This window comes from Chlamydotis macqueenii, chromosome 16 (genome assembly GCF_036417535.1).
Source record: "Chlamydotis macqueenii isolate bChlMac1 chromosome 16, bChlMac1.mat, whole genome shotgun sequence".
Taxonomy (NCBI): domain Eukaryota; kingdom Metazoa; phylum Chordata; class Aves; order Otidiformes; family Otididae; genus Chlamydotis; species Chlamydotis macqueenii.
In genome coordinates, this window is record NC_141571.1 from 15950405 (window position 1) to 16011711 (window position 61307).

The 61307-nt window shown below is 54.0% G+C and overlaps 2 protein-coding genes and 1 long non-coding RNA gene across 5 annotated transcripts; 2 read left to right on the forward strand and 1 right to left on the reverse strand.

The window, feature by feature from the left end:
- The first annotated feature begins 1769 nt into the window (after positions 1–1769).
- DNMT3B (DNA methyltransferase 3 beta) lies at positions 1770–18611 on the forward strand. Of its 2 annotated transcripts, none has more exons than XM_086760351.1 (19): positions 1770–1874; positions 5580–5724; positions 6408–6514; positions 7500–7652; positions 8122–8313; positions 9850–10008; positions 10736–10843; positions 11373–11514; positions 11888–12016; positions 12443–12487; positions 12771–12850; positions 13114–13226; positions 13612–13795; positions 14050–14134; positions 14565–14806; positions 14974–15064; positions 15308–15456; positions 16124–16209; positions 18067–18611. In XM_086760351.1, the coding sequence occupies exons 1-19, from the start codon at positions 1770–1772 to the stop codon at positions 18206–18208; spliced, it is 2457 nt and encodes an 818-aa protein (XP_086616477.1). In that variant the 3' UTR covers positions 18209–18611. The 2 variants fall into 2 exon arrangements, with proteins under 2 accessions (XP_086616477.1, XP_086616478.1); XM_086760352.1 differs by having other exon boundaries at positions 7572–7652.
- A 166-nt stretch (positions 18612–18777) lies between these two features.
- LOC147598760 (uncharacterized) lies at positions 18778–22130 on the reverse strand. The gene is made up of 3 exons (XR_015260287.1): positions 21847–22130; positions 20472–20793; positions 18778–20369 (listed from the first exon to the last, which is right to left on the reverse strand). It is a non-coding gene; the product is annotated as an uncharacterized LOC147598760 (long non-coding RNA).
- On the forward strand, positions 21276–32144 carry MAPRE1 (microtubule associated protein RP/EB family member 1). 2 transcript variants are annotated; one of them, XM_086760353.1, is made up of 7 exons: positions 21276–21395; positions 22137–22260; positions 25578–25723; positions 26926–27130; positions 27507–27616; positions 28295–28447; positions 28846–32144. In XM_086760353.1, exons 2-7 carry the CDS (start codon positions 22140–22142, stop codon positions 28900–28902), a joined length of 792 nt encoding a protein of 263 aa, XP_086616479.1. In that variant the 5' UTR covers positions 21276–21395; positions 22137–22139; the 3' UTR covers positions 28903–32144. The 2 variants fall into 2 exon arrangements, with proteins under 2 accessions (XP_086616479.1, XP_086616480.1); XM_086760354.1 differs by having other exon boundaries at positions 21378–21399.
- Positions 32145–61307: the final 29163 nt, after the last annotated feature.

The following is a 61307-nucleotide window of genomic DNA, read 5'->3' on the forward strand; positions in this document are numbered from 1 at the left end:
AGCAGTGGGGAAATGCGGGGGAGCCGGGGGTGCGGAGCCCCCGGGGAGTGCGGGCCTCAGGGCAACGCAGGGCCCCGGGGGGCGCAGGCCCGGGGTCGTGGGGGGCCGGGCGGGTGCAGTGCGGACCCCGCGCTCCACTCCTCCGCCACGGGCGTGGGGCGGCGGAGGAGGAGGAGAAGGAGAAGGAGGAGGAGGAGGAGGAGGAGGGGCTGCCCAGCACGGGCAGGGTTAAAGCGCCGTGTAACCGGAGCGCGGGGCTGTCGGGGGCCGGCCGGGGCGCGGGCGGCGGCGAGGCCCCGCTGGACGGCGCGTCCCGCCACGGGGCAGGTGAGCGGGGGACCGGGGCACGGGGGGACCAGGGGGTCCGGGGTGTCCGGGGCCGAGTCCGGGTCCGGGTCCGGGGTCCGCGGCGCATCCTCGTGGGCGGCTTTGTTGTGAGCGGCGGCCGCGGGGGACAATGGGGCGGGTGGGGACGCGGCCCCGGGGGGTGCAGCGGCAGTGCCCCGGGCCCGGCCGATCCTCGGTTCTTGGGGGGGCTCGGGGGAGGGCGCGGCGGAGCCCCAGTTGTGGCCAGCGCTCGGCCCCCGGGTGGGTTCAGGGGCCTCGGCGTGCCCGCGGCCCCGGGCCGGGTCCCTCCGGTCCCGTCGGAACTTTCGGAGTTTCCCGCGGAGGCACCGCGGCCGCGCATCGCGGGGGCGGTGTCCCGGGGCTGTCACGGCGGGGTCGGGCCGGGTGCTGGGGAGCCCCCCGTGCCCCGGCGATGCCGAGACGGGCAGGGGAAGCTGGGCAGGGGCAGAGCCGGGGCCGTGGCGGGAGCACGGCAAACCCTCGGGCTCCCGTCGGTGAAACGGCCACCGATGGCTGCGGGGCAGGGAGGGGTCGGGGAGGGGGTTGGGATGGGGGGGGCGTTAGGGCAGGGCTGGGGGTTTCTCCGGCCCGCGGCTCGGCGGCCCCCGGGCAGCGCCGCCCTCCAGGCGGGGGGCACGGACGGGGAGGGCTTCCGGGAGCCCGGGATGCGGCGGCAGCGCTGCCGGGGCCGAACACCTTTGTTTTCGGTTCTTGGGTCAGGGATCTGACAGCACATCTTGCTTTTTTCCCCTCAGTTCGCAGGAAAACGCAGCTCCCGGCCGGCGCCTCGGGCTTGAAGTGTCCCTGGGGCTGGGGACGGAGGGGACGGGGCGAGCTCAGCTACCGGACACCGGCTCGACCGGCAGGTACCGGCCCGGGGGGCTCTGCCAGCATCCTGCTCCTCCCGAGCCCGCGTGGAGGGAGGGCATCGCAGAAGGAGAGCTCAAGTTCCAGGGTGGCCCCGACGTGGGGCACGAGTCCCAGGAGCCCGGGAGAGGGGGGCAGCGCGTGGGCACCCGGGGCGAGCGCTGGGCCCGGGGGCTCTGGGTGATGCTCTCTGCCCACCTCCCTCGGGACGGGGGCCGCAGAGGGAGCGGGGGGGGCCGAAATGTGCTGCCCCTGTCCCCTGAAACCCGCCTTTGCCACCTGTGTCCCCCGTCACTTCATCTCTAGCGACATGGGGGGCACTGAGCCAGGCTGGCCCGGCCCCCGGCTCTGGGGGAGGGTGGGGGGCCGGAGGGTTGTGCCCCCCGGCGAGCTGTGGTGGTCATGGCTGTGTTTCCTTTTGGCAGGGGGAGGATGAAGCCGTAGCGGCTCCGTCGGGAGGACCTGCGGCCGCCGAGCCCCCACCTGCGCGGCGCCGAGCCCCCGCGGCCCCCGGTCCCGGGCGGGGGGCTCGGGGGGGGCCGGCGGGGCCCGCCATGAGCGCGGTGAAGAGCCCCGGGCGGCTGGAGCAGCGGCTGGCCGTGCTGGTGGATGCCCAGGAGGCCTCTCGGGCCTGGTCCGCGCTGGGAGAGGAGGGGCCGGTTTGTTGTCTTTGCCTTTCTGTCGGGCCGGGCGCTGGGGGAAGGCGCCGGGGGCTGGGGGGGTGCTGCGGGGCAGGGGGCAGGAGAGGAAACGGGGGGGAAACGGAGGGAAGTGGCGGAGCGCGGCGAGGGGCCAGGCGCAGGAAGCGGGCCGGGGCTGGAGGGGAGGGGAGGCCTGCCCGGGCTCGGGTCTGCCCAAACGGGCTCCCGCCAGCCCGGCACCCCGGGGGGAACCTTCCTCTCGGGGGGGGGTTAAAGGCCGTTGGTGTGCGCCACGGGCAGCCCAGAGCCTGGCGGGGGCCGGCCCGGAGGGAGCCAGCCCGGCCATCGCCGTCCTTTATCCCTTTTTGTTATTCAAACAGGGCCGGGCGATGGCTGCCATCCCGGCCATCAGCGCTTCCCTGCAGCCTTTTGGTATGCGCGGCCCTGTCTGGAGGCAAAGTCCGGCTGTCTCCCCGGCAATCTCTCCACCTACCCTGGAACCTGCACCTGATAAGGCCCAGCCTGTTTTCTCAAGGAGGAAAAACCCAGGCGGCCCGGGGGGAGCAGCCCCGCTGCGGGGGGGACCCCGCGCCCCTGGGCGCAGCCGCTCTGCCCGCGGCGGGCAGGGACCGGGCGCCTCTCCGAGGGGTTCACGCTGCGGGGCACGGTCCTTAACCAGGCTGGCGAATCTTAAAAGAAACTGGTATTGCCAAACTAGGGCGGATCCGGCCTCGGCGGGTTCCTTGGCTCCGTGGGGTATCGCTGCAGGCCGCGGCCCGGTCACCAGGCCGCCAGCGCCAGTCTCTCGGGGAGCTGGAATTCTGCGTTGTTTTACTCTTCCTGGCTTCTCGTAGGAAGCGTACGGCCGCAGCGCCTGCCTGGATGTTTGCAGCGCGTTAAGCAACGCAAACACTGCGGTGCTGCGTTTCCCCTCCCCTCCGTGAGACAGAGCATGTGAGGGGAGCGCTCTGTTTCTTATTATTTTCGTAATGCCCTGCGTGCACATGCTGGTGTGCGTTTCTGCGAGGGGAGGCGAGGACAAAGAGCTGAGCCTTCCTCCCGAGCGGGAGGTGGTGAGGCTCGCGCGGCCGCTGCGGGAGATCCTGCTCGGCCCTCTCCGGCGCGCAGGACCGTCTCGGGCGCGCGGCTTGGTTGCTTGGTGCAAAAGGCAGCAGCGGTCGGAGAAGGGACGGGTGCTGCCGTCCCTCTGCCTCGGTGTGGGTTTTTGGGAAAGCGAGACTTTAACGGGCTTTGCAGTTCGGGTCGCGGTGTGATGTCCCTTTCCTGCTCGCGTGTCGGAGGGTGGTGACGGGGTGTCCTCGTGTGATCTCAGGCGGTGCAGCTGGAGCGAGGGGTGCGTGTGCTCCTGCGTGTGCGTTGCTTGCTCCTGCGCACACGCTGCGGGCCGTGCCTGCGCCCGCTGAGCCGGTGTGCCTGCGGCCGGGTCCCATGGACCGGCAGAGCCCTGGCGTGGGGGTCTCCTGCTCTGACAGGGAGCAGTTGCTTCCAAAGTGAACTCGTTTTTCCCACTTTGTCATTGGAACAAAGACGATGTCGGAGTTCCCTGAGCACTCGGCAGAGCTGAGCTTGCCGTTGGGGTGCTCGGTCCTGGTGCACAGCCCGCAGAGCAACTGGCAGGGCTGCCCGTCCCATGGGGTGGGATGAGACCCGGCCGTGTCCCCTCCCCAGCGCAGGGCTGCAGGGCCACGCTTGCCTGATCGCCTGCCGCGGGCTGGCTGTGCCAGGCCAAGCCATTTTGGGGTGCGAGTTTGAACCTCCTGGGCTCAGGCTTCCGCTGAGGCTCCCAGACAGGCCCCTGACAAAGGACTGGGTGCCAAGGGCCTGTGAAGGTCCCGGAGGGGTGTTCGGGGTGCAGATGCTTTGCAGGGCTGGGAGGTGGCCGTGCCCCAAATCGCAACACCCTCAAGCTGCCCCATCTCGCTGTCCCCAGCCTCTGCTCTGGGTCACCTGCACGCTGAGAGCAGCGTATCCTTTCACGCCTGACTGTATGGATTCCTGAGTGAGATTCACCATTTTTTGTGAGATTCACTATATTTTTTTGTGAAATTTGCTCTTTTGTTGTGGCAGCATCCCTGCTGGCTGTGATCGCTGCCGCCCTGCAGCACCGCGGGCTGGGGAGGGGGAGCAGACCCTGGAGCACAGCCAGGGCGTGTCGCTGCGTCCGAGAGCGTCCGGGGCTGGCGTGCGCGGGGCTGGCGTGCGGGACTGGCCGCCCAGGCCGGAGGCAGCCGGGGGCAGCCCGGCGAGTCTGGGCAGCTCCCAGGAATTATTCTCTGGGTCTGGGAGCAGATGTGCTGCAGCAGTGGGATTTTTGCACGCAGCTGTAAGGGTCTGCGCAGCTTCAGACTCCCTCTGGTGCCATTCCTCCCTTCTCGCCGCCTTGTCTGCGGGGGGAGGCAGGACGTGCACCCCGGGGCTCTGCCTGCGGAGGTGGGCGCTCGACACCTGTTTTCCTTCGTGTTTGGGTGCTACCAGGCTTTTAACGCTGCCCTCGGCAGCCGAAACATCAAACCCCAACTGGTCTTTGTTTGTCAGAGGTGCTGACAGATGATCTCAAAGCAGAAATCTCAATTGTTAGAGAAGCAGTTGGAGGCGATGCTGAGCGAGAGCGCCAGGAAGGGGGCGGCGGGGCTGAAGCCCGGGGTCTTTTGAGACTGGGGGGGGTTTGCTTTTGCTTCTTAAGGGGACCTTAGGTGGGTAGAGCCCTCCTTGCGCTTTAGCTCGTGGAGTTGCGTTGCATGCTCCTGAAATGACTGTGCTGGCGAAGGGGCAAGTTGCAGCACAGACCTGTAGCCCAGCAGTGAGGCAGCTTTGTGAGCGCAGTCCTGGGGGCCTCTGGGAGAGCCTGGGAGCTTCCACTTCCGAAAACAGGATCCGGGGAGGGCACCTGAGCGAGGCAGAGGGATCTGGGCGCAGGCGAGGCATGCCCCACCTCTCCCGGGGGACGCCTGGCTGGGCTTTATTGGCGCAGCAGCAGCTCCCGGGGCGGGGGGACGCTGGCGCTCGCCTCCCCCGGCCCCTGGGGCAGGCAGGGGTGGTGGTGCGGGAGCACAGACCTGGCACGGACCCCTGCCCTGCTCCTTCACCCTGGGACGGGGAGCTGAGGTGGGGAGCAGGAGGAGTTTTCCCCCTTTGGGGGAGCTGAGCTCGGCTGCGGGTGCCAGGACTTTGCCCCTCACGGTGAGCTCTGCCGCGTTCTGCTGTGCTGTACCAGCCCACCCGCTGCTGGGCGCGCTGGGCAGCCGGAGCGCAGCAGGCTGCTCCGCGGGGTGTGGGATATCCCCTGCTTTCTGTGGGGTGGCTGGGAAGCGCACCTCCTCTCCGCACAGGGTCTCGAGCCACGGCTGGGATCGCTCCGGCGGAGCCAGCCTGGGTTGGGCAGCACCCAGCCCTGGAGCGCTCCACGGCGTACGGATGGTGGGGCCGGGCCAGCGCAGCCCTGGTGCTTCCCTAAGGACGAGCCGGTTGTGTCTGGGGCCTCCATTTGCTGGAGCTGTGGGATCTTCAGGGCCACCACGTTTGTGGGGCGGTTTTGTCCAGGTGCCCCTTAGCTCCCAGTACCACTCCAGATGTGTCCCCAGCCAGATCCCTCTGCTAACGGCATGAGAAGTTGTGGCTGGGTTGAGGAGCTTATGCTATCTGCTTTGCCTTCTCTGGGGCTTTCTGCACGGCTAAATTTCCTGTCCACACTGGCTTCTGCAGGCAACCATGAAAAAGGACACGAGCCACGGCCGGGATGAGGCGGACTGCAGGGCAGAGCTGATCCTCATCAACGGGGACTGCACCAATCCTGCTAACGACACACCTGCCCTTCTCCTGGAGGCGAATGGGAAGCCCAGCGCTCCAGGTGAGTCTCGCTGCGCCGTGCCCGGGATGCATAGGGCCGAGGATCTCCCAGGTGCCGTCCCGAGGGCTTGCCGGGGCTGCAGCATCGCTGCCGTGGCCCAAGTCTCTCCGTGACTCTGCTGGGTTTTGCTTTCTGGCGGCACCATGGTGACAGAAGCCATGTAGACATGGGTGCCATGCTGGGACGCTGGCTCTGCCCCTTGATGGTTTAACCCCTGGGGAGCAGGGGAGGCTGGGAGCCCCCCCAGCCTGAGGAGTGCTGCCAGCCGCATCACGGCTTGTGGGGTGCCCTGGTCATGGTTCCCAAATCCTACCTCTTGAGTTCGTGAGGTCCTGCTTTAAATGAGCTGATGACAAGCCCCAAATAGCAGATGTACGGTTTCCTTATGCCTCTGAACTTTCAGGGACAAAAAGGTACATCAGAAGGTCCCCACGCTTGCTACGGGAGTCCCTCCCAGTCTGGGGGCAGGTGGGTGGTCTGGGACTGCCGGTGTCGGCAGTGCCGCGATGGGGAGCCTTGGGGACACCGCTTCTCTTCCGCTCTCGGCCACATTTCTCCAAGATGAGGTTCCGGTCTCTTCAAATCACGACTTGCTGTTGGGAGCAGTCGCAGGCGGGGGCGTGCGGAGGCACGGCCGGGACGGCTCACGGAGCCTGAGGCTGCTCTGCCTTGTCCCTGCACAGATTCCGGGGGCTTGGGGCTGCCCTCCCTGAAGAACAAGAGGGTCAGCAAGGGAGACCTCTCCAAAGAGGACCTGTCCTGGCCGCTTGCTCTCGCGGGGACGCAGGAGGTAAGTGCTCACCAAGGCAAGGAAGACCTTGCTGCCCGGGGCTCTGTGGGCTGTCTGCAGGGCGGCTGATGCCCGGGACCCTCGCCTGTTCCCCCCCAGAGCAGCTCTCGCGCTCGGTGCTGGGGGAGTGGTCCAACGGCAGATGCAATTTTCATTTACAAGCATAATTCTTGTTTTCATTTTTAAATTCGTGATTTACGTTACGTCAGCAGCAGCAGGAGGGGGTGTGGTGTGTGATGCAGCAGTGCCCACTGCGTGTTGCAGCAGTCTAATCTGGAACTTTATTTAAAAAGTCGTGGCCGCATTGATGGTCAGATACCTTGTGTCTCCCCCTCTTGGGCTGGCCTGCTTTTAGCCACTTTGGGGCTGGATCCCAGTTTTGCTCCCCCTCCTTTTGTTGACTAGGTTGACAAACCTCCAGGGTCTAGAAGCATTTTTGCCTTCTGGCTTTATTGTTTTGACTTTGAAATAAAGCCCCAAAGTTGGAGATCTGCCTGTGAAGAAGCAGCTTCCAAAAGAAAGCCATAAATCCAACCGGGGTGAAAGCTCTGCTTTCCCACTGTGTTGGATTTGGGGCTCTTCACTTGCAAAATCTCGTTTCAATTTGAAACTCGGTTGTGCCGGATGCAGGAAACATGCCTGGGTTAGACTGTTTGTAAACTGCGGCTGCTGAAACCGCGGGGGAAGAGCTGCCCTGGGTGCCTCCGCAGGGCCGGGCTGTGAGAGGGAGAGCACCCATGTGTGTGTGAGAGCACCCACGCGTGTGTGAGCAGGGTGCCAGGGCCCACGGCTCTCCCGGCAGCCAGTCCTCCCCGCTGCTCTCGGTCGCGTCGCTGTGGCTGTAGCTGCGAAGAGGGAGGGTGTGGGAGGGCGCAGTCTCCCTGCACATGACAGCTGGAAGCAAAAGTTGATGTAAGCAACTGTCCCTGCGTGCCACTGGGATGGGGAAGGTGTCCGTGCCACAGCACCTCTGTTCTGGTTACAGGTGCGGCCCCGAGGCAGCGCCGGCTGGGAGAGCAGCCTCAGGCAGAAGCCCCCCGTCCGCCTCATCTTCCAGGCAGGGCAGACCCGGCACGAGATGAAGATCAAGGAAACAAACAGCATGGAGACTCTCAGGGACCTGCCAGCTCCCGTGCGGGTGAGGGTCAGCGCGGGTACCGGGGTTTTCCTGGGGCTTCCCTGGGGCTCTGGGGAACCTGCACTTCTGCTGTGCCCTGCCTAAGTGGCTTCAGGCATGTTGCAGCCTCCCCGTGCCTCAGTTTCCCCTGTGAAGTGGGAGTGTGTGTGCTTTTGCTTGCCCTCCCTATGAACTGGGTGCTTTGAACACTGAGATGAACTGGGGAGAGGAAAAGGAAAGACAGCAAGTGGTACATGGTTTTCTATGTGTCTTGCAAGTAAAAGCAGAGCCGTTCTCCCTCGGACACCCCAGTCCTGGGCCCTCCTCTCTGTTCCTGGCCACAGTGGCATCCCCACTCCCCATCTCCTCCTCTCCTCTCTTTCCAATTCCTGCCTGAGGGGCTGGGGGTGACATGGAGCAGGTCTCTGCACCCCTCTGCCCCTCTCCTGCCTTCCTGCCACACTCACGCTCCGCTCTCTCCACCGCGCAGAGCTCCAAGCGGCGCTCAGCTACGTCCGTCCCCGTCACCACCATTGACCTGACAGAGGATGACTCCCAGGACTCGTCCCGGAGCAGCAGCACGCTGTCCGGCAGCAGCTCCCAGGAGGGGCAGAATGGCTCCGCCGAGCTGGGCGCCGAGGAGCCGGAGAGCAGAGACGTGGGGGTGACGCTGGAGTACCAGGTACGGCGGGGCCAGACTGCTCCTGCACGGGGATCCTGCCCCTGGGACGGTGCTGGGTGAGGGTGAGCCTGGCTTGTCCCAAGCCTGCCAGCAAGAGGGCTCTCTGGAAACCTCACTGCTCCCTGTCCTGCCTCCTCTTCCCTGCCTGCCCTTCCCTGCCTGTCCGGGGTGTGCTGGTGCCGGGGTGTCCCCGTCCGCCCAGCAGCAGGGTCAGTCGCCTTGCTGCAGACGGCAGTGTGTGGGGACCAGCCCCACCGAGCCCCTGCCCGCGCCCAACGTGGGCTGCCAGGCCTCCAAGGGCCCCGAGAGACGTGTGCGCGGCACACGCCGGGCCGGCAGCCGAGCCCTGCCCCGCCGGGACAGGCAGTTGCGTGTGCGGAAAATGTTTCTGTCGGGAGATGCTGGAGAGGAGCGGAGCTGCTGGAGTTGCAGAGCAGCGTGATTCAATGCCTGCGGGCGTCGGGGCAGGGCCCGAGACTTGCAGGAATTGGGCAATTGCATCTTGCTGCATAATTAGATTCCTAATTGCAGAACAAAGCTGGGAAGGAGGGCTCTGCAGGCAGAGGTGACTCTGCTCCTGTGTGAGGTGCTTCCCTGGGCACAGCACCAGGCCGGCATGGCCCAGTCAGGCTGCCTGTTGGAGGCCTTTGGCAGGGTCACGCCAAAATTCCCAGCTCTTCTTTTTCTTCTCTCTGTTTTGCTCTGCCCTGTTTCCTCCTCTCCCCTGTGGGAGCAAGGGGAGGGAGGGTGCCCTTTCCCTGGGCTGCAGCCAGAGGAGCTGAGCAGTGATGGGAGCTTCCCTGTGCCAAGGAGCATCCTCATCTGCTCAGGGAGCCCAGGGAGCAGCGTCAGTGCGAAGCCCTCCATGTGGCAGGCAGGACACGTAGCATCCCCTGGCCTGGGTTGCGCCTCGTGGCCTGGCAGCAGCATGCAGTGAGCCAAATTCTCCCAGACAAACGTGGTTGCAGTGGGCGAGGGGATCGGGAGAATGTCTGCGCTCCCCGGTGCTGCTGCCTGCCTGTCTTGCCCACCCCCATCACCAGGGCTGCTGCAAGCCCTTCAGTGACAGCCGCAGCTTCCTAGCTGCTGGTTTGTGTGAGGGCAGGAAGAGGCTTCGCATGTTTGCAGAGACCCTGGGAAGGCAGGCAGGAGTGGGCACGCACGGGGCGCTGGTGCCAGGAGGGCTGTGCAGGACAGAGCACGCACCGCGCCGTGCGTGCCAGGTGCTGGGCTTGGCGCGGGGCTGCAACGCGCAGCCCTTCCTGCCGAGCTCCTGCGTGGTGCAAGGCTGGGAGCCAGCGCTGCCAGGGATGTGTTCTGCCATTTTTTGAAGGAGTGGGGTGTAGCTTTTGTAGATCATTGTGCAGAGGTCCACACGCGGGACTTTGCTCCAGCAAGTGACACACGTGGCAGAGCAGCTCTGCAGGGTGCTCCGTGGCCGTTCCCCCAGGCTCCGGGGCTCTCCTGCACGGCTGCTCTGATGAAATGGGGAGTTGGTGCTTTTGGCTGATCGGTGTTGTCCTCTTTGGCTTTCAGGACGGGAAGGAATTTGGAATTGGGGAGCTCGTCTGGGGAAAGATCAAAGGTTTCTCCTGGTGGCCTGCGATCGTTGTCTCCTACAGAGCCACGGCCAAGCGCCAGGCTGTCTCGGGCATGCGGTGGGTGCAGTGGTTTGGAGACGGGAAGTTCTCCGAGGTAAGCCTGCTGCCTGTCCCTGCCTGCGCCCGGCTTTGCCCGGGCTGAAATCCCCTCCCCTGCACGTTTCTGCTGTCCCGTCCTGGGGCTGCCTCAGGGGTGTGTGTGCGCCCGGCTGCGTGTGGAGCGTGGTCAGGCTCCGGCGTGCTCCGGTGGCTCTGGTGTCTGTAACTAATGACTGGTCACTGTCTGCTGGTGACAGGATCCAGCAACAGGGCTGTCTGCCCGGCCCTTCTGCAGGGTTTTGTCCAAGCCCTGGTCTCCAGGGCTGCCCCCATCGCTCCCTGCCTGGTGAGGGGAGCCCTCCCGGAGCCCCGTCACCCCTCGGCCGTCCTGTGCCTGCCCTGGGCTGCAGGCAGGAGGGAGGGAAGTGCCGTGCCGGGTGCCTGCGCCGGCGGTGCCGGCAGAGCTGCAGTGCCAGCAGAGGGTGCAAAACGCCTGTCCTAGCCACGAGTGCGATGCCGCCGCCTCTGCCCTCCTCCCTCTGCTGCCTGTCACCCTCTGCGAAGCTGACACTGGGCTTCCTCACGCGGCTGCGCAGTCCAGACAAAGCCCTGGCAGCGCAGCACGGCCGTGGCCCAGCGCCCTCAGCTGCGGCGTGAGAGCCGTGCTGGGAACCGCTGTGCTGCAGGGCTGGCTCTGCGGCGTGGGGGCCATGGTGCTGTGGGGGACACGGCCAAAGCGAGACATGCCTGTGCCCGCTGGTAAGCTTGTCGCTCTCTCCCAGGTTTCTGCAGACAAGCTGGTGGGACTGATGGCCTTTAGGCAGCATTTCAATTCTTCCACGTTTAATAAGCTGGTCTCCTACCGACGAGCCATCTACCATGCCCTGGAGGTAACGGCAGGGCAGAGCTGGGGTTGGATGGGTCAGGTGCCAAGGGAAGTGGCAGCGGCCATTGGGATGCAGGGAGAGAGGGACTGTGCTCAGGGTGTCTGACACAGCCGAGCCGGCAAAGGAAATCCTTCGCTGGGGCAGGGAGAGATGCCTCCGTCGGGAAGCTGGGCGTCTGCTCAGCCTGGGTGTGTGCAGAGCTCTGGCAGCGTGCGGGGAGAAGGCTGGCGCTTCCCAGCTCTACCCCTGCGCATCGCTCAGCTTTGCATCTGAGGGCAGTTCCAGATAGAGAGCCATCCGTGAGGGAGCCCTTTGCAGGGAGCGGGGACAGAGGAACGTGGCCGAGGGCACACCCAGTGTGGGAATCCAGCAGCTGCCACTGTGCCGGGGATGCCGAGCTCTGCACGTGTGTGTGTGTGGTGGGACTGCAGCCCTGGCAAGCATGTGAGCCACGCATGCCGCAGCTGGGCTGCTCCCTGGCCAGGAACCATCCTGGTCACCCTGGCCCACGCTGTCCCCCCTCTCTCGGCAGGTTGCCCGGAGCCGGTCGGGGAAGACGTTTGCAGCCACCCCTGGGGAGTCCCTGGAGGAGCAGCTGAAGCCCATGATCGACTGGGCGCTCACCGGCTTCAAACCCCTGGGCCTCAAGGGGCTGCGGCCGCCCAAAGCCTCAGGTGAGCTGGTGGCAGGAGCTGGGCGTGGGGCTGGTGTGGGCCGCAGCCGCCGGTGCCCAGTCACTGCAGTTGGCCCCAGCTGAGCCCGCTTGCCCTCTGCCATGGCTGTATGGCCCGGTCCTGAAGTGGCCCTGGGGCTCCTCGCTCCTCACTGGGCTCCTCCACAGCAGCATTGCAAAAAGCCAAAGTAAAGCCCCGCCAAGAATGTTTCTCCTGGAAATCAGTGACCTGGTTGAGCATCAAACCACATGTGGGAAGCCTGGGAGGGCTCTGCTTTTGGCTGGGGTGGGAGCTGGCAGGAGACGTCCCCCAGTGCCCTGGGGAGCTCCCGGAGCCGGAGGCTCGTCCCCAGGGAGCCGCCTTTCCCTTGCAGAGAACGGGGCCCTGAGAAATGGGACGGAGGATGTGCTGTCCCTCGAGCAGTGCCCCCCCACCAAGAGGCTGAAGACCAACCCCTGCAACAACAGCAAGGAGCAGCGCGTGGAGGAGGACCAGACCCGAGGTAACCGGCAGCCAGAGCTGAGCAGCAGCATGGCCTGGGCCATGCATCCTGAAAAACACACCAGGAAACCTCTCTGGGAAAGGGCTTGGCTCTTCCCAGGGGCCATGAGCTTTGTTTCCAAGGCAAAAGCTTTTGTGGTCTCATGTTGCTCACTTGTGCTTTATAAGACACCAGCAAACCCAGCTGCAAGACATGGCGCCACAAGCTGGGCTCCATTAGTTGCTCAGCTTGGAAATGATCTGTGTGTTGCCACTTTGAGCTCTAGCTCTGGTACCTCCAGCAGTGAAAGGACGTGGGTTTTGCACCAAAATTTCTAATCTGCCCATGGCCTGCCTCCTCTGCAACTCTCTGTAAGTAGAGTGCATTTAAAGTTTGTTACATAAGGAATGATAAATCTTTCTTCTCTTTTTTTTTAATTTTATAAAGAGCAAATGGTTTCCGAAGTCACGAACAACAGCGGGAGTCTCGAAGGTAATCAATTGCCCTCTCTCGTGGGAAAAGGGGCTGACGCGGGTCCTTGCAGGCAGCGCTGGGCGTCGTGGGTCCCTTTTTAACCGTGCCGCATAGAAAGGGGGAGGCGCTGGGATCGTGGGTTGCTGGGCCTCCCTTTGTGTGGAGGGGAGTGGAGCGCTGCGCAGATCCCCTGGGGCCCGTTCCCGGTGCAGACGAGGGGCTCCAGCCTCTGCGGCCCGCGGTGGGGCGGAGGCGCAGGGCTGCCTGCCCCGGGGTGAGCGGAGCTCTCTCTGTCACGCAGACAGCTGTTTGTCCTGCGGGAGGAGAAACCCTGCCACCTTCCACCCGCTGTTCGAGGGGGGCCTCTGCCAGACCTGCAGGGTAAGTGCTGCCGTGCCGGGCTGAGTGGGGCCCTGGGGCCGGAGGATGGGGCACAGGGGCCAGCGTTGTCGGGGCGACTGTGCCATGCTGTGTCCACCAAGGGGCTGTCCCTCAGCACCTTCTTTCCACTTGAAGGACCAGGGACTTGGTCCTTCTCTGAGCTCTAAGCATGCACTAGCAAGGGGCGAAGCTGAGTTCTCTGTTCACCCTCTGAGCGCAGATCCTGATCCTCTGTCCTCTCCTTCTGGTTGTCCTTTCGCTAGGATAGATTTCTGGAGTTCTTCTTCATGTACGACGAAGACGGCTACCAGTCCTACTGCACTGTCTGCTGCGAAGGGAAGGAGCTGCTGCTCTGCAGCAACGCCAGCTGCTGCAGGTGGGCCCTGCGCGCCCCCATCTCTGCTCCTGCAGCTGAGCTCCCGGCACAGCTCCTGGGGAGCTGAAGGGATGCGGGGGTGTGCGTGAGCCTGGGCAAGGTGCTGTGCTGGTGCCCAGCTGGCTACCACACGGCACATCCCAGCACAGCCGACCTGTTCCCGCGGGGCTGGGCTGCCCCCAGATAAGCCATGGGGAGGATGGCAGGAGCTTTACCCATGCCTGGATCACCAGCTTGTGTTAGCAGCCCTGTAAACTGGCATGCTGCCTGGAAAAACATCCTGCAAAACGGGGTGTGGGCTCCAGTGCATGGCACGGGAGACTCCAAAGGGGTTGGGGTGATCCAGAGAAGTTTCTGGAGGTGATGAGTGTTGTGGTTTGGGCAGGTGCTTCTGTGTGGAGTGTCTGGAGGTGCTGGTGGGGCGAGGGACGTCGGCCAGGGCAAAAGAGCAGGAGCCTTGGAACTGCTACATGTGCCAGCCCCAGAGGAGCTACGGCGTGCTGCAGCGCCGGCAGGACTGGAACACCCGCCTGCAGGACTTCTTCACCAGCGACAAGGGACAGGAATATGTAAGGGCTGCGGGCGGGCGAGCCCCGCGCGGTGGGCTTTGGGGGAGAGGGCCGTGGAGGGCAAGGCGAATGGCTCAAAATCCCTTAGCCCTCTGCCTTGGTCTCGCTCATCCAGCCTCGGAGGGTGCTGGGCTCTTGGCCCTGCAAGTGCTCCCCTGAAGGCAGAGGTGGTGCTGATAGAGCTGAGGTTTGGCCTTGTAGAGCATTGCGGCACTGCCCAGAGCTGGGGCTTCATTGCTGTCCTTTCATTGCAGGCTGCACCCAAAATCTACCCAACGGTCCCAGCAGCGCAGAGGAGACCCATTCGAGTGCTCTCTTTATTTGATGGCATAGCAACAGGTGAGGCGCTGGAAGAGCACAGTTCTGGCAGCACTGCAGAGATGTCAGGGATGAATAGTTTCCTGGCCTCAACCTGTCTCTGAAAGCTTGGTGAGGAGAAGGGGATGAAGGGCAGGGAGATCCCCATCAGAAGGCGATGAGGGCAGAGGCTCCCTTTCCTTCTGGACAGGGCTCTGGAGTAGGGAGGGATGGAGGGGAGGGTGTGGGAATGTTGCTCACAGGTTCTTGCTGCACCCAGTGCCATGTTGGGTGGCTGACTTCACTGAGAAGCAAGAGCTGTGGGAGTGCTGGTAACCTGGCCCCTGGTGAAGTGCCTGAGGGCAACTGCTTTGACTCTGGAGTTCTGCTTTCTGGGCGCAAACCTGCCTGGAAGAATGGCTCAAAAAATAGTTTGCTCATCTAGAAGTCCTGTGTGACTGCATCCACCTAGGATATGCAAGAGTGGCCACATCAAGCTTCTGTGCTGACGAAGGAGACTGGGAGACTAAAGAGAGCAGTGCAGCCTCAGACCTCTGTCCCTTGGCAGGGTACCTGGTGCTGAAGGACTTGGGCATCCAAGTGGAGAAGTACATCGCCTCGGAGATCTGCGAAGACCCCATTGCTGTGGGCACCATGCGGCACGAGGGCAACATCACCTACGTGCACGACGTCAGAAACATAACCAAGAGAAACGTGAGCACTGCTTTGGCAGGAGGGTTGGGGAACACGGTGCCGTGGCCGTGTGGGTCTCGCCCCACCAGCCCTGGGGTGGGCTTGACGTGGCCCTGCTGCAGCCCCTGCACGGCTGGGGAAGGGGACGCGCTTACGTGGTGTCTCCTAACTGGGTCTCTTCACTCTAGATCGAGGAGTGGGGTCCCTTTGACCTGGTGATCGGTGGAAGCCCCTGTAACGACCTCTCCCTTGTCAACCCAGCCAGGAAGGGGCTGTATGGTAAGGCTGCTTTGCCTCTGCAGGGCTGGGCGCCCTCGGGGTGTTCCCGGGGTGCGGAAGCAGTTCAGCCCCTGTCTGCATCCGTGGTGGCTCCCTGCTGAGCTGCATCCGTGGGGTGGCACCTGCAAAGTGCAGGCTGTCGCCATGCCCATCGCGGTTGGGAGGGCAGCTGGGCCCCCCTGGACCCCTGCTCCCCGTGCCACAGCTGGTCCCAACCCACCGCTCCGGCTTGCTCCCTTGCAGAAGGAACCGGGAGGCTGTTCTTTGAATTCTACCACCTGCTCAACTACGCCCGTCCCAAGGCGGGAGAGGAGCGCCCCTTCTTCTGGATGTTCGAGAACGTGGTGGCCATGAGGGTCAACGACAAGAGGGACATTTCTCGGTTTCTGGAGGTAGGGATTGCTGCTGGCTTTGGGAGAGACGTCGGAGCAGGAAACACTGGGGTGTGCAAGGCGTGCCAAGGCTGTGAAGGTCTGGCTGTGGTTTCATACGGCCTTGACGCTGGAAAACTCCCTGTCTGATGCAGGCACCAGGAATCAAGTTTTTAGTCTTGGCTCTGGATCCTCTGACATTCAGCAGGTTAACTCTGAGCACTGGTTCTCCAGGGGCAGGTTTCTGCCAGCCTTGCAGAAGGCATCTGTTCAGAGCAATGCCTGCTATTTGTAGGGGGAGGGAGGTCAGGCACTGGAAAGGACTTTTAACTCTGTTGTAGCCAAGATGGGCCGTGGGTCAACAGGAACCCCGGTGTGCAGAAGCCCCATCAGAGGCTGGTGGTCCTGATCCTGGCTCAGAGAAGTCTGCACTGAGGCGTGCTGTGATTTCGTCAGCTGCTGGCCATGGCTATGGCGTGGGATGGGAGCCCATGTGGCTGACCGGACCCTGCTCTGCTGTGGAACAGGGGTTGGGACTACACCCTTGGGGAGGATTTGCTGATGACTTTATGAAGTCCCTGCAGTGCAGGGAAGGGCTTTGAGAAGGGCTTTCTGTGCAGGAGAGCACTGTGCTTTCTGTGTGAGTCCACACCTCCTCTTTTATTTTCCCTCCTCTCATGGCCTGCAGTGTAACCCGGTTATGATCGACGCTATCAAGATATCTGCTGCCCACCGAGCACGCTATTTCTGGGGCAACCTTCCAGGGATGAACAGGTAATCCTTCGCTGTAGTTTTGTTTTGTTTTGTGGTACTTGTGTGGTTTTCTTCTTTCCTCCTTGGCCCTAAGCCCAGCTCCTGGGAGCTGAAGAGCTGCAGCTCCTGTACGGTGCAGCTTCCCTGCAGCGATGTGCACACGATGATGCTTGGGATGCACACCTGCAGCGGCCTTTGTTTAAGACCCAGGCTGATGCGGGTGCTGTATGGCAGCCCTGTGCCCCGGTCAGTGCCGGTGCAGTGGCTCGGGGAGGCTCACGCTAAAGCAGGCGGCTGCTGCGGCTGCGGCAAAGCACAGCTGCGCTCCTCCGAACTTTGTTTACACCTCGTAGCACCCCAAATTCACTGGCAAAACACAGCAGAAGGCCTTGGACTGGAGTAAAATCCAATTACTAGCAGTCCTGCACAGCAAATACTTCTAGCAACAAGAGCTGGAGTTTTCGCACAGCGAATGCCTCAGCCAATAATCACAGACTGGGTTTAAATATTTTTGCTTGTTTATATTTAAATTGCCAGTATTTGTTGGAGTTCAAACTAATTAAAGCTGAGCTAGAGGCATGTAGGTGTTTGAAAGTGAAATAGCAATTACTGAGCCTTTGCCGTGTCGTGCCGTTTGAAATGGCACTTGAACTTTCATCTGCGTGCGATGACTCAGAGCTGTCTCCATGACACGGCCCGGGCGCTGCTCGCAGAGGTGCTGAGCAGAGCCAGGCACCGTGGCATGGACACAGGGCTCCGAAAGCCTTAGCAGGAACAGCGACAGGACCCTGGGGAAAGTGGGTTGGCGCTGCCCAGCCCCGTTAGGAATGGCTACCGAGCGAGGACAGCGATGGAGTTGAGGCTGTACAGGGCTCTGACCGTGCTGGGGAGCAGAGTGCCCTTCCCGTAGGAGACTCCTGAAGCTCTGGGTGGCTCCGGAAGGAGCTGCCCTGGGGAAAGGGCTCCTGCGCCTGCCCGGGGAGGAGCTGCTGTGCTCTGGCGTGCGCCGGCGCGGGCAGGAGCCGGGAGTTCATGGCAAACAAACTCTTAACAACTTGGCGGGTGTGGAGAGTGGTCTGTTGACCTCGGCCAAGCCGGAGAGGCTGCGTGAGGACCTGACACGCAGAGCTGGGAGGAGGAATTTTCTATTGTCTTCAAATATTTAGTGTTTGCTTTTTACTCCCCATATTCAGTGCTAGTGTTGATTGCCGGCTGAGAGATTATTGGTGGCTCTTCCATTTTGCTTTTCTTTTTATTTTTCTAATCCAATTTTAAAATAGAGCCAGCATGCCAGGGTCTTAATCCCTGCCAGCATCTCCCTGTAACTGGGAAACCTAAGCTCTGCTGGCATGTGTTCTCGGGGGCATCCGGTGCTGGTGGTGGTGGGCTGGGACCCTGCACCATCCCACGGGATGGCAGCGCTTCCGCTCCCTCCAACAAGTGCCTGGAGTAGCGACGCTCCAGGGTCCCATCTGCAAGTGGAGTTACGTCATCTGGGGCGGATAAGCTCACACAGGCGTGGGAGGCTTGTCAGGCTACCTGCCCCGCTCCGTACGAGATGCGGGCTGTGCTCTGCCGCTGCCCTGGGGCGAGTCTGGCTCTGGGCACAGTAGGAACGACTGGGTTGCCTTTGCCAAATGCTCAGAGGGCTTCAGGTCGAAAGCGATACGTCTTCACTTGCTGCTGCTCTGGGAAAGAAAACCAGAGAGCTGGTGGGGAGCACTGCCTCTTAGTTCTGCTGAGCAAGACTGGAAAACACGGGCTGGGGCTTGAGAGATGGGACCGGGGGATGCTGCGTCCTGGCCGCGGCTGGTGGTTGCTGGGGGAGTGGGGCAGCCACCAAGCCTCGCTCACCCCCCTCCTGCCTGTGCTCCGCAGGATCTTCGGCTTCCCCCTCCACTACACGGACGTCTCCAACATCGGCCGCGGGGCTCGCCAGAAGCTGCTGGGGAGATCGTGGAGCGTCCCCGTCATCCAGCACCTCTTTTCCCCGCTCAAGGATTACTTTGCCTGTGAATAGCAAGCCGAGCGTCCCTCGTCTCTCTGGTAAAGATGCACAGCTCCGCTGCCGTGGCGGGAGAGGGACGGGCACGGCCGCCGGACTCTGCCACGGCACCATCCCTCCCCGGCCACGAGCTGTGGGAAGGCAGCCTGGCCCCGCAGGGAGAGCTGAGGAGATGTCTTTAACCAAAGAACCTGGCAGGGTAACTTTTCTTTAAAGGGACTCCCGGCAGCGATACGTAGGAAATGATGGACAAAAGAGCTTTAATTACCCAGTGCAGGAAGCTCTGTGCATAACTGATGAGATGGGAAGTCTCCTCCAGAGTATTAAATATTCCGTTTTAGCCTAGAGCTGGAAAGTCACAGCTTGCTGAGCAGTTCAGGGTGGAGGCAGCTGCCGGGGTGCTGCGGACAAACTTGAACTATAGCGAATTATTGTGTTTCCTTAACAAACAAAACCTCTCTTGAAGCAACTGCCAAAAATCCCCAAACTGTAGCAGCAGGTGTAAGGGACCCTGGTCAGGTTACATACACTGAACACGCAGGATAGAGAAACCAAATCTTGTTTATTTTTATTTTTAAGACTTTTTGGATAATTTTGTTGTTTTACGTCTATTGCTGCTTTAAGGCATTACGTAAGAATGTGGAGATTCCTAGACCTGAATGTAGCTGAAACTGAACTGTGAGGTGATAGAATTACTTTTCTAGCTAGAACTAAAGAAATATTCTTTTATATGTTTGGCTGTAGTTTACAAATATTCACTACTTCCTTTTTAAAGCATCTAAAACTTTTCCATACATTTTAAAATCCTGCTGAGTGGTTCGAAAGCGTACACAGTAATCAGAGCAGGGAGGATTTGGGCTCCAGCGTGCATAAAGGAAAACGTTCTCTGCGCATTCATTTCCCAAGTGAATGCGGTACATCGGCAGGAAGGATAGCGTAGCGGTCAACGTTGTCTTCAAAACACAGCCCCAAAGATCACGTAAGATGCCACGAACCCGAGCAGTATTGGCAGCCTGTTAGCTGTGGTGCAGCGGCTTCCTCGCAGGGAAAATCCCCCCCGACCCCAGCAGGGCCCAGCTCCCTGACTTTGCCGAGCGCTATCTCGCTGTCCCTGGAGTCCTGGGCGTGCTGTTCCCGGGGCCGGCATCCAGGGAGCTGTGGGTGCGTGCGCAGCAGGGCCCGTCCATCCCCGCCAGCTTTTCCGTAGCCGTGGGGCTGCTGTCCCGGCAGGCATCTCCCGCGGACTCTTGACTCCAATGCACATTTCAATGCACTGAAACAACCCGTGACGTTCCCCCCTCGGCCCCCCTGTCCTCCCTACCTCTGCTGTTCGCTGCAGCCTGTCCCCTGGGTCTGGCAGCGTCCTTGGGCGCCTTCTCAAAATGAACCAGGTGCAAACCACGGGCCAGCCCTCCGCGCCGTGCCAGGCTGTCTCAGAGGTGCTGTACAGCATCAGTGGGGAACGAGAGCTTCTCTCCCAGCTCCTTCTACCTCTCTGACACGTGGGGACCCCACTCCACACCCCTTATGGGCGGTGGAGGACGGCAGCCTACCCGGAGGAGGGAGCCTCCCCTTTTCCACTCTTGTGTGCAGCATCGCGCCCCGCGCCCGTCCCCGTCTTCTCTCGGTCTCCAACCCACGGCTGCTCTGGGGAGTGGGCAGGAAGAGGAGCCCGGGTGAAGTTTGAAGGCTTTTTCCCCGTGGTGCTGCCCGGAGGTTACTCTTCGCCGTGTTCCCACAGGGGTTCCTTCGCAAATGATGCGTGTTTGAGCCGCACGCCGTAGTTAAGAAAATGCTGGAGAAAGGCAGGCGGTCTCCTCCGCGCCGCTGCTGGCGCCTGCAGCGCTCTGCAGGTGCCCGGGGACAAGCGGCAGCCTCTCCCCACTTTTGTCACAGCTGGCTGGAAGATGGCGGGGGGGTTCCGTGGGTGCTGGGGGTGTTTGGGAAGCGCCCTCACCAGCCTCCGATCCTCGTGCCCAGCCTGGACCCAGTCGCAACACTAATTCCTCTGCCCATTCCCAGCCGCAGTCCCGGACGGAGCCTGACGCGGGGGTGACGGCCGTCCTCTGCCTTGGGATCCTCTTGACCGTTTTTGTTTTTCCAAACTGGGCTAACGCGTAGCCTGCACCCCACGGCATCTCTAATCCCCTCCTCCAGGTCTCGCATCCTTCCCTATCTGATCAAAAGGAAAAGAAATAGAAGAGAAAAAAAAAAAAGGACTTGGGGAAAGTAAACAAAGATGAAAGAGGAAGGAGAATTGCCTTGGCATGAAGCTCACTTGATAGGAACGGTAGCAGACAAGTCTTCCTTGACATGTTTTCCCTGTAAGCGCTGCCTTTTATTGTGTGTTTGTAAAAAATGTCGTAAGGAGAGGTAGATTTCAGAAATGCCTTTTTAATGCTTTTTAAAGGTTTCTAACTCTCCCTGGTGCTATTTTTTTAGGTTAAGGATTTTTTATGTCGAAAATTTTGCGGGTTTTTATACGATCTTTTTAAAATAAAAGAAGTGTATTGTTTTGTTGAACACATTTCGTATACTTTTTGTAGCGGGAACGGAGAAACTCCCAACTCTGCCTTATCCACACAGTTTCACTGATTTTCCTGTGGGAAAGAAGGGGATCCGTGTCAGTTGACTGTTTATCGCCATTCCATTAAAACTCAGTGCATCTGTGAGCGGGCTGTGCTTATTCCGTGAGTTCCTCCTGGGACAGGGGGCTCTGCAGAGGGACGCGTTTCGCAGGACCTGTCCGCCTGCCCCTTCCGCTGCTGCCCCTGGGGTGGCGGGCCCGGCACAGCGGCCCCGGGGGAGCCAGACGCGCGGGCCCGGCCGGGCTGTGGCGGGGGCCGGGGGGGCCGGGCCCGGCGCGGCCTGAGGCGGCCCTGCCGCCATGGCGGCTCCTCGCGCCGCAGCCGCGAGAGGCACGCGGCAGCCCATGGATGTGGGCGGGGCTAGCAGCACCACCAATGGCAGGTGATCCCGAGGGCCGTGTGGGCGGAGCCGCGCCGTAGCAACGCGGTGGGTTTCCCCGCCCCCTAGCAACCGCTTGCCCCGCCCCCTCCCGGCTCAACGCCGAGCCGGCGAGCGGCGCTCGCCGCATCCGCCGTGACGTGCGCGTGACGCCAGCGCGTAGCGTGCGAGTGACGTGGTCCCGGGCAGGCGGGCGGGGCCGGTTTGAACGCGGAGGAGACGGGGCGAGAGCGGGGCAGGTAACGGGCCGGGCCGCGGCGGCGGGGCGGCGGCGGGGCCGCGGCGGCGCGGGGAGGCGGGCCCGGGCCCGGGCTCGGGCTCGGGGGGCGGCCGGGCCGGCGCCCGGCGGGCTGCAGGGAAACCGGCGTGAGGCCTGCAGGGCCGGGCCGCGCCCCTCCGCGAGGTGCCGCGGGGCCCCGCGGGAGGCGGCGGCGGCGGAGCGGCCGCTGTGGCGGGTGGGGGGGAGGGCGCGGCGGCGGGAGTGGGGGGGGCGCGGGCCGCGCCCCGCCCGGCGGCAGCTGCAGCGAGGCTCCGCGGCCGGGAGCGAGCGCGGCGGCTCCGCTTTGTGCCGGCGGGGCTGGGCGGGGAGCGGCCGCCGGGAATTTCTCCCTGGAGAGGTGCCGTGCTCGGCCGGGGGGGCTCCTGCCGGGCTCGGCCGGCGCGGGTGGAGGGGGCGGGTAGCCTGCCGCAGCTGTGATTGCCCTCCTCGGAGTTTCCGCGGGTGCCTTGGTGTTAATTCTTCCTCCGAAAGCACGAAGCCGCGTCCTTCCCAGCCGCGGTGGCAGCGGGCCCTCCCGGCTGTTGGCAGCGGGCGGCCTCGTCGTGTTTCCTGCGCATCGCGCTGGGCTCGGCTGTTGTGTCATGCGGGCTCCGAGGGAAGGCCTCCCCGCAGCCCGGCGAGCGTGTCCGAACAGCAGCGACGGAAGCGTGCGGCGCCGGCGTTCCCGGGACTCACGCCTCTGGTTCTGTCTTCCAGAAAATGGCAGTTAATGTGTATTCTACTTCAGTGACGAGTGATAACCTGAGTCGGCATGACATGCTCGCGTGGATCAACGAGTCTCTGCAGCTGACGCTGACAAAGATCGAGCAGCTGTGCTCAGGTAAGGGGGCTCAGCGTGGGGGGGGTTTCCGAATTTGGTGTGCGTAGAGGTACAGGTGCGCCGTGTGAACCGGCTGTGCCGGCCCTCCGTAGCCGTGCTGTTGGCTTAATCCCTGGTGTGAACAGGTTCATGGTCGGTGTTATAATCTGGTTGTGCTCAGTGTTTTGTTGAAATGGGTGTTAATAGTGTAAGCATTATGAAAAGGCATGCTTTTCTGACTCGCTGCAGTGTGGATGGAATAAGAAGGAATGTGAAAAGAAGAGTCTTAGGAGAGGGTGTTTTGGTGGATAGAGAAGGCCTTACACATGTAGTAACTAGCGTAAACAGATGTGATTTCTCATGGAAGAGAACTACTGGGAGATCTGGGAGGCTGGGCAGAAGGAGCTGTGCGAGAAAGGCGTACTGGTGGCTCTTGGGTTCACCTTCATGACCTTACACCCCTTTATGGTAAAGGAGCACGCTGGTCTGTGCCACCCCGGCTTCCTTTGGCTTGAGCTGACTCGAGCGCCGCTGAATGTCGGAGCGAGTTGTAGGCAGAAAAGGGGAAGTGATTGTGGTACCGAAATGGAGGCAAGTGTCATCGCAGGGAGGAGTGTGTGTGTGTGGGAGGAGGCTTGTAGAAACGAATAAAAGATAATAGTCTGTGGAGTCAGAGCTGAAAAAAAACCCAAGGCTAAAAATGCAGCCTAGGTAGAAGATGGTGATTTGGATAACTGCAACAGGCAGGTGGAAGGGACTTGGTGAGAAGTGGAAGGGACTTGGTGAGAAGTGGAAGGGACTTGGTGAGAAGTGGAAGGGACTTGGTGAGAAGTGGAAGGGACTTGGTGAGAAGTGGAAGGGACTTGGTGAGAAGTGGAAGGGCAGCTCGTACAGCAAATTTCAGATAAGGCGTTGCTCACGGAATGAGAGGTGTGGAAATTGGAGGTGGAATAAAGGAAGGAATAAACTTCAAATAAGTTTGGGTCTGTCAGTACAACCTGTGGCTGAGGCTGTGGAAGGTACGTTCACAAAGATTACAGAGAAATAGGGGGCTTACAGTAGACATCTGATAGGCAACTGTAGTGGCTTTTGTCTGGTGAGGTGATGGAGAAAAACTGTAAGGGTGAAGGAACTAAAGCTCTACAACCGCAGGAGTAAGGGAAATGATAAGCATTGTCTGGTTTCAGGTAGGCAGGTTACAAACCTGTTGTGTGCTGTGTTGATTCATATGGCTGAGGAGTTTTGCTTAGAATCGATGGGAGTCTTGCATGCTGTGAGAGCTCCGTCACCGCGAAGTGAGGGTAATTAGTGCTGACTCTGCAGAATTCCAGCTCACCTGTTTTCAGGAGAAGGCTGAGAGCTGTTGATGTGGTATGCGCTGAGTAACGTCCCTTTTCTGTGTCTGCAAAAATACTTCGTGCCTCTGCAGGTGTGGAGGTGGCTTTCGCTGTCTGCCGTAGTCATGTGAAATGGGAGTTTCCAGGCTGGCTTTGCTCCCTAAGGGCAGGAGTGGCAGCAGCAATTCGAGGTTGCATAAATACACAAGAGACGACCTTTGGCTTATACTGTGATTTCTCTTTTATCGTGCTTATTGCTTAGACTGCCCATAGCTAGCAAACCCCAGATTTCTAGCAAGTCATCTGTTTTTTTGAGCTGGGCATTGGAGTTCATCAGCAAGTGACCTGGAAGGCAGTGGAGATCAAACAGCAAGATTCATTTATTTATTTATTTATTGGATGAGCAGCAGCCTTCTAGTAGCAGGTGAAAGTGGGAGCCCCAAAGACCTGCAAAATAGCTTGACAGAACGCAACAATGCAGGACTTTGTTACCCGTGCTTGGGGTGAACAGACTACTTTAGGGAAGACCATGATGTATTTCTTCGTGCCTTTAGCTGTCTCGCAAAAGCTCACGTGTAGCTGACTGAGGTTAAGGTTCCCATGACTCTCTGTTGATACTGGTGGAGGGAATAACACTCAGAATGTGGCGCTCGTATTTTCAGCGGCACGCAGTTGTGTATTGTCGCTGCAGAGTGAGGATATAGCTTAAAAAGATCTTTAATTTTTTGGAGGTGGTTGTCTAATCTCTGCGGCTGCACTGAATCCCTCTTTTTGCTCTTATTTCAGTAAGAGCTGAATTGAAGGACATGAAGCATTGAAAATTAATAGAAAGAAACGCTATCTTATTTCAGTCCTTTGATTAAGGCTTGATTTCAATATAATCCAGCTTAATCTGCCCTCTCACCTTTGAGGGCACCGCGTATAGGTTTGTAGAAAGTAAATGTATCGCTGTTTTAATAATGACTACATATAGTGTTAGAATAATTATTTTTCTAGTCTAGTTCTTGTAGTGTTGATAAGAGGAGGCGACACGCCTGTTGGATGCCTGTAATGTCTGTCGTGGTTTAACCCCAGCCAGCAGCCAAGTACCACGCAGCTGCTTCTCCCCCTCTCCCTCCTGGGCGGGATGGGGAGAGAACTGGAAGGGAAAGCTTGTGGGTTGAGATAAGGACAGTTTACAAAGGCAGCAAAGGAAGAGGTAACAGTATATGTGTAAACAATGGTAGTAATAATAAAGTATAGGGATAATAAAGTACACAAAATGAACGATGCGCAATTTCTCACTGCCCAATGATGGATACAGCCCGAGCAGCGATCGTGGAGCAGAACCAGGAATGATCTCGGAACAGCGATTTCCTGAGCAGCGATCTCGGAACCGCAGTTTCCTGAGGGAGCGAGCCAAGCCCCGCTTACATACTGAGCGTGACATCTGTGGTACGCAGTACTCTCTGGCCAGTTTGGGTCAGCTCTACCGGCTGTATCCCTCCCAGCTTCCTGTACCTGCACATCAGCGCAACCCGGGAAGCTGGAAAAAGTCCTTGATCTCTTAGCAACACCAAATAACATCAGTGTGTTATCAGCATTCTTCACATGCTAAATCCAAAGCACAGCAGCTCCTGGGAAGGAAATCAGCTCCATCTTGGCTGAAACCAGGGCACATCTCGGATCTGTACTGGTATCCGTGAAGAAAGGAAAATCAAATTGCTCATTGGATTTCTTTTTTTTCTTTTGGAGTTATGGAGGCAGTATTGCTCTTGTTCAGAAGAGTTCAAGTGTGAGACCAAAAGTTTGGTTCTGCAGCTTGCTTGAGCTTATTTACAGCCAGGCTGCACCCAAGTAGGAGACTGCAGGTTCCTGTTTTCTCGCTTTTGTTGCCTCTGAGGGATTGTGTAGCTGAGGAATGAGTCAGGTCAGGTTTGCTGACCAGACTGGAAGTAACTTACGTAGGCTAGTGCACTGACTTGATTCATCTGAGGATTTCTGTTCTTTTTCTTTTGGCAGGTGCTGCATACTGTCAGTTTATGGACATGCTCTTCCCAGGCTCTGTAGCACTCAAGAAAGTCAAGTTTCAAGCGAAATTGGAACATGAGTACATTCAGAACTTCAAGGTTCTACAAGCGGGTTTTAAACGAATGGGTGTTGACAAAGTAAGCTGGGTTGTAACTGGTTCTCTGTGCTCTGAATTTCAAAGTAGATGGAGTGTACTTCAAATTTAGAGCGGAACAAATCTGGGAACGGAGTTTGCTTTTGGTTTGTAAATCTCAAAACTTTTGGTTTTGGTTTGCATTGGGGTTCTCGCTTTGTTTAGAACAATCTATGCTTTGCTCCAGCCAAGGTTAGCTGTCCCGTTCGTAGTGATGAGATGAAATGTTACATTTTAATTCTGGGCAACTTACGTAGCACAGAGTAATACTGAAACTTTTGCAAGATAAGGTTTACTTGACGGTCTTGGTTGAACCATTGTTGTACCAGGCACGTTCCCATACCCTGCTGGTAGGGTAGTCCTGAGGATTTCCAGTTCCTCTTTACAAGCATGTGTAATCTTAAGCTAGTGAAAATGGGATCTGGGAAAAAAAAACTTTTCCAGATTGAGTGATAGCTTTGCTTATGGAAAGGTGATTTATCTAGGTGAAGGCTGCTGCCAGCATGTTTGTTATGATGCAGAACATTTCTGTGCTAAAGATTTTTCCTGCCTTTAAAACAGTCTCAGTCTATGTTAGCTAGCAGCCTGGACACACACTTAATCGATCGGCTTGGGGGAAGTAGCCTGTGCAGCGTGTCCAGGACCGGGCAGCCGGTTGTGCTTTTAAACGCCGAATGATCACGTAGTGCCAATGGCTCTTGGCCCCTGAACTCTCGGCTCGTGGCTACAGACTTCACAGCTTGCTGCATCTTTTCAATAATCTTCACTTACGCTCCTTGTTCCAGAGAAACTGTGATTTGCTAACAGGTGGTGTTTAGATCTTGTAGTGGTTCTGCGTGTCAGCAGCCTGTGAAACTGGTCGGCAGCTCAGATTCATGAGAGCTAGCACTGCGTGAGCCAGCTTCAAATGCACAGAGAAGTTTCGTGTTGAAACTTGGTGTAGCAGAAACCTTGCTGCAGAATTATTTAGAATGATTTGGACACTCATGGTGAAAGCATGATTTGTTTTTAGTTCCAATTATTTGCAAAAATCCTGCTGTTTGACATACAGTTATGGTCAAGGAGGATTTTCTCTAGACCGGACAGAGAATGACATTTGCATATCTTCTGAGTGCACTAATTTAAGAACTTTTTCTATAAAGAGAGAGAGATTTTCTACCCATAATAGGAGTTTGACTTTTTTTTTTTTCCTTCCTCCCCTTCCAGATAATTCCTGTGGACAAACTAGTGAAAGGAAAATTTCAGGACAACTTTGAATTTGTTCAGTGGTTCAAAAAATTTTTTGATGCAAACTATGATGGGAAGGAGTACGATCCTGTTGCTGCTCGACAAGGCCAAGAGACAGTAGCACCTAACCTTGTGGCTCCAGTCGTGAACAAACCCAAGAAAGCTCTCAGTTCTGGCGGTGCAGGTAGAGAAAGTAGTTAAAAGATTATCTAGATCAGTCAAACTCTGGGGAAAATACGACTGAATTGCTGTTTAAAATCAGTGGCTGAAGTGATAGTATTTTTGCATCGTGTTTCAGAGATGCTAGGCTTCAGACACTGTTATCCTGTAGTACCCAGTTCTGTGGGAGCTACAGAAAGAACGGTCTTCTCCAAAAGAGAAAATGGCAAGGATTGGTGCCAACACGTGCCCAAAAAATGGACATGTCACATGGAGTCAAGAAAAGGAAGGAACATGTCTTCAAACTCCTACATGCCTGCGCGTGTTTGGAAGGGGGATGGTACCTTTATAGGAAGAAGAAAGGTGTCCTGAGAGGAACTAACACTGGATTAATCTTGCAGCCCCACAGAGGCCCATTGTCACACAGAGGACCGCAGCAACGCCAAAAGCCGGCACTGGAATGGTCAAGAAGGCAGGAGGAGATGATGAATCAGCAGGATTGATTGAGCAGGTGTGTTGACCAGAATGGCTCTGTGCTTTTGGATTTATGTGCAGCTCTTTTTTTCTGATAGCATGAAATGACTGGGTCAGGCAGATGGAAGAAAATGATCTGAATCTTGTAAGCTCATTTGAAATCACTTATTCAAAAGCCTTCATTGCAATGGTCTTGCTCTCCTGACAGGAGCGAAGCCCCTTCGGCAGTACACGAGCAGCCAGACATTTAACCCTCGTATGTGCCATGACACACATAGCGTTGTTTTTAAGTGTTTCCACAGCTGTGTTGCAGCTATCACAGCATTCCAACTGAGCTATGAGCAGCTGCTGCTTCCCTGAAATACTGAATGTAATACAACTGAAACGGCCATCAGCATGGGAGTTGTCTCGAAAGAATGTCAGCAAAGAACATGGCAGGCAGTTAGTGTTTTACCTATTTCGTGTAATAAGCATTTAGAATTTCTAAGTGGTATTGCGTGTGTTGGGCTGGGCTTTTGTTGTGGCAAGAATATTACAATTTGAGAAACAGACCTTTTCCTCCTCTGACAGTTCCCCTTCCCCCCTCCGTCTTGGTTACTTCTGAAGTGCTTTGCCTTGTAACACCCTTCTGAGAACTTTGGGGGCCTTGCCTTTTGAGTAGATACTACTCAAGTTTCTCTTTGATGAATAAATTATTGTTGATGCCCTTTGGTAGATCAATGTATTGAAACTTACTGTTGAAGATCTGGAGAAGGAGAGAGACTTCTACTTTGGCAAATTGAGGAACATTGAATTGATCTGCCAGGAGAACGAAGGGGAGAATGATCCAGTGTTGCAGAGGATTGTGGAAATTCTTTATGCCACAGATGTAAGTAGTCTGGTATAAATGGTATTGCATAGTTCCTCCCTCCCCTTGTAATTGGAAGCTGGTTTGCTTTCCAGGGCTCCCTCTATTTCTAGTTGCTTGTTGGTTTATTGTTTTTTTTTCCCTTCAGGTTTATGGCCTAGCTTTTTCCTGTAATAAAGGAACAGATAACATAATTATAGTCAGACAGCAAGCAAGGTTAGCCTTTCATGGAACGTACGTAGCAGATAGATCAAAGATGAGGAAAATAACTCTTCTGGTAATATACCTTGACACTCTAAATGGTGACTTAAGGGTATCTATCTTAAGTAAAAGGAGGGGAAAAAAAAGAGCATACAGAGTAGCCAGGAACTGGTTTAACATCAGGTTTTCATTAAAGTACTTGTTTTATTCCCCTTCAGGAAGGCTTTGTGATACCCGACGAAGGAGCGCCGCAGGAGGAACAAGAAGAGTATTAACAGACCACATACTGTACCAGCAGAGCAGCAACATCAGAATTCTTTGCCCCAGATCATGTGCTTAACTGTAAAATACTCCACTTTATTCTTAGAGGACTCACTGGTTTCTTTTCATAAGCAAAAAAGTACCTCTTCTTAAAGTGCACTTTGCAGAAGTTTAACTTTTTACGGTGGGTCTGAGTTAGGAGCTCTTTCTCGCTGTGTAGCAGAGCAGTATTCACATCTAGGTGGTATATTTAGGGAGCAAGAGGCTGAATATTTGGAACTTGTTGCGGAATGGTTTGCTGGTAAAACACTGGTTTGTGGGAAGGCTCTTTTTGTATCTAAGGTGCTGTGTCGTAGAGAAATTAAAGACTCTGACTCACAGAAAGATTGAGTTAATGTGAAATTGCAGCACAGACATTATAATAAAATGCCTTAAGAGTATTTAAAATATGCTTCCGTATGCCAAATTGAAGTAATGTGACAGGAGATTTTATGTGCTTCATACTGGGGTAGACGCTTGTTTAATTCCATTCACTGCTGTCGGAGAGGGCTTGCCTGGCAATCCCCTGTCAGCAAGTGCTCAAAAGGGGCTATTAAAACAAAACTCCATTCCTGTGTAAAGCTGCTTACTAAGTGATTAGTTCTCGATGAAATAGGCCTGAACATTGCCTGTCACAAGATTAGAGGGAGTATGAACAGCTGAGACACATAAATTACCTTGAAGAGTGCTAAAGCCTTTTTCTGTGGCATCGTGGCTAATGACTTTGCCAAAATGTACTGTGTTTTCTGTAAGAAAAACGAAACAAAAAAAAATAAAACAACGGAAAAGCAAAGGGCATCCAGTCTCACTGCCTAAAATGTTCTTCAGAAGTAGTTTTCCTTCCTGGCTCTTGTTCCTGTATGTCCCGTTTCTTTTTATTTTTGTTGGCATACTTTTTGGTCTCTTACTTGTTCTTTTCTCTTTCTCATCCCAAGGAACGCTGATCAAATCCAATAGTTGTAACAGGACTTGCACTGTGCAACTATCTTATAATGAAAGTGGATTGAGCATGTGAGGTTGATGATTTCTTTGGTCTTTTTCCTTTTTTTTTTTTTTTTTTTTTCCCCTCCCCTTTCAAACCAGGGCATACCTAATAATAATACTGCCAGTTCAGTAGTCTTCTGGGGTAAAAACTAAAATATGCTGGCTAACAGAGCTAATGTTATTGCAGAAAATACAGTACTGAGACTAACTTAAATATTAATATTTAAAATACTTTCCTTAACTGTCCTTTTTTGCTATCACGCCCCTCATTCCTGTTGTGTTTGGCAAGATCCTGCAAGACTTCTGATCCCCCCTCACTACTGAGATTGATCAGTCCTGTTGTGCTTGTATTCATTCGTTTCTGGTGGTAGCTTGTCCTAAAATGTGTGTAGGAGAGCATTTTATGGTAATTGTTGTGTAGTGCATGAATCTTTGTGAAATTCAGAGAAAAACCCAAAATCAGTGAATGCCAAAAATGCAAGTATCTAGCCATTGTTTAAAATTGCAGTGGTGCTATTTCTCTTGTGGCCTTCTAGACTTTTGTTGCCCTAAAACTCCATTTTACTGAGAAACCATATTTGACTTGGATTTTTCTTGACAGGGTTTTTCTATTTTAAGCAGTTTCTAAATAAAGTTCTGTATTTCAAGAGTGTCATGTCTGCTGGAGTCTCTCGTGCTTTCAGATACCGTTAGGCAAAGCTGAAGTTCGTGGTGGTTCTTGCGATGAAGCTTGCAGGACCTGCAATATCAGCTTTCATCCTCCAGCCCCAGTTGCAGTCATTGCTAACTCGAGCAGCAGTAATGGCGGAACTGTCCTTGGAGTGTGCTGGGGAAACCGTTGCTGGAGTTTTGCCTTTTTTTTCCCCGCATATTTTTCGGATGAAATGTGAGTGCATTGTTGGCTTCCTGCTTCTAAGGGTGTGGGAATGGGGCTGTGTGACAGGAATGCTGTGACTTTGTGTTTAAGTGTTCTGAAACTGCTAAGACACTGGGTATTAGTTACAAACAATGAGATGTTAATTGTGTCTGTCACCAGCCTCTGTGAGCAGATTGGCTGTACGCTTAGTTGCTTGGTTTGATGTGAATTGTGTTTCATAGGTGAGCTTAAACGTTGTTGTCACAGATGTGTGCGCGGACCAGCATCTTCAGAGGAGTGCGTGTGTGATGTATCTGACCTCGAGACTGGAGTGTTCCCTGCGGGGCTTCCCTGCCGCGCCGGAGCACACCCTCCCTGCCCCCGGGGGGCTCCGGGGGTGCCCTGTTCTAGGGGTAGGCACTGCTGGCATTGCCTGCTGGTACTGTGAAACGTGTCGCGCTACAGAAGCGCAGACGTAGAACGGGGCTTTTGATGCACATAAAATCTTCACCATTACTTACTTGCTTTGAGGTTGGAAGCATATTTTTTCGACTCTAAATATTCCATTAGTGCAGCAACTCTGAGCAAAAGGTGGAAATAGTATGTGGCTGAATTTGAAGAGGACTTCTTGGGTGTCTGCTCTTTGCAGTCCAGTTGTGCACGGGGACCTGGTTGCTTCAAGTCTCTTAAGAGAGATTGCATGTGTGGAACTGTGAGGCACCCAGGTTATCAGATGGGTTGCGTTAGGTTGATTTTGATCTCTGCTGGCAAAGCAAGCAAATGTCCTTTCCTGCTAAGAGATCGGTGAGTCAGAAACACTGCTAGTGCGCCTGGTGAGGCTGTTGTGCGTGGACGTGCATTGTACGACTGAATTCAAACGGCAGTCTTGTCAAATGCTGCTGAGATTTCCAACTGCTTACATCACTCCTGTGCTACCAAGATGAGTTATGAATAAAATGGGGACAAACTCATGTAGTCAACTTATGACTATGTTATAGATGTCTTGGCATAATCTGTTTGTAATGTCCTTTTGGGGAAGAAAATAATGATGATAAGCCCAACTCAAACCATAGACTTACCATAGCTACTCTGTTACACTGGTACAGTATATGCTGTTAAATATGAAGTGCTCACCTGCCAGAACAATTCTGATAGCATCCGACCTTTCTTAGGATCTTAGTTTTATCAGACATTTGAAAAATGAGCAGAACGGAAGAAGTAAGAGCTCACATCTTTCTGTGCCAGCATGTCTTACTTGCAGGTGGACTTGTGGATGTTTTTTTAACTTTTACTGTTCAATTTTTTAAAAATTCCTGGTTTGCAATGACAATTCTTACTGTAACTGTCAAAAGCCTTCAAATAAAGGCCAGAAACTTCCTTGCTGTTGTATCGTATTGCTATTTACTGTGGGTGCTTCAGCACTCTGTCATCCTGCAGTCTGGCTGAATGTCCATTCACAGGAACGTGCGTGTCCTTCAGGAGTGGGAGTTTTTCTTTCTTGGAACACCCTGCCAAGGATAAGGCTGGAATCTGCATCCCACAAGAGAGAGATACTTTTTGCAAGTAAGTGTGTAATCCTAGTGAGCAACTGTACTGCAGATTTCAAACTAGCCTGGTGCTCCGCAGACCGGGCCTCTCGATTTCTGTGTGAGTGCAGACAATAATACGCCGTGACGCGTGGGCTGTTACTGCAGGGGCTGCAGCAACCCGGTTACTGGCAGGGATGAAGGCATGTGCATCAGGGCACCTGCGCTTCCTGAGCAGACAGCTAAAGAGTTTACTGATCTTTTAGTGCAGAGAGAGCAAGGGGAGGTGAAGGCACTGCAGATCCACTGCTGGTTAATTGGAAGAGGAAAGTGCAGCAGTTGGGATGAGAGGGTGCAATGCTGTAGCTGATGATGCTTAGAACGCAGGGAGCCAAAATGCAAACCATGGTTTTGCTGAAAGGAGACCTGAGTACACTCTGTTGGAGAGTAAGGTCTCCTGGGGTGAGATTCCTGTGTCTGTGACTGTCAGCTCCTCGCAGAAACTGCGTTTGGATACTTAATGGGCCCAGAGCCAGAGGAAAGAGGAATGTTAAACAGATGTGACTGGAGAATGTGAAAGGTGTGGAAGTGGAATCGGAGAAGGTTGCAGTTATAATGGGATAAACGTGTGGGAACAAGTCTTGCCATCAAATGGCACAGATAGCGCTCGCAAGGGGTCTGATGTGAGAGAACGCTCGAGGAAGGGAGGGACAAGTGCAGTGTGCTGTGGCTAACGGGGAGCGATGGGTGCACAGGGACAGGGAATGCGGGGTTGGGTAGCAGTACTGCAGAAAAGAGCTGGTTTGGTACAGGCAAGGTCCATCCACAGAAACGGAAACCAAAGGGGTTTTTGGTTTTGAGTGATACCTGTTAAACTGAAGGATCAGACTGCAGAAAACAGTGGTTTTGATAATATGAATACTTACACTGTCATTAAGACAGACAATCTGTATCTTCTAAGAATGTTTGGGGTTTTTTTCTGTTTAATAGAGAAGGAACAAAGTTAAACTTACCTTGAAATTTTGTAGGACCAAAAAGAAAGTTCCCAGAAGGCAATTCCAGCGTTGAAGAGGCAAAGGCCACTTGCTATGAAAATTACTCTTCTCTTTTTCAATGCAGCTGGCTGGCTTTTTGAACTGTGGCCTTTAAATAATATATATATTTAACATATTGAGATATAATTACACAAATAAATATTTATCAAAACAATAGAGAAATAATATGACAATAAGCATAATATTAAAATTTTATATATAAATATGTAATATGCACGTATATATTAAAAATATCTTTGGCTGACCTGTCAGAGCTGTAGGAAACATGAACGGATGTCGTTTCTGTTAAGTCTGAGAGATATTTTGCAGACATTTTCCTCTTGAGAATAATTTTGTAAAATGGTTCTCTGTCAATCTTCTCACAGTACTCTGCCTCTGATTTTGTCCCCAGGGGATGCATAAGGATGAACAGACATTCAGGAGACATTAAATCTCGTGGGACAGCATGGATATAAATCTCGACATGTTCAAAGATCTGCAGGTTGATATTTATGAGGTGATAAGCAGATGAGGTTAAAATGAGGGGACAGCGGAGGTGGGTCCATTTTCAAAACCTGGATGCAAACCCGTATTTGATCTTGGCTTTTCTCTCAAAGAAGAGCTTCCTGGGAGAATGAGGAGGAAAACAGAGAGGTTTGTGACGGTGGCTGTCGGGTGTTAGCGTGATTCCCCGGACGGTAAAGCTTTCCAGGCCGTTTCTCACAGGTACCGACGGTCTGTCGGAAACAGTAAGCCTGGAAGGGTCTGCAGTGTATTTGCTGTACTGCAACTCTCCCTCCCTTTCTGCAGGACACAGTTATGAGATTCCACGTGCCATAAAAGCTCCGTGCAGTCCATTCTGTGGAACTGTTTGTCAGCCTGGGAGGTTTTTGGGCAGAGGCCAAGGACTGCCTTTCAGGTGTCTCCTCTGCACGGCGAGTGGGACGGGGAACTTCTGATCCCTTACAGTGCACCACAAACTGGCTGGGAAATATCTCGCAAAATATTTGATGAGAAAAGTGTTTCCTGTCCTCCTAGTTGAACATATGCCCTTTATGAAAAATGTAACTTCACTTCCTCCTCCAGGCATTCAATATTTAAAGGCAGGAACATTCAGGCTGGAGATTTCTAATAGTGAGGGAAGATAACAGCTGCAACCCGTGATTCCATCTTGATCCGTTTAGGAAAGTTTTGATGAGTGGGGTGTGTTCACAACACAGTTTTAGTATTTCAAAGTTATGTAGTGGTTTCTGTGAAAAATTGTTGCAGATACACGTGCGAACTGAAAGCAGCATGTATAAATGGCCAATTCATAAAAAAACCGTGTACCGTACCTGTCTGGATGCGTGATGGCTGTGAGCCGCACCATTTAGGCTTCCAGTAAATGCATTTGCTGATTTGGAAACTGTAGAAATGTGCCGCAGGGTTCTCTTTGGGTTCACCTTTCATACAACGCTGTTACAGGATGTCATCTTTATGATCTTTTTCTCAGTTATGAATTATCTGGTTGGGTCTAGGTCTCAGTTTGCAATGCTTGTTTTCACAGGCTTGAATGAGTTCTGCATGGCAATGAAAGAAATTACAGATAGTGCTAACAATAAAGACGTCGATGACGTGTTATGAAGACTGGCATTGACTGTAATGCCTCATAGCCTAGGTAACGACAATGTCCTCTGTGTGAAAGATGAGGGTTAAGGCACAGCAGTTGCAAAAGTAATTTCCTGATTTATTTAAAAAAAAAAAAAAAGGAAAGAAAGAAATTGAACATAATTTGTTACTGGTGGTAGGGCGGTGTTTATTTTCATAGCTATCCTCTGTAATTCTTGCTCTATCAATGCTACAGAGCCTCAGATAATTCATTCTGCTCTCCCTTCGATACCGTGCAAATGCGATCGCTGTCTGTCTTGCAGGAAGAGTATCCGGACTACGTGCTGCCCAAATTCAGAAGCAAGGATGCCATGCTGGAAAGCAAATCACACCTGCTCTCCAGAATGCCCAAGAAAGTAATCTGACCGTAAGGTATTTGTGAGGTGCAATCTTGCGTTAAGAGCTGCTTGTATTTGTCTTCCACATAAATGGTTCTCTTGTGCTGCCTTGAAAAATGTCTACTACTTAAGCATTCATTTTTCCGTCAAATAGAAAACATGAGCATCCTCTCTGATGGAACTGGCTTAATAAACCAGTCCCTCGTTTAAGAACAGTGTCTACTATAATGTAATAGATTTGCTGATAAATGACTCCTTTAAATGGGTTCTCTTTTGGGTTCAATCAGTCTGGTTTGGCTATTGTCTGTAAAACTCTGAATTTAGTGGATTGTGCTGGTACAACAGCAAACCAGGATATAAGAGATGACAGCTATTCTCCTTCATGGGTTTTAGAGTTACGAAGGTAAAATGGCCTCTTTAGGAAGATTAACTGAGGTTAATCTAGCCTAGCGAGAAGAATACCCCAAGGCTGGAGGAGGAGACTTAAGTCTCCGTGTATGCGTAAGGGGCTGTTGCAAAGGAGAGTCTGGCCGTGTCCGTGGTGAAGCAAACTCCTGGAATTTAATACCCTATTAGACAAATCATTTTTTTCCTTTCTAAGGAAACTGCTAAAGGCAGGGCAGTAGTAGAGAGTGACTTTAAGGAGAGTGCGAAAGTGTGATACTTAGCAGGAAGATGAAGACCCTGACTTCTGTAGGCAGGCGTTGGATCAGATTCCCCCTGCTCCGAGGTCCCACCAACTTCCATTCTTGATTCTGTGATTCGAAAACCAGGGGGTTCTGATTCTTTAGGAATTGTGGGGGTGTTCAGTGAGTGAAATACAGTGAGCTTCTTGTGTACGTTTGCCTCTTTATCAAAGCACAAGGTCCCCTCTCCCGCTCCATCCCACTGCCATCTTTTTCCTTTGCTTTGCAACTCTCCTTATCCAGAGAGAGCCCGTGGAGTGGAGCCCTTCCAGGTGACTTTGAAGTTAGCACATCTGGGTGCTGCATCCTTTTCACCTCAGGAATATTTTTTGTCATTTCCCAGGAGGGTCTGGTTAAACAGAAGCATCTAGTCTCAGCTCAAGTTACTGCCTGCTAAGAGAACTGTTCCAGGCTGAGCACAAGGTAACGAATCGAGGTTGATTTCCAGAGAGGTGCAATTAGACCCTTGATTCCCGTTTCTCTCCATTTTCCCCTTAATGACTTTCAACCTAACGTTACTTGTGGAGTTTTTCTTGACGTTTTTGTTGTTCTGTAACGGTTATTGTGCATGAAAACCGTTTGATTTGCAGTTCTTTTGGGGTGAGGCTCATCCAGGAGCAGAGGCACAAGGGAGCCTCTTTGTCGCTCGGTGACGGTGAAGTTCAGAGGGGCAGACGGCAGCACCCTTTTGCCTGAATTCTGGAAACAGCCTGTTTCTTCTCTGCAGCTTGGCTAGACTAATCGAGGACTATGTCAAAAGAGGCAGGTCTGAGCAATGTCAGCTTGCTGGAGATAGGATCTGCTGATGAAACTGTTGGTAGATATTTACAGAAATTCCTGCTTGTTCTGGGGCTCTACAGACTGTCTTTGCCTTGGAAGTCAGAGGAACTTTGTCAGGTGGTTTGTGATTTTTGTGTTTGAGGACATTACCAGCACGTCTGATACTGAGCACGCCTGTGAGGCCCTGTCAAAATGGCTGTGCACGCTTTAGGTTAAGAGCGCGTGAAGCCACAGTGCCGTCGGCGTGTCACTAGCCCCGTGTCATGGGATCTCTCTCTGCAGACCTGGCACCAAATTCTTTGGTATCAGTGACAACACATGTGACAGGATCTTTTGCCTCGTTGAACGGGACAGCTGTGACACGGCCTTGGATTACTGGTGGGATGCTTCTCCAAACAGGCAAATGGCTCCTTCACAACAGGACTCTGGATCATTGTCCATGCCTCCCTTTCCTGAGAGAGGTCCCTGAGGAGGTGAAAAACCCCCGTGCTCATGAGCTGCGGTTGCATTCCCTGGGGTGTAAAACGATGCTTGCTGTTCTGGGCTCTCTGCTTGAATACTTGGAGACGATTCTGCTCAGCACGGGACGTGGGAACTTTTGCTTTCAGCTGTGGGAGCCTCCCATGCCAGCGGGAGTGGGTGGCTGTACCCTGCCAGCAGCTCTGCTGTCTGCAGCCCCTCGGGCCAGCTCTGCTCAGAGCAGTGACTGGTGTGGTCCTTCCCTAGCACTCGGCTGCACGCAGCCCCCGCGCTGCCCCAGGCGGCTGATGCATCCTCACATAACCTTTGCTCGCTGAACCGGAGAGAGGGGAGTCCCTCTGGGCAGTGCTGCTTCCCCCCAGACTTACGTTGTGTTCCACTGGGCTCTTTCTTTTCAGAAGCAGGAGAAACAGTGGACTGGACGGAATGGACCCCCATCCCACCTCCTGCCCTAAAAGCGCGGTGTTTGCAGTGAAACACACTGAGGTTAAGCCACGATGCCATTAAGTGAAACCTTTCCTCTTTTGCAGGCGCTCCTTGGGAACTGGTGCCACCAGATGGAGTTCATTCCTGAGCTCAGGCTCGTTTCCTCCTGCTCAGCAGCTGATAAGAGCCGCGATGCTTGCTTCGCTTCCGTTGAAATAACACCGGCGAACTCTGGTAAGACAGGTCCCTGCCTCTGCTCTGTCATTTACCCCTCGCACAACAGCATCGGGCAGCGCTGCTGGCGTGTCAGCATTCCCTTCCCTCCAGAGAGAACGTACTGGTACCAAACTTCCAGGTGCTGAGAAACAGGAGTTGGGGAGGGAATGTGGAAGGGGCTCACTTTTCTTACGATTTTTTTTTTGTTTGTTTTTTGTTTTTTACCTGTAAATAAATGAAGCTTTTGAAAGTTGTTTTAGATTGTACGAGGTCAGCTCCCACAGAGCGAGAGAATGATTGGATAGGACAGGGTCAGTTTCTGTAGGAAAACCATAGGAAGGGTTGTCCTTTGCAGGCGTCCTCTTGGGCTGGAAGGGGATCTGTAGGCGTTCTCCTTCCTGGCGTAGGAACTGGAGGGAAGTGGGTCGGCTCAGGGCTTTATGGCCCGGGGAAACCTGTGGTCCTGTGCCAGCAGAGAAGCATTGCGTTTGGCAGAGCTGGCAGTCGGGGTGCAGGGGGCTGATGTGAGCTGGAGCTTGGGGAGCGGGTCGTGGCGGAGGCTCAGGGAGGCTCACGATGAGTCTGAGTGCTGTTGAGGAGGAGGCCTGGCTCCAGAGCGTGAGCCTGGGGAGGCTTAGGCGTTTGCAGGGAGATGGGATAAGGGGGTGGAGGAAGCTGAACGTCCTCCTGGTCAATCACCTCCCTCAACTTCCCAGTTTACCTTTCAGTCCTGTTTCTCTGTGTTTTCTTGCAAATATTACTCACCTTCCCCACCATTTGAATTCCCCTTTACCTTTCCTTCCCATATATATATATTTTTTTTTTTCCCTTCACACTCCTTGATTGTGTCTCTTCTTTATATGCATCTCATTCCCCTTTTCACTCCTGTTTCTCACTTTTCCCCCCTCTCATGGCTCTGTGTTCTCCCATCCCCCTTCTCTGCTTTCATAATGCATTTAGTCTGGCAGCAGTCCACCGTCTCCTGGAAGCTGATGGGGTACTGCAGAAGCCCCAGAGTTGCTATTTTAGCATGCTGGCAGTTGTCCAAACGTGTTTCTGTGTCTGGTCTGCTATAAAGTTGTGAGATATCTAATTTTTTTTTTTAATCGACAGCTGCATTGTTTGTGCTGTTTCCCTCACGCTCAGTGCTCAGTGTTCCCTCTGTTTCACCTCTTCGGGCTGCTCTGCTCTAAACAGTGTCTGCCTGGAGGCTGTGGGTCTCTGCAACTGTGGTTTTGCCTGTCCAAGCAATTTTGCAATAACAAAAGATGTGAATGTTAAATTACCCCGGCCAAGAGTCTAAAATCCCAACTGCTGGCACCTGGGCTCCTGAACTTCTCTGGTTTTGACGCTGGGGGACAGGATAATGTTGATTCTTCTGTGCCTGTGGTAATTCGTAAGTCTGTAAGTTTTGTCCTGTCTTACCCAAATAACCTTTCTGGAGCATCTGGCCAGATGTGTTTAAAAGAAGTGGGGCGGTGATTCGGAGAATGGTCTCCGCGGGCGCCTGTTGCCCCTCTTCCCTGAAGAAAGCGGTTTCTCTGTGCTTCTGCCAAAACTGTGGGTTTTAAGCCCAAAGCTTCTGGCGGCCCCTCCGGGTGTTCGGGAGTGAGTTCTGAGGGCGGTGTAACGGGCCGCCGCCGCCTACAGCCGGCTCGTTGCGGGATGCTGACGGCGTTCGGCGACTCCCCGCTCCCGGCCGCAGGAGCAGGCGCTGACCGCCAGATGGCGCTGCCGGGCCGCCGCCCGCCGGCTCCGTGCGGCTGCGGGGGCGCGCGGGGCGGCGGGGCCGAGCGGGCACCTCTGCGGTGCCTCCGCCTGGTCAGTCAGCGGCACGCGAGCTTTGGATGTGGGGGAATTTGGTCTGGTCAGTCAGCGGCACGCGAGCTTTGGATGTGGGGGAATTTGGTCTGGTCAGTCAGCGGCACGCGAGCTTTGGATGTGGGGGAATTTGGTCTGGTCAGTCAGCGGCACGCGAGCTTTGGATGTGGGGGAATTTGGTCTGGTCAGTCAGCGGCACGCGAGCTTTGGATGTGGGGGAATTTCAGCCCGTGAGTGGCTTGCAAATTCCTGCAAACGGTCAGAATTTGGTGTCTGAAGTGTGCTGTTGGTTGTTGAACTGTTTCTTTGGAGGCCCATTGCTGCTGTTAATCTATACACCTGCATAATTTCAAACCATGGCTGGGTTTGGTTGGTGTGTTTGGTTTTTTTTTTTGGGGTTTTTTTTTTTTTTTTTAGCAGCTGAGCAAGCCTGGGATGCTGCAGGGCCAGAGCTCTCAGGGCCATCCCTCCTGTGTGCCTCGTGGCAGGGGGATGGAGAACGCCAGTTCAGAAGAGATTCCTTCTAGAAATGCCTTTTCTGCATGGAAGTGATACTCTGCATCTTTGTCTTTCCTTCTCCTTGCAGTCTCTAACAGCTTGCAGAATCCTGCTGCCAGAGGAGATTTTCTCTTCCTCTCTTGTTCCTCAAAAAGGAGCGAAGGACCAGCTGTGTGCTGGGTTTCTCTGGTTTTCCTTCCGGGATCAGAGTTAAGACTTTGCGTAGCTCTTGCATGTAGCATTGGCTTTGCATGGAATGAAGGCCAGCAATGGCCCCTGCTCTTCTGGAACCTTTTTTTCCCTACTTGGATCTGGATCTAAGCCGTTGAGCTTCACCGTCTGGATGGAGGCTTCTCTACATCTGTCTAGGTCAGGGATTTCTGTCTGTGACCACTACAGAGGGTCAACGTTTGGATGCTTTTATAAACGTATCTCCTTTCTTCCTTTCTTGCTTGGCTTTACCTCCTTTTTATCCAATCTTCTCTCATTTTTTTTTTAACTTTAACTTTCCCTTTTGTGGCCCCTTCACTTACCCTGAATGTCTCTCCCTCGTGCAGCCCTTTCAGACAGACACACGGACCGTCCTGCACGGCCTTCGCTGGGAGCCTGCGATGTGTTTCCTGTGACCTGCTGGCATTTTCACGCATAGCTGTGTATTTTCTCTGCTCACAGCCCGTCAGTGATTGCTTCAGAAACAGGCATCCTCTGATGGCTCCCCAGAGATGAGTGGTATTGGCAAGACAGCATAAAAGTTCTTTTTTTTTTTTTTTTTTCCTTTTTTCTTTTCCCTGGCCATTCTGCAGCTGAAATCAAACGCACTTATGACGGCTATTATCTCTGACACTCGCTGTTTTATTATGAGTAATATTGAGATTTGTGTCTTAATCAGCCGGTTGCTGCAGGTCAGCATTAATGGCAGTACTGCTCTCGTAGGGCAGAATTGTGACAAGTTTGGTAGCTATTTCTGCAAAGGCTGCTATATAAATCCTATATTCTGTCAGGGTTCTCGTGTAATGCTAAAAATAATTAAGTAGCATTCATGCAATTAGAATTTTTCTGCCTCCTGATTCCCTGACTTTTTGGCCTCATGATGTTAGCTGCATGTTAATGCGATTTTGCTGTGTTGTAGTTGATGGATCACTCTTGTCTGCAAACCATTCCTGGCAGGAATGTATTGATGGATCCTGTTGTTGGTGCCTCTCACAGTGCAGTAAGCGGCTTCATGTGCACCACTGTCCTGGCGACAGAGGGCCGTGGGTGAGAGAAGAGAGATCCTTCTCGATGCACCTGCAAGGAGACAGTGACTTGGGCCCTGGATGGCAGAGGATCTGGTACGTGCTAGGCTTTGATGGCTCTCGCTGCTCACATGGCAGATGTCCTTACGGCATAGTTTCCTTTCTGCTTTAAAACTCTTACAGAGCCTCCAGTTCCAACAAGTTATATTTACAGATCTCCTAATCCAGTTACCGTGCCACTACGTCTGTCTGATAGCTATCGTGTCCCGTCTTCATTAAGAGCTAGTAATGAGCTTGTTCTTTTTTCTCATTTATAAATGTGTACACTGAATAGCTGTGAAGTTACGCGTTGCAAAGGGTTGGTGCGTGACTGGTGAGATCTTGGTGGTCTCTCTCCTCCTGGGGACAGCTTGCGGAGCCCTAGCCGCACCGTCCATCAGGGATGCAGAGGCCGCCTTCTGTAACGCCGGATGCACCCGCAAGCTGCGTGCCTTTGTGTTGGAAGTGTGAGCTGGTCTCCTGATGCCATCAGGTCTGTAGGGCAATCATCCCATTCCCAACGGCACAGGCGGTGCGAGAGCTGGGTAGCTGCTCCCTCTCTGCACTGTGACGTTACCGGTTCTTCTGATGAGTGCTTTGTCTGGTTCATGCAGGCACTCAAGTTATACATTGTCCAGCTCGTTAAATTACAATTTATGCTTACTTAAAAATTTATTTTAAAGTTAAATTTGTTTCTCATTGGTGCTAATTAACACATGGAGATGGGCTTTGTTACATTCTGCTTGATTGCTGTTCTGCAGTCCTGTCTGTCTTTAGCCTTTCCAGAGCTGGGACCGTGGTGAACATTTGCAGGGATATTATGGTTTTGGAGAGGTGCCCACTAGAAACGAATTAAAGAGTGATGGAGAAGTTATCCAAACAAAAGCAGTGTGCATATTAATAGCACTCCAGCAGTGAAAAACAAGTAGAATTAAATGGACTGTGTTTCTGAGAAATATCTTGGTTTCTAGCAGATGAAACATGAGCTAAGTCTGCTCGCTCGCACATCATAACGTAGACAGCTTGATGTGGAACAAATTGTCTGCCGCGTCAGTGGAACAACTTCAGATCAAAACTCTGATCGTGACTCACTCGGTGCTCGGATGTACGTGTTGGTGCTCAGTATCGCTTCCAGCGGCACTGCTGGCACCTGAGCAGGATCGGTGTGTGCTTTGCAAATGCGTCATGTTCTTTACCTTTGGTTTCCCAAAGCGGTGGATTTTGAGGAAAATAGGAGGAGGAGTTAATCTTCTGGGTGTTCCAGTGACTGTTTTTTGGGTGGGGAGCTGACCCTGTGCTGAGCTGGTGGCTCTGTCCGTTCTCAGTGGAGCTGTTCTCAGTTCCAGCTGTTCTCCAGTGGAAACTGCCGCAGCCGTCCCGCCAGGCGTGTCCCTGAGCAAGTGATTCAACTTTTCCAAGTGCTTCTAGTCGTGGATACTGTTTTGCTCTTAGTGCTTATTATTAGAGCTGATGAATGGTATTAAATGCAGCATGATGACAGAAAGATAGTAGAAAACATCAGCAGAGGCTTTCATGATGAAACATGACTCGCTTGCAGTGCTCAGACATTTCCTGAGAATCAAGAGGAATCCACGAGAAGTATGCAAAAGAGACAGAAAGCTTTTGTGCAAGCTGCAAGCGAGGCTGATGAGAGGAAAGCGTGCTAGGTGGGCTCATAGCTGGTCTTACACCGTGCCTCAAGGTGCTGAAGAGACTTCTGTCTCCTGTTTTTACTTTTGCAGAGGCTTGGCATCTGCTTCACTTGGCATGAAAGAGCCCAAAGGCGAAGAGGCTGCTCAAGCCGAAGGGTGACATCAAGCGTGGTTCTGTGATCTGGGGAAGAGCTGGAGCAAACTCAGGCTTGGTCCAAACTGTGCTCCCTCTGTAAGCACTGCTGCTGCCTCTCTGAATCCTGCTCCCAAGCAACAGATTCCTTTAGAAAGGAAGAAGCGTCCCCTCCTAGCATTTTTGCTTCTCTGGCTGCCTCTCCTCGTCAGCAGCACAGCTTTCTAATTCTGACTGCTTTATATCTCAGAAAAGCTGCTGCAGAATCTGTCTTTACAAGACTTCTCATGCTTGATCGTGAAAGAAGTAATGCCCCTTAAAAAGTGCTGTCACAGACTTCAAATGTGTGGAATGTACTTCAGATAAAAGCAGGCCGGTAATGGTCTGCGGGGTGTGATTTGAAGTGTAGGAGCTCTGGGCGTGCGATGACGCTTCTGACATTTGCAGGCAGCCCAGCCAGCGGAAGGTGAAAATGTCAAGATGTGTGTCGATTCTCCCAAGAACCAGAGAGCTGCTGCTAAAACTGAAGTTTTAGGAAAAACAAAATGAGCAAAACTGTCAGAAAGATCTAAGACATGAAGCAGCAGCTGTACAAAAGGTTGGAAGCGTTGGTCCTGCTCTGCAGCCCACCCGCTGGTCACGGAGGAGGAGGGCAGACAATGCGCGAGTCGCTCATGTCCTCCCTTTTAGGTGATTTCCCAACAGAAATGTGAATAAAATCCTGACCCATCTAGCCCCGCCACCATTCTGAGGATGGCTGCATCTCTGCTGCTGGGCAAATTCTGAGCGGAGCACTGTCAAGGTGAGCGCAGTTGCCCAGCCCACGTCTGGGGATGCTAATGACTGGACGTTATGGTCTGGGCATTAAGCTGAATGTTCTGGAAGAAACCAGGCTGAAACACTTAATGGTACTGAACGCAGCAATGAGGTCCAGCGGGGTCCTGACTCCACGCCGGCAAATCTCTGACCAAGCCTGTGCTCGACTGATCCATGCTGTGTCTAGGAGCCGTGGATTTTGGTCTGATATTTGCTGGGAACTACTGAACCTTACAAGCTGTTTGTTATTGCTGTCCCTATCCCTGAAGGGATGAAAGTCCTTTTTTATTACTATTATTTATTTATTTTTTTTGCAGATGTTTCTCACAGTTTCTTAAAGTCACAGTGACAATTCCTAAAGAAATAATTTGGATAGCGGAGAAGACGTAGAGGTTAAACTGACAAGAACCTCCATAAATTGTTGAGCTTGTCCTTAGTGAGAATCTTCATGAATTAATTTTTTTATCTGTTCAGCAGACTGTGAATGGTTGGATTTCATCCCTGGTCCCTTCAGAGCTGCTAAGCTCTTGGAGGGTCGTTTGAAGAACTTATCTCACATTTTGTGTATGAAGAGTCTCGGGCTTATCGGCGCCTCAGCAGCAGCTGCGTTGTCGGGCTGCGGAAGCTGTCAGGGAGACAGGCAGGTACAGCCATGCGGAATGTTCACCTGCTAATATCAGCCGGCCTTTTGTGAAGTGAGACCTTGGTTCTGTGGCAGGACAATCTCATCTGAGCAGATATTTACCTTCCAGTGCTTTATTAGCTGCTATGACTGCCTTTATAATTAACTTGTGACTTGTTTCTACTCTCTATATCCTTATTGAAGGTGTGGGAGGATGCCTGGCTCTGCTTTCTTGGGTGCACCCGCGTGCATCCGGATATTGGAGTTGCGTTGTGTGCGGCCTCAGCTGACGGAAAACACGGAGCCTGCACCGTGCTTCCTTCGAGCATTCCCTCCCGTAAGAGAAGTGAGATGATGACAGCTCAGCCGCTCTTCCGCATGGTTACAGGCCAGCACCTGTGGAGATCCAACAAATAACCTTTTTGGCTCTGAAATGGGCAAATTCACGTTCCCAGAGTTAAAGGCAGACTCAGCAGCTATCAGAGGGTGAGCGGCAAGGACAATACCAGCTTCTGCGTGGTTCTTTGTCTTCTGACAACGTCTGGAGGCCCAGCTGTAGACTGAGGTGTCCCTGCCGTGAGCACTGTATCCATCACAGCAAACTGGTGGCTGCTGGGGGAACTGGTGCGATAAGGGGAGGTGTGCTGGGTGCATCTGTCACGGCCTGCCCGCAGCATCGACGGGCTCAGCGAGGGAGGGGCTTTCGCAAACAACTTGAAGCTGAGACCCCATCTGTGAGGGATTATCTCAGAGAAATGACAAAATGGCAAAATAAAACAAAAAAACCCGATTTTATTGAATAAATGTGTCTGGTGCTTGGCAAGAAGAGATGCCGCCTTGGACACCTGCCTTGCCAAAGCCAGCCTCATTCCTCTCCATCCGCGCTCTGCGTTTCGCTTCCTGCCAGGGCTGTTCCGGGACAGTTCCTTCTGTGTTCTGTGGGGGTTTTTGTCTGGGTTGGTTTTCTGTTTGTTTTTTACATTGTTGATGTTTTAAAAGCAAATAAAGAGCAGCAGGAGCTGCTTTGCTGGATGCTCCAAGACTGAATACCTTTGCTTATGTTTTCGTATCTCGTTTGACAGCCTGTGCACCGTGAACGTTACAGCTATCCCAGTCAAGGCCAAGTGTGTCCCCGCAGCTGGGGTCGAGGTGGTTTTCTCTGCTTTTCTCAGTATCTTTGGTAATTGCGGAGTTTGGGCTGTGAAGGCTTTTGTGGCGTTTGCATTTCTTTCAGCAGCATGACAAAAGTGTAACGAAGGCTTCTGCAAGGACAGGAGGAGGGAGCAGAAATGAAATTTTTCTTCAAGAAACTTCGCAGACGTGAAACACTGTACGTAGGTCCCTTCTCGTTAAAATACGTACAGAGTCCCAAAAAATGGTGGATGATGAAAAGCCAGGAAGAATTTCCAAGGGTACTGGATGCCGTTGTCACCGTACAGGTTTGTGCCAAGCTCTGGGCAGCTCCCAGCTCCCGGTGTCCGTGCCCCAGCGACGGAGCAGTGAGATCCAGCTGGGACGCTGCCCATTCTGGTGAAGAGCAGCCGGAGCGTGCTGGGGCTGAACGGTGCTGGGAGCAGATGGGAGCACTGGGACATGGCAGTCCCCGGAGGAATACGCATCGTGCCCTGCAGAAACGTCGGTGTGTCCGTCCGCTCGTGCTGAGCAGCGTTTGAGGCTGCTGTGCAGAGAGCAGGCTGCGGGACAGGCGCTGAGGACGGTGGGTCTTGAAGGAACGGGTTTAATCCTGCCTTTTCCTACAGAGAGCCGCTCTCGGGAGCTGCGATGGCACGCAGTGGATACTTGGTGTGGCTTTGCCTCTGTGGTGGAAGTGCCCTGGTCCCTGGTGCGGTCGCTGTTGCTGCGGGGTTCGATCGCAGCGCGCTGGTCCTGCTGGAGACCGCTTGCCAGATAACGGTGCGGTCGGCGCCGGGGACTGCGCGATGCGACTCTGATGGATGTCAAAGTAAGCTGGAGGGGAGCGCTGGTGAGTTTTCACACACAGAAAAGTCTGTGGGCCAGAGCCCTGTGTTGAGGCCTGTCAGCAGCTCTTATTCCCTACTTACCACCTTTGGATTTATTTCCGCCAGAACTGCTCTTTGTTCCAGTGCCCGGAGAAAGGTTTTTTTTTTTTTTCTCATGTCTCTGCGTGTAACAGTGTCTCCCACTGAGAAAATTTTGGTTTTAAATTCTCGGCAAGTTCCCCCCTGCTTTCCCGCTCTGCCCCGGGGTTTGCTGTGCTCACCGTGTGCGCGCACACCGGTCTGTCACTGGCGTCGGGACGGAGCGCACCGTGGGAGCGCTTGCCAAGTGCTCAGAAAAGCAACTCTAAACGCTGCCGTGAACGTACGGCAAGGGAAAAACTTGGGGAAAGGAGAGAAGGGCGAGGATGGACGCAGTTCCTGATGCACACATGTATGTAATATACATGTGCATATAAAGAAAAGTTCAGTGTCTTCTGAGGTGGCTGTTTCCATCCAGGTGTGTGAAGAGCAATTCCAGCTGTGCCGAGGGCTCGTAGGAAGGGTAGGCGTGGGAAGGTTCATTTCACCCTGAATTGTCTCCCTGTTTTCTCTTGACTCAGTTTTTGACTGATATTTCTGATTTGGTTTTTGTCTGTAAATTGCTGAATATTGGCATCCCTGTTATTGAAATATAAATTTATTTATGAATAAGAGAACGTTTGCAGAGATGGCCTGTACCTCAAGGTGTATGCGGTTTTTATAAGTTTATTGGAGGAGCTATGTTGATTGGGAGCTGAGCCCACTTTTTAAAACCAGACTGAAGTTTTTTTAAAAACAAATCTTTCTCATATATCCAGCAGGCTTTTTTGACACCTAATTAAGTTAATTTAGGTGGTTTAATATAGTTCAGCGGCGGCTCAGAATCACGGTCCTCCATCTGATCTGGTGTATTGATCCTGCTGGTGCTTTCTCCATAAATCTTTTCTGTTCCTGTGCAGCTGTAATTGCATTTGAGAGAGGGAGAATCATCTGTGCTCCAGCCACCCGAAGCGTGTCATTACTCCGCTGACATACCTCTGGAGGTAAGTGAGAGCCGCATGCGGTCGGTGAGACGGCAGTTTCACAGCAGTTTTCTTGCAGGAACTATTGAGAAGCTGCGTGCGAGCGGCTCTTGAGCGGTGGTGAGCACCCGGCGGCAGGCTGGGGACAGGAGCAGGGGACAAACCCGTGACACTGCCGCGTGGTGCCAGAGCGGCTTCCACGCTGGCTCCTGCTGACGTGGCAGTGATGTGCAAAGCCTTTCCAGCAGAAATCCCCTTCCTGCAGATGAGATGGGGTGGGCTTTCAGCAATGCGTTCTTCTGCCTTATGAGGTCATCTTTGGTTTTTCAGATTAACCTTCTTCAAGACCTCTTGGGAGCTTTTGTTCTGGAAATCAACTGCAGGTCCACAGGGACGTTTTCTCCCTTGATTTCTCACTAGTCCAAATCCAAATTATACAAGCCGAGAGGGGTTTTGGTGGGGTTTTTTGTTTGGTTTATTGTGGTTTTTTTGGTTGGTTGGGCTTTTCCACCTTCTGGAGCAGTTGAAGTGTCTGTTCTTTGGAACAATTCCACATTCTACACGTGTTTAATTCTTAAGGCAGGCTGGGTATCCGGAGTCGTGCCTGTACACACCCATTGGTTTGGTTCTTGGGCTGCGCTCTTTGTGCGCTACAGCAACGTGCGTGTAGATATCGTTTGACGATGTGATCTCCTGGGGGCTGAACAGTAAAATCCAAAAGCCCTGATGCCTGTTTCTGCACACACCTGACTCGGGTTTGTTTATCTCCAGATGCACGCACCAAATCCATCTGTTCCTTCGCGCTGTAATAAGATAATTTCACTAAGAACGGAGTGAAGGCAGCGTGTTGTCGCTGGAGTAATATTCCTGTGTTGTAAATGCACGTAAGCTTTTCCAAATACGAAAGAAACTTGTTAAATATCTACAGTGAACCTTTCTGGTACTTTGTTCCCCATCCTGGTTCTAGTCAAACCTTAATGGGGAGACTGGGAGGCCCAGGGTATTGAGATCTTTGTTTATTTGGCACGCGTCGAAGTCGGAAAAACCCCGGGACTGCAGGCAGAGGCGATTCCTGCCCCCCTGCCCAGGTCACCCCCTGGGATTCAGGATGAGCCTCCCCTTCCCCGCAGCATCTCGGTGTGCTGTGGCTTTTGTCAATGCCAATTTTTTTTAAATATAGTGTCCAGCAGAAGCTGCACAGAACCACACACCTCTGAGGAGGCATCTCCTGGCCGGTGACGCCTGCTGCCAGCAGGATTTATGAACAGGCTGTCATTGTCCTCGGAAACACGTCCTGTGCATCGCAGCCGGGCCGTGGCTGAAGGACGCCTCTCGCGCCACCGCGTGCACCGCTGCCTTTTGTCTGCGCCTCTCTGCTTCGCCGGTGCGTTCTACCGCTTGTGCGTGGGCGTAGGATTTAGCAGGATTGCACCCCTGCGATATGGTAAAGAGTGTTCTGGAAATGCTGATTTCTGGAGGGCTTTAAATCGGAGGTGGAGTGGATGGAGCTGCCGTGGTGTCGGTGCTTCCCACCTTCCGGCGCGCGGTGCGGGTGGGTCCGCAGGTGGCAGGGCCCAGGTGAGCGCAGGCCAGCGAGGTGCAGACGTGTTTGCTTGCATTTATGTGTGCCTTGAAACGCTTCTTCAATCGCGTGACGTTAATACAATGGAAATTGGATTTTTCCTGCCCACCTAAGCACGCCTTTAGTGATTAATGCTGTAAAGTAAAAACAACAGCAACAAATCAGTTTTATAATGTGCTGTGGATTCCAGGTCTATGAAAAATGCATGCTTCATAAAAGGAATTTTTCCTTTTCATAGCACTCTTTCAAAAAAAATCTTATCTCTGTAAACCCTCCTGTCTCCATAGCCGCATTTTGATGCTAACGGGATTCATCGCTTCATGATTCTTTGTCTCTCTCTTTGCATTTGCACAAGGCTAAGCTCTATTGCGGGGTAGATACGTTCTGCTAGAGAAAAACTTTGCAGAAGAGAGGATTTACTCTTCGGTTGTGAAATTAGTTGAGCTCTTTTTTGTCTTTTGTTCTAGAGACATGTTGTGTGCCATAACTACCGCAGGAAAAAGGAAACCTTGAGGTGCGGGATGAGTTGCTTGCTGTTGTGCCTCTGACAGCGAACAGTAAATAGGCAGATGATGAGCTGAAGGTATTTTAATTCACATTATTCTTTATTCTGAAACTTTATTTTGTTTTAATGTGGGGAAAAACTCCTGCGTCTGCTTTTGAGTTACAGCTCAGGAAGCACAGAGGATAGAAACAGTGTCCTTGTTAGAAACGCGTCCTGCTAGAAGCGCCGCTTTCCCAGCCGGCGTCAAACGCAGTTGTGTGCTCCAAGGGAAAGTCTGGGACGCTGGCTGTTGCTCCTGCTTGCTCTGCATGAACTGCCGTACTTTGCCGGTGCTTTCCTGGTGATGGTTTTCCCCACAACAGGAATTTTTTATTATCCAGGGAGGGAGCGAGCGGCTGCACTTTGCACGCAGACCCCAAGAAATGGGGCGCATGGAGTAGCGAGCACGGCAGGGTGGCCGAAGTGTTTCCTCGCCCCCAAACCGGCTGTGTTCAGCCTCTCCTTGGCATGACGCTGAGCACAACAACTGCGTGTCCAGACGCGATGGCGGGCGGCTGCGAGGGCTGCCAGGGCAGCAGGTGCCATTGCAGGGCTGGTGGTGGCCTCCAGGCCTCCTGTCCTTTTCCACGCACAGGGAAGAGCTGCAAAGCCTCCCTCCCGCCTTTCAAACAGGAGATGAGGTCAGCATTCTACAGAGACAGGGCAGCTCCTTCCGAGAGGCCGGGCTGTGGCTTTCCTGGGTTGATGGCAGTGCCCAGGAGAGACCTCGCGCGAGGGGCTCCGGTCCTTGCCGTGGTCTCCATGGATGGCACCCATCCCTCAAAGCCCGCGAGAGGCAGTTGTGCTGTTTGCCGCTCTGAGCGCAGTGCAAGCAAGGGGCTCCCGGGCTGAGCCCGCTCCGGCAGCAAGGACGGCTCCGTGGGAAGGCGAACTGCCAGCCCAGCCCAGCCAGTCCCTGCCCTGCACTTGTACGGGTCTCGTACTGGTCCTAGCTGGCGTGCTTGATCGAGCCTTCCAGGGGTTTATCCCTGGTCCCCAGGGCTGAAGGTAAAACTGTGGGTTTTTTTGGAATGAGGGACTTGAGAGGCTCTGTTCTGAACTGCGGCAAAGTGCGCTGCTGCTCAGAAGTAAAGGCACGCGGTGGGCCAGGACGTTCTCCTGCTCATGAAGCTTCCAGAGGCTGCAGGCACGGATTACATGGCTTGAATGCCGCTGCGCTTGCGATGCGTGTTCAGTCACCTAAATCACGTTGGCAGCGTTTGAGCTTTGCCTGGATAATTGATTCAAATGTAAATTGAGTGAATAAATCCTCTACAGCTAAAATATGCCTGCTTTTTATCTTGATTCTTTTTCTTCTTTTGCTGAACGGCACAGAGAATGGGTAGTTTTAATCTCATAAATAGATATTTGCCTGCCTTCGTAGGAGGGCAGGTAAAACGTAGTTTGTGTGGTCTGTTTTGAGATGCTTTACTGGTTTGTTGATTGAGTTACTGACCTGTTTGTAACTTGGCTCCTGTCCTTTTGGTCAATAATCTGCTTGCGGAAATGTTTGCCGCTCTGCAGTGGCAAGGCCGGGTGGTTATTTGTTTCTCTAAGTGCACGTTAGTCGAGGGCGAAGCATCAGAGAAATCTTTTTTTTTTTTTTTTTTTTTCAGTAGCCATGGAGTGAAATGTTGTGGTGAGCGTGTGCCTCGCTGGCATCAAAGGTTTCTTTGGTGTGGGGCTCTGCACAGAGGGACTCGGCCTGGCGTGCGGACAAGCCTTTGTGAGCGTTTTGTGAATGCTTTAAGCTATTTTTCCCTTGAGGCTTGCCTGGCATTTCGTTAGGGACAGGGCTGACACGCTAACTGCAAGCCAGCAGCAGAATGCTGCTTGAGCCCTGTTTCATCAGCCGTTCCATGGACGGGAGCTCCTGGAGCTGGTGCCTCTTCAGCGCAGTCCGGCCGGCCCCTCGCTCCCTGATCCCCACGGCTCGGGGCGGCGTTTCTGCTCCTGGAGCAAACATTTGGCCAGTGTGTGGAACCGGATGCTTGGCGTTCCTCGGGCTGGGAATATTGGGGCACTCTTCACGTCTTGGGGCAGGAATCCCAGTGCTGCGTACGCTGGGCACTTGCTCCCTTGTCAGGATTTTGCTCTGACCCCACCAGCTTCTCCCTTTGCTCCGGCACTAAAATAATTAAAACACCCTGAACGGAGCGTCTGTCTGGTTGGGATTGTCACTTCTTGCTGCCAGCTATTGCTCCCAGACCCTTCCAAGGGGGTACCAGCGCTTTGCAACACACGTGGGAACACCCATCTGCCTGCCTTCCTCGCGGTTTTGATCTCGGAGTCCCTGGGAGCTGGAGCCCAGCAAAGTGTGATAGCCTTGAAATGTGTTACTGGTCACTGCGATGCTTCCCTGTCCTCAGTGTCTGTGTAAATGTCCAGGCCTCTCCTGAATGTAATTAACTTCTTGGCTCTGGCGATGTCCTTTGGCAGAACGTCCCGTATTTGAATCGCCAATGTGAAAATACATTTCCTCCTGCCAGTTCTCCAAAAGCCAAAAATCCCTGCTTCAGCTGCTTACGCTGGAGTCCTGTTTGCTGGAGGTCTTGTCCTTATGGGATTCCTTTTTCTTTATTTTGCTTCCATCTCTCCATATCTCACCGCAGTGCCGGGGGCTGTCGGTGCGGCGCTCCAGCGTGCCGGGTGTCTGACGGCGTCGTGCCCCAGCACGACTGCGGTGCCGGGAGGTGCTGCTGGTACCACTTACAAAAGTGAAGCAAGGTCCGTCTTTCCTTGCCGCTCTCCTCCCTTTCCCGTCTCCTGGAGGCACTCGGTGCCTTCGAGCACCCAGTGTTCCCCGACTTTTGCTGGGCTGAGAGGGGCTGGATCGCTGCTGCGTTTGTGTGACAAGAGGCTTGTTTGTGCCCCGTGTCCTTGCTGCCAGCTGTTGAGTGTCAATATTTATAGATTTTGCTATACAGCTGCTTGCATGCGCATTCTGTTTATAGGGAAAGGATTGCAAATAAAACGGTCCACGCCCGAACTTGCCGCTCTCCAGACTCTGGATTTCCCTCTCCCCGTCTCTGTGCTGGGCTGTTACGAACAGGAGGGTTTGGGACTGGCTTCAGAGCCCGACTTCAGCGCATTAGCAAACATCCCTTCAGTAAATCGTCTGGGGAGCAGCTGCCGCTCTCTGCTGAGGCGAGGCACATCAGATAAAATATTGCTCGGTTATTGGGTTTGGTAGGAATGCAGCTGCTGTAGCGGAGCACCATCACAGGCTGTTCTTCATTCTCCTCGGGGCTGTTCCTAGCAGCAGCGCACAACTCTCCTGTGGCAGGCGCGGTGGATGAGATGGGTGTTCTGATGTCAAGCTGGGCATAAGGAAAGGTTTTAGGAATCAAAGTTTTGAAAGAGAAATAACTACTGTTGGTGCTCCGGTACTGGGAGAGGTCCCCGTTTTATTACTAACGCTGCAGCTGTTGAGAGCCCCGACGCTTGTTCCTCGGGGATTCGGAGCAGTTGAGGCCGTGAAATATGGTTCCAGCTCAGCCTTTCGCCAGTCGCTGCCCGCCGGTAAAGGTGCGGGCGGCTGCTGGAGGCGGTAACTTCACATTTGTGTGACTTCTCAGCTGTGGCAGCTGGGAAACCCGCTCCTGCCCAGCTCTCGCTTGCGGTGCAGCTGCCTTTGTCCAGGCAGAATGCTTTGTGAAACGCTGCCCAAAGCACTCGAGTTGATGTTTACCGCTTTGCGCGGATGTCACCGGCGTAACACTGGGCAGCCGGGCCGCGGCGTTGGTAGGCGTGTTGCCTGCTGATCTGGAAAGATGCTCGAGGCTGTTACTTTGGAAAATAAAAAAGAAAGAAGGGGTAGGAAGACAGTGTGGCAATGTAGGACTGGGCGCACGCTTTATTTGACAAGGAACAGGCATCTAATCGAGATCCTGCTTTACTCCTTAGAAAATTACATCTCAAAATGTCTTATCTCTTCCTCCTGTCACGGCTTGGTGAAAAGAAGCGAGGGAACAGTGTGGATCTGAAGCTGTTCCCGTATCGCAGGCCAGGCAGACGCTGCCGCCGCTGTGTTCTGTGTTAGATCTCTGGATGTCCGGTCACCTGTGTGCGGCAGCAGGCATTGCGCCCGTTCTGGCTGTGCAGTGCTGCGCAGGGAGCCTGTGTCCTGCTCTTCTCTTGCCCTTGCTTGTCTTAATTATTCTCGGTAAAACAGGGGTAACTGGTGGAAAACGTGGAGTTGCTCCAGCTTCCAGAAAAGCAGCTAGAGTTGCTGAGAGCGATAAAGCTAACCGTGCAGCTGCGGCGCCCGGATTCCTCTGTGCTGAATTGCATTTGGCTGCTGGAGCACACGCTCTGTGTTGCAGCGAAGGTGCAGGCGTGGCCCTTGCCGCTGGCGTGATGCGGCGAAGGCTGTGCCCTGACCCCGCATCCTGGCCGCTCGATCACGAGCCTCTCCGCCGGAGGTTCTGAAGGGTGCGGTGTGGCAGGCGCGTGGAGAACTCGGTGCGAGTGACAGGATGCTCCTGGGTCCTGGGAAGAAAATGGTTTGCAGATCACGGTCTCTTCAGAGCCGAATCGGAGCAGCACGGCCGTGTTTCCCACGCAGCGGTGCTGCCGATGCCCGCGGGCCCTCTCCTGACAGCCCGGGGAGTCCCTGCTTGGCAATAACTTATGCTGAAAAAGAAAAGATGGCTGCATCCTGAAATAGCCGAGGCCAGGGAGCAGAGCTCTCCTGCTAACTGCTAGAGATGACCTGGATCCCACGCATGTGCGCTGCGATGTGTTGTTCAATGGGAATGTTTGTTCTGGGCTGCGTGACATGAGCTCAAAGAATCTCAAGGCTTTGTTTTCATCTGAGTAATTTTGTATGGCAAATAGGGAAGTCAATTTTTTTTTTAGTTTTTTTTTTTTTAATTCAGACTCTGCTCCCAATAAGCCTCCAGAGTGCTCATCTCCTGTACATAAAAGTTTCTGAAAGTACTGTAGACGAAGCTGTTTAGTTCAGCTCTCTTTCTGTGCTATCGGTGACTTTGCTGAACAGCGGGTCCCCGCAGATGGCTGCCGCTTTGATGCTGGCTGGTGTGTGGCACATGAAAAACCCTTAACTGGGTTTCTACAGTCTCACTAGAAACCCTGCTGGGACTTTGATCTTGAGAAGATTCCGCTCAAAGCACCCAAACTCTCTGAAACTCGCCCGCCTTGTCTGGGAGGCAGACCCGCGAGCGGTTGCCTCAGGCAGTGAGGTATCAGCGGCAGCAGCAACGCGTAGTGATTATTTCTGCTCTGAGCATCCGCTGCCGGGAGAGCTGCTGGAAATTGCCAGAGCCTGGTGGTGCCTTCAGGAATCCACTTCTCCATTTCGGAGGCGATATCGACGGCTGCGTGCTGTGGTTCAGTCTCTTCGTTATCCGTGGTGATCGTCTCGCAGAGCGACCCGGCGTTTCAGGCCCAAATCCCGGTTAGAAGCACCCGTGCCCCAGACGTTCTCAGAGGGTCTCTCGCTGAGTGACAGGGTGCTAAAAGCAACCACGAACCTTATTTTGGTTTTAATTAGACAGCAGCAGGTTTTTAGCCGTAACACCTTTTTTGCTCCTATGCAGCTGGGTAACGAGTGCGGGGCTGCGGGGCCACTCGCTCGCAGATGGCACGGTGCCTTGGTGGGCAGCATGGGCGAGTAAACGGCCGTTGTGTGCGGGAGCAGCCCAGGCTGCGCAGCTCGTTGGGGGGGGTGTTAATGGACGGATCTGTGCCGTTCCAGCTTTAACAAAGTCTTGGTTTTACTGTGGGAGTGAGTGAAGCTGGCCTCGAACCAAATGTAGGGGTTTTTTAAACTTCACGCTGCAGTGTGAAATTCTAGGGGATGGTGTGTGACTTGCTCCACCGTGCTGGATTTACTTTCTGGGCTGACACTCGGTTCTTTGCAGCATGTCAGATACTCATCAAATTGTTTTTCAGAGTTCAGGGGGAATTAAATGCTCTCGCTCTTTTTTTTGTCTATAATCCGTTTTTGTGCGCAGGAAGCAGCTCGACCAGTCTGTGCGTCGCTTCAGACGAGCGTTACCCTCTGTGTGCCTTTGAAATCGTTTTCCGCGGAACGTTCCCGGCCGTTTTCCGCTCAGTCCCGGCTCCAGCGCCCCAGCCCGGCGCTGAGCGGCGTCGGGGCCGCGGGGGTCCCAGGCCCCGGCCCGGGGGTCCCGGCCCGACGGAGCCGCGCGGCGCCAGCAGGGGGCGCTACAACCCAAGCCGCACCCGCAGCGCCCCGGGCCCGAGCGCAGCCGCGCGGGGCCGCCCGCTGCCCTCGGGGCCGCCGGTTCGAGCCTGCCCCCCGCCGGTTCGAGCCTCGGATGCGCTGAACCGGCCCGGGCCGCCGCAGCCCCGCGCTGGATGTGATCGGGGCATCACTGGGGTGCGTGGCTGCGTTCAGCAGCCTCTGGGGGCTGGTCTCCACGCGGGTACAAGATTTGGGCAAGGCGGGCCCTGGTCCTGGGCCAGCTCCAGGCTCTGGCACTGCCTGCGCCATGGGGTGAGAGAACGCGGACATTGCTCGTTCCCGTTCACTCGTTTCCCTCTCTGAGAGCCGGGGTTCTCGCCCCTTTTTTTGCATCAAAATTGCTCTTTGGTTTGGAAACGGGGAGGCCGAGGGAAGATGCTTGTCAGATCTGTAAGGTGCCCCCGGTGCGCAGGAGCCGGACAGGGGATGGATGGGGACTCAATGGTTGCGGGCGTGGGTCAGGGTGCTGGGACACCTGCAGTTGGGACAGCTGCCCTCCCCCTGCTCCGCAACTGCGTCCTTCGCCCTCTCCCGCCTGCTCCACATTTCATCTGCACTGGTGCCTCTTCGTCTCCTTGCTTCTCCCCTGAAACAGGATCCTTGTACCAACCGACACTGGACTGACTACGGATGGGAAATAGCCTGTGGTGAGTTACACCTCGGTCCTGCTCGTCAGGATCATTAACTCATTAGCAAGGCTTGTTTAACATGAGCTCACTCTTGTGTTTCGGCTGCAGTTTCTTTAGAGCAGTTGGTATCTCCTTAGAAATAGACTTTTATTTGCATAGTGGTGACTCCAGACCCCTGCCTGCTTGTAGGGGCTGTAATTTATCCCTGGAGGAACGTCTGGACAATGCATGGCACCGATTCTGCCACCCGTGCTGGCGATGTGTCCAAAGAGACCGTGTCAAGTCTCTATTAACAGCTGAGAATAAGACCGAAAGCCTGAAGTCTTACAGAAGACTTATGTGTGTAATATAAGGCTGCTACTAATTCTTCCCAGGGATTAGTAGAGACGATTGAGGACGCTTTCACTCAATATTGCTTTTCTTCTTGTAAAGCAAAGCTTCCCCACACCTGAGGCAAGACAGAAACATGGCTTGGAGTCTGTGTTGCTCTCCTTCAGTCAAATGGAAATAGCTGTCTTTATTTTAAAAGTCTCTGTTGGCACCACAGTGCTGACACTTTCAGAGACAATGAAATGGACAGAAATCCATTTTCCAGGCGGGAAGGAAGGCAAAAAATAAATTGGAAGAATGAAGAGTGAGGAGGAATTGAGGTGTTCACAGCGCTCGCAGCGCGAGTGATTGGAAGTGATGGGAAGAAGGCAGGAGAGGGATTCATTTGTTTAAAATATAGGACTAGGTTTGACTTTAAGTGCACGCTGCATCACAGAGAAACCCGCACTGCCGTGCCTCTGCCGAGGCGTGCGCCAGGCAGCGCGTGTGTAGGGCTGCCGGTGCGGCTGGGCTGCCTGTGGGCCCACGGGGTTCTGCCCACGCACCCCAAACGTGGGGCAGTGAGCCAGGTCTGCCCCACGGCCCTTCACCGGGGGCTGCTGGCCGTCCCGCGGGAAGGTGCCAGCCTCTCCTGCTGACCCGAGCAGGCCTTTGAACGTCAGGTGGTTTGCGGCAAGCGGCCAGGCTTGTCCTGCATGGGGCCAGGTGGAAAAGGAACCGGGGATGTGCCGGACTGAAAAAGTCCAGATGCGAGATGCCCACCCAGGAGGATGCTCAGGGCAGCGCTTGGGTTTCAACTCGGTCTCCACAGGCAATGACACACACTGACAAAATTTTGCAAAACTCAATGAAACCAGTGTTTCCCTAAAGCTGCCGGTGTTCCCAGCTGGGGAAGGATGCGCAGGGTTTCCTGCGCTTTCCTGCCTGGCGTGACCCGGTTCCCCGTGCGAGTCCTTTGGCCGGTGCCGCTCTCAGCGTTGCGCAGTGGAGCTCTGTTGTGTCAAGGCCTGAGGACATTCCTGCAAAAATGCCTCCGGTTTTGTGCTGCAGCTCCTCACGTTGCGTCTGGCTAATGAGGTTTTGTCCCTTTTCTGCGGCCGATAACACTACGCTCATTTGACTTCAGTTCACATCTGGGAAGCAGAAAGTTTCCTGTCTATGAAATTCTTGCAGACATTGATTTGTTGTTATCTCATGGCAACGATTTTACTCTGCCTTGCTGTTTACGCTCGGCATTGCGGCTGCAGCCAGAAATCGATGCTGCTGTTCTCGCTCCTTTTGACAGGCAGCTCAGAGCTGCCGGCCACGGATCTCCTGTTCCTCTCCCCGATTTTCCTGCCTGTGCTCCCTGCCTGGTCCTTCCCCGGCATGATGTTTCTGTTTCTCCAGTTCCCTGTGTAGGAAACCGCACGGGTGAGCGATCAGACACAGGTAAATCTGGACAGGATGCGTTTGACGTCTGCCCACGCGCAACGAGCCCCCAGTCCCTGCTACGCGCACCGAGCGGCGAGCTGGGTCAGCGCGAGCCTGGGATCGATTTGGCAGGCCCGCCGTTGTTGTGAAGGTGATTGGTATTAATTAAGCTGCTCTGCCCTTGTGGACTGCTGACAATGGAAGCTGCTAAACCAACTGGAAATTTGGCTGTGGGGATTGTGGGTTTCTGACAATCCTGGGCTACGGTCCAGACCCAAAACTGGAGGGTGGTTTGATTCTTCAGTTTTTATTAAAACCCTCCACCCCCTTCCTAGGAGTTTTTAGTTCATGTTTTGACAAATCCTGGTGCTAGAAATTAGCTCTATGAGGATTCATTCATCCCACCCCAGACAAGAACACAGGTAGCGTTACAAAGACGGACGGTTCGCTAACGCAGCGTGTTTGGCCGGCATAATTCAGTGTGTGGCGCTGGGTCGGGGAGTGCAGGGAGAGGTTCTCTCCTTCCATTTCCCTGAGCAACTTCATAAACAGGAGTGGGGAAAAAACCTCCCCTGAGCCAGGCTGCTGGCGGTGAGGCAGAGCAAACGCAGCATCCAGCAACACTTTTCCCTGTGCTTGTTTTCCAGCCCCCGGACGGAACTGCGGCTGACCACCGCGCTGGCCGAGGTGTCTGACTGCGGTGCAGATCCCGCTGCGTTGGCGCCGTTGCCGCGCTCCCCAGCAAAGCGACAGGCAGGGCAAACAGCTCAGAAAGCTGCACTCCAGCTGTTCGGAAACGGGGCTGGCGGGTCACAGCCCCGCTGCAGTCAGTGATTAGAACCTGTTTCATTTTTTTCCCCTCCCTTTCCCAGTTTCGTTCCAGCAGCCTAACTTAGAGGTTTGCTGTGCCGTTTTCCTACTGAGCGCGTTCTCCTTCCTCCTGAGCTGACTTCTTTCTGGTGACAGCAGGGAAGTTCCTCTCCATCGACATCTGACCTGAGCACCTTCGTTTGTGCTGACAGCATCCACTGGGAAGCAGTCGGCCGCTGCTGGGGAGTGTCCCTGCGAGAGAACAGGCTGGGTGTTTGTGCAAGGGTGGAGGTCGTGCTGCCAGCTTTAGGTTTTCCACCTCGAGGAACAGGGATTCGGTTTATCTGTATTCTTAATTAGGAGTTACTATTCTTAATTAGGAGTTACTATTTACCTGATGAAGAACTCTTATGGGCCGAGGTGTGGGTACTCATCTTTCTTTTTATTCACCACATAACAATGAAGAAATTTTGTGTTTCTGTAGCCTGCAAACCTCTGGAATGTCTCAAACCCACAATTTGTCATAAAAACATGGTGGTGTTCCTTAAACTATGGCGGAAAAATTCTGGTTTTTTTGTTTGTTTGTTTTTTAATGTTTCTCAGCATTTTAGTTTGAGATGTATGCAGCTCTCCTCAGTTTTCCCTAGGCTTCTGTGGCTCTGAACATTAGAGAAAAAAAATAGCAGTGAATTTAATAATGTTTAATAAATTATAATATTTATTTTCATTAATATTACTCATCCAAAGTTCCTGTTGCTGTTTAACCCGCCATCTTGCCGAGCCGCCAGCTCGGGGCAGTTCGGAATGCCGGGGGCTGATCCGGAGTGTCTTTCCTCTGCGGGTGCCAGTCTTTCCAGAAGCCCGTCCACTTCCCAGCGTTGGTGTTGCGATAATCTCTTCCAGCATTTCTTGCAATGCTTCATTTTAACATATATTCCCCTGTCACGGCGGGACTGAAGTCAGCCTCCTGGTAAGTGACGTCTAAATCACTGCTGCAAGGAGGGAATGAGGGGGAGGCAGAGGTTGCCACTGGAGAAAAGCTCACACAGCAAGAAGAAATATCTACGGCGGTGTATGAAATGTGCTGCTTTCCTTACAGCTTCTGCTGGCCGCAGCTGGCACGGTGCCTGTCTGTCGGGTACGAGCACAGATGTCTGCCTCTCGCTGTTGAACGGTGAGATTAGCTGATCTGAGTGTGCAGGCGTGCTGGGCACATGCAACGGCTTGGGCGTTCGTTGCACAGAGTGGTGTGTCTGAAGCCGCGTGGGAACGCCTGGGTACCTGCTCAGAAGCTGCTTTTTGCCAGCAGCAGTGTTCCTGTGCATTCCTGTCCCTTCTCTGTGGACACTTGTGGTGACCGCTCGGCCTCCTGCATTTGGCTTGGGGCTCTTTGGAAGGGAACGAAAAAAGAGAAGCACAGATGGATTGTCCCAGGCGGTAAAAGCGTATCAGGGCAAGCAGCAGAGTCAGCGATAAAAACGTGAAGTGTAAATCACCCTGAGACACCCGGGGAGTAAATGGGAGAAGCAGGGCTAGAGCTGCCGCTGGGACGCGGGCACGGCGGTGTGCTGGAGCGGGACCGGCTGCTGGAGGAGCCGCTGGCATGGTTTTGTGCCCGCGAAGGGCCTCCGGGAGATGCTGGGGTGAGCTGGCAGCCTTGCTCCGTGCCTTTTCCTCGCTGAGCGAGCGCCGCAGTTGCGATCCCAGCGGGCAGCATCTTCTGGGGGAGATGAGTTTTGACTTCGCTCTAGTGCTACACCCTTCTTGGAGAGACAAGTTCATTCCTTGTTCCTGGGCCTGGGCTGTCGCCAGCGCACCGCGTGCAGGCCAGACTGCATGTGTTAAATAAAACAAGAGCTCACGCAGCATTTCTGTGACGGGACGCTCCGAGTCTGAGCCCTCGGAAGCAGGTGCGGAAGGACCCTCCTGCTCAGTGAGAGCACTTCGCTGTCATTGCAAGAAGACAACTTGTGTGGTGTGGAAGAGCATCCTAACCCCATTTTTGCTGCCTTCTGTATTCCCATGGGAA

Excerpts from the sequence above, each read along its gene's own strand:
- DNMT3B (XM_086760351.1), top strand. The coding sequence starts at position 1,770 with ATGAGCGCGGTGAAGAGCCCCGGGCGGCTGGAGCAGCGGCTGGCCGTG. Across the intron at positions 12,017-12,442 it reads GGAGGAGGACCAGACCCGAG|AGCAAATGGTTTCCGAAGTC; the intron begins GTAACCGGCAGC and ends AATTTTATAAAG. Across the intron at positions 16,210-18,066 it reads AACCTTCCAGGGATGAACAG|GATCTTCGGCTTCCCCCTCC; the intron begins GTAATCCTTCGC and ends TGTGCTCCGCAG.
- MAPRE1 (XM_086760353.1), top strand. The coding sequence starts at position 22,140 with ATGGCAGTTAATGTGTATTCTACTTCAGTGACGAGTGATAACCTGAGT. Across the intron at positions 22,261-25,577 it reads GATCGAGCAGCTGTGCTCAG|GTGCTGCATACTGTCAGTTT; the intron begins GTAAGGGGGCTC and ends TTCTTTTGGCAG. Across the intron at positions 27,617-28,294 it reads CAGCAGGATTGATTGAGCAG|ATCAATGTATTGAAACTTAC; the intron begins GTGTGTTGACCA and ends GCCCTTTGGTAG.